This window comes from Schistocerca piceifrons, chromosome 2, assembly GCF_021461385.2.
Source record: "Schistocerca piceifrons isolate TAMUIC-IGC-003096 chromosome 2, iqSchPice1.1, whole genome shotgun sequence".
NCBI lineage: Eukaryota > Metazoa > Arthropoda > Insecta > Orthoptera > Acrididae > Schistocerca > Schistocerca piceifrons.
In genome coordinates, this window is record NC_060139.1 from 935467533 (window position 1) to 935539621 (window position 72089).

Genomic DNA, 72089 nt, shown 5'->3' on the forward strand with positions numbered 1-72089 from the left:
CTTAACTTCTAAGGTCATCAGTCCCCTAGAACTTAGAACTACTTAAACCAAACTAACCTAAGGACATCACTCACATCCATGCCCGAGGCAGGATTCGAACCTGCGACCGTAGCGGTCACGCGGTTCCAGACTGAAGCGCCTAGAACCGCACGGCCACACCGGCCGGCCCCCACCATCCGGTACCAATGCATTACCCTATCATCCATTATATATAATCATTTTCATAGTACACTTGATATTATAGATGAGTAGGACACAAGACAGGACATAGATAATGTCCGTTTGACGTCAACAGTGTGTAACATTTTACTTTTTTTGAATAGGACAATGTTCCTCTCCAATAATTTTTAGATTAGTTACAATAAGCTTACGCTGCAAGAGAATTCGCTTGTATTTTTCAATATGTGGTCTGTTGTCGGTTTGAAGGCCTTCCATAACATCGGCAACGTCGTGCAACTCCACCGAGGGCTGTCTGGAGTAGGGTGGAGATAGCAATGTGAAAGTTGCGAGCTGTCGAAGACGATCTTCATATTCCTAATGCGATTAGGACATCGTATACTCTTGACGACGTTTAGCACCTGTGCAGTCAGTCACCCAATTTCAGAATTCATTTTGAGTAATCCTGCTAAATTCCCTAAATATTGTCTTTTTATATTGATGAGTAATATGGATAGTCGTCACGTTCATGTGCCGTCTACAACGCAAATTTAATGTTACTATCCTGGGAACTAACCTGCAATACGTTTTGTATTTCATAATCGGAACTATCTGCATTAACCGTCATCAGAGTAATGTCAGGGAACAGAATGCAGCAGTGCCTTGCTACCTACTTGAGGACCTGCTTGAGTCGTGTTCTAAGGAAAGGGTAGTTGCTGGTTCACATTATATTACACTAGCGAGAAGTACCGACTTTTCCTTTTCTCTGCAAACATCCAGAACTAAATTCAGTAACTAAATGCTAAGAATATATTTGCATTGTGCCAACTCAAAGATCAATAGATATGGATATAGATATAGATACAGATTTTTATATTTAAAGCAATTCTCGTTCTGCGTTGGAATAAACATCATTCATTATTTGCTTGTTCTTGTTACGATTGTTATTGTCATTCTCTCACTCGCAAGAGTTTTCGCATTCCTATTTGGTATCGATGCACATGAAGAGTGGCTATGAAAGAAGGGAATACTGAATGTTACGTCATGCAGAATACACTCATTTACTTCGGCTCCTCGTGATCTACGCTACAGGAGAAGTGAGATACATAAAGTTGACAGTGTGAGGACAGACCTGGTAGCACAACTGTGCAACTACACAGTGTTACCAGATAAAATGGTGCTGCGGAATCGACAGTGTAGTACGGACTTTGCCACAGTAGCAGACAGCTGGTAATTTAGGACCATGACCGTGGATTACACTTTGGTCAGTGCTGGTTAGAGTGCTGCAACTGTAAATGGAAGGCTTTGTTTGATAGTCTTATGCTGATGCTGTCTGAATAAATTATGCCATTGGATACAAAGCGGTTTAGTTTTGAGACCTAACCCACGAGGGGGGAAGGCACAGTGGTCTGCTTCAGGAATTCCAAGCAATAAAACACAAAAAACAACCCAGGAAGGGAGACATGCATTTGGAATTTGTTCATCGTTACGGGGTCAAACAAGAGGGCAACATTACTGAAACAATGATCGGGCTACTTAGTATATAATAGAGCATACAGATTTCAAGGAGGAAACGTATGAAGACGCAGACTTCCTCGTTATCAATATGTGCGGCATATCTTTCGTGTTAACGAAAGTAAATTCCCGCTTTACCTCTTCTTACGTGTCAAATGAAATGAATGCCATGAGGAATAGAATATTTGTTGACTGCGTCCCTTCTTGCTTCCATCCTTACCAACATATTTCTTCATTCTCGTGGTAATCATGACATTCTATGTGTATGCTGCAAAAGATTGCAAGTGGACAAATTCGACATCGAGGTGCAAAGCGTTATATTCAATTCGAATAAGCTTCCGGTGTATTTTTACTTCGTTTGTATTTTTAGATGATTATGAACGTTACGGAAAATTATCTCACATGCTTTATGTTGAATGAGAAACATTGAATGATCCGTTTTGCTTTCCCTACGTTGAAATGATATAATGTCGGCGTCAACAGCCTTCTTCCACGCCGGAAGCTGAAACTTGTATCATTCTGGATTAATGATAATTGAATGTCTCATATGTATACATAGCCCAGAAGGCGACGTCAGAAACCATCAGGGGAGAACGTCGCATAAAAACCAAACGTGCGCGCGCGTCTCCACTCTGAAGAACCGTATCGGAGAATCACGGCAAGCATTTCGCTGAAGAGCTGCCTCGTCAGAGAGCCTAGAAATGGCAGCGTCGTAGCAAGTATTTGTCAACACTCTGATAGTGCATTTACTTCCGGGTGTAGGTCGGCGTTACCTCGCTAAATTCACTTGACATTCGTTTTCCACATCGAAGACTCGTACGATATAATCCACTGCAAGATGACACAATTAGAAAGTATATTTAATTTATGGACTCCAAGAACGGCGTTCTTCACATAAGTAACACCTGTTTGTGTGTGCATTCGGGAGGACGACGGTGCAATCCCGCGCCCGGCCATCCTGATTTAGGATTTCAATGATTTCCCTAAATCGCTTCAGGCAAATGCCGGGATGGTTCCTTAGGAATGGCACGGCCGATTTCCTTCCCCATCCTTCCCTAATCCGAGCTTGTGCTCCATCTCTAATGACATCGTTGCCGACGGGACGTTAAAACAGTAATCTCCACCTCCTCTGTTCGTGTGTTTAAGGTTGCGTTTTGAGGCTCAGGCAACATCGCAGTGACTATATTCCGCCTCTGGCCGCCAGTGTGTCGTTAGCTCAGATGTTCCCTTGTGCGTTGCAGTGCTTGTACTATAAGCCATAGCAGTTCGAATCACGGTAGAAGCCGCTGAGTACAACCTTTTATTTTTCATTTTAATTAATGGAGTTGCAAACTGCTAGTAAAAATTTCTTATGCGCAATCTGAAGAATGCCTTTAAACATCAATCTTCGTCCGATTTCGACTTAGTAAATTAAGTTAATATCATGGATTTCTGCTTTGCGAATTCCAAGGTGCTCCACTGTAAAATAGACCCTGAAAAGATTCAAACCGACTGTCAACGATATAAATTTGAGCTTTGTTCGTCATATAGGTCTAACATGTCAGAAGGTTGTTTATGAAGTGCACATGTTCATTAATGTAGTTCCCTTCTTCTAAATTTTTGCAATAGCATTTAACTGTAGACGTTTTCTAACACCGGCGTTAGCAATTCCTTTCCGTTCTCTGAAACCTTCAAAACGACAAATTTTTCTGGTTTAAATCTGATGACCTTAACTATCACTTCCGATCAACAATAAATACTTCATGAACCCATACATGGAACTCCAAATGTGCAGTGTTCCTGCACTGCTACAGAGCATGCATTGCAAGGTATTCACACAGTTTATCGCATAGACTTACCATAAGGAATGAAACAAGACCTGTAATACACTTTACACCACAGACGCTCACCCTGGCTTGACGAAAACATCCAAACATTGACCAAAAGTTGCACAAATAATTGAGTTTGAAAGGAAAAGAAACGAGGTATGAAGCATTTATAAATTCATCGAATGTAGTGAGGTGGTTTAATTTCGTCCCAGTCTATAAAATTAATTTCGGGCCATACTCAGCTCTTGCCGATTAATGTAATATAATACCCGCCTACTAATCAGGGCGTCTGTCTCCGTTGCTTTTGAGCGTGAATGGAAATTGTAGAAATTTTCTGTGGAGCAACATTTAATAATAAAGCGTTTTAAATCATCAAAAGCGATGAGCGGTAGCAGGCGCTTTCGATAAAGAACGGGGGAGTGCAGCGCCGCTGCTGTCGCCACGGCCGCTGCCAGTAGCCAGCAAATGGATCCCGGAGCTTTGCCGCATACGGCGTCCAGAGGAGGACAGTCTGCAGGAAATCTGCCGCAAAATCGTTACTGGATAAAATTTTGATATCGGTGTGTCACAAAGCGAAATAGATTGAATCTGCGCTACCATTACATTCACGTCTTCAGCATTCAGACAGAAGAGGCTATAAAAATATTTTATACCAGCTGCTCTCGATCCACTGACATCATGAACAGAAACAACGCACGCTACCGCTAGACCACAGGCGTAATCAGCCTAGAGTTTCTCTATCATGGGACAAGTTTTCCTCCAGGAAGTGCCGCAGTCTACAGTGTTGCCAGTTTGTGCAGATAACCGGACTTAGAGAATTAGCGAGTTGGCCAGTTTTTTTGTCCCATGTCGCGATCGGCGCGGACTTACCTCTGAAGCGGCCGGCCGCCGGTCAAGTTTTATGTCAAAGAGTGTACAATATACAACGACATACACGTCTTCACGCAGTGCACTACGATCAGGTAGAAGGCGTTGCATGCAGAGAACTGGTAGCCAGGCATAAGAAAGACATACCAGGAGATGTAAGTTTAAAAACATTTTCGTAATACGAAGGGTATCAAAACATGCAACATACTTTGTGTTCTGGAAAGCGTTTATAATTTTCAGGTGAATGAGAGCGGAGAAAACACTACTGAATCTGCAATTCGAGCAAGCTGCAGGGTCGCTCACATCATTGCATCGAGTGGCAAGCCTTTTTTGATGGGACAACTCGTAAAATCGTGCATGGTAGCAGTTGCAGGCAATTGAAGGGGTTTGCCTGTCGAAGCAAACATTCTGCAACTCCCTTGGAAACAAACTATGTCTCGTCGAATCCTGGACATGGCAATGGATTTAGAGACAGCTCAGGAAAAAGGTGGAGAGGTTTGTTGCATTTTCGCTTCGCTTGACGAAAGCACCAACATATCGGACTGTGCTCAGCTTGCAGTCTATGTGCGTGGTGTCGACATGGAGCTGCAAGTAACTGAAGAACTCTTGAATGTGGTACCACTCGATTACACCGCAACAGGACGTGACGTTTTTGAAGCTGTTTGTGAATCAGTGGACAATATGAATTTGCTGTGGGATAAGCTCCATTCTGTAGCGACAGACGGTGCACCACAAATGATCGGGCGTCACCAAGGTTTTGCTTCTCGTTTGAAAAATAAACTCAGGGAGGAATTCTGGAAAGACATTTCGACTCTTCATTGTTTTATTCACTAAGAGGCACTGTGTGCTGAAACAGTAGAGCTAGGTGGCGTAATGAAAGATGTCATGAAGCGTGTGAATTTTGTACGGCGTCACGGAATGAATCATCGCCAATTCAAAGGATTCTTGAGAGATATTGAAGCGGAGTATGGGGATATACCTTACCACAGTACAGTTCGTTGGCTGAGTCGGGGAAAAGTTCTTGATGTTTTCTTTGCCATTCGTGAGGAACTATCCCTTTTTCTCGAAATGAAAGGGGAAGAAATGTGTTGTCTGAATGATACAAAATGGATATCAGACCTGGCATTCCTAGCTGCACAAAATGGATATCAGGCCTGGCATTCCTAGCTGACATAACTATGCATCTGAATAATTTAAATTTGTCATTGCAGGGCAAAGGGCAGCTAATCGTTGACATGCACGACCGGATCAAAGCATTCATGGAAAAGTTACGTTTATTTGAGAGACAGATGAGTAATGGACATTTAACATTCTTCAATCAACTTACTTCTTTAAAACTACCTGAAGATACTACTTTCGCCGATTACCAAGCAAAGTTAAAGCAGCTCATCACGTCGTTTGAAACACGATTCCGAGACCTCACTAGTTTGGAAATGGAACTTACGGTGTTCAGCACTCCTTTTTCATTTTCCCCCAATGACTGGTCATCGTCACTTCAATTGGAGATTATTGATTTGCAAAATTCAACTTTGTTGAAAGAGAGGTACTACAACAAGTTGGATTTGTCACAATGGTATCGTTCATTACAGCAAAAAACATTTCCCAAGCTTCACAACAATGCCGCTCAGATCATGTGCCTGTTTGGATCTACGTATTGTTGCGAGCAGCTTTTCAAGAAAATGTCAAGCTACAGAGACCCAATAAATTTAATATGCAATTCCTTGTAAAACAGTTGTTTCTTATTTACTTCCTGAACATCGTATTAGCAGCTAAGAGTATGAGGTTGTCGATCTTGTAAGACACAGTTGGCTCATCAAAACGCTTGCCTTGCCACCTGCCTCAGCCAGCCATGCCACGTGCCGGCCCACTTGAATGGCCACAGCGAGCGACGCGGCTCCCTGGAGCAGGGAGCACTCCGCAGCTCACAACGGAGCCCACGAGCTGGAACAGCCTGGTGTAAAGAATGGCAGCTAACTAAATATGGATAAATGTAAATTAATGCAGATGAATAGGAAAAAGAATCCCGTAATGTTTGAATACTCCATTAGTAGTGTAGCACTTGACACAGTCACGTCGATTAAATACTTGGGCGTAACATTGCATAGCGATATGAAGTGGGACAAGCATGTGATGGCAGTTGTGGGGAAGGCAGATAGTCGTCTTCGGTTCATTGGTAGAATTTTGGGAAGATGTGGTTCATCTGTAAAGGAGACCGCTTATAAAACACTAATACGACCTATTCTTGAGTACTGGTCGAGCGTTTGGGATCCCTATCAGATCGGATTGAGGGAGGACATAGAAGCAATTCAGAGGCGGGCTGCTAGATTTGTTACTGGTAGGTTTGATCATCACGCGAGTGTTACAGAAATGCTTCAGGAACTCGGATGGGAGTCTCTGGAGGAAAGGAGGCGTTCTTTTCGTGAATCGCTACTGACGAACTTTAGAGAACCATCATTTGAGGCTGACTGCAGTACAATTTTACTGCCGCCAACTTATATTTCACGGAAAGACCACAAAGATAAAATAAGAGAGATTAGGGCTCGCACAGAGGCATATAGGCAGTCATTTTCCCCTCGTTGTGTTTGGGAGTGGAACAGGGAGAGAAGATGCTAGTTGTGGTACAAGGTACCCTCCACCACGCACCGTATGGTGGATTGCGGAGTATGTATGTAGATATAGATATCCAAAATTAAATTCCTAATGAAATGAAATGATCATCGTATGGCATTGCTGGCCGGGAGGCCCCATCCGGGGAAGTTCGGCCGCCAAGTGCGAGTCTTATTGCAGTCGACGACACAGTAGGCGACTCATGCACTGGTGATGAGGATGAAATGATGATGACAACACGACACCCAGTCCATGGGCGGAGAAAATATCCAACCCAGCCGGGAATCGAACCCAGGCCCGCTGCATAGGAGACAAGCAAGTTACCACTCAGCTAAGCAGGCGGACAATTCCTAACTGTACAATAATGAGGAATACCTTAAATTTGTATCAGTGAGTCCTGGGCAAACTGTATATCAACTGTCATTTGCATACAAGAACTATTGTTGGTACAGGAAATTTTTCTGCTCAACTCAGAAGAAATCTGCCCAGTTGGGGTTGGAACCTTTGGGAAACAAGCTCCACATATGTATACATAACAACATTCCTTATATTACATAAATGCGTAAACTTTTTCAATTAAATTCTCTTTCTTTATGAACCAATATATGAAACAAAAAAAAGCAATTTAAGGCTAACTTTGCCTAGGTAAGTCATTGAAGGAAACATAATCGAATAACTAAAATAAATAAAAGTGCTTTTTCCCATTCTGTGACTGCCGAGATAAGGCATATACTACATCTGTAATGATTTGTAATGTCCTCTGAATTAACTATTGTATCCTCTTCCTCGTTCAGGAGAGAAAATGTGTGGTAAATCTTTTCCACCTATGTCACTGTAATTTGTACATTGCTTCTTAGCAAGCAGAGCACTTCTACATTATGCAGGATACCTAATACATAACTACTAATAAACCTTCCTCCTTTGGTCAGCAATAACTGACTTGATCTTTGTATTAGTTATTTCTTAGATATTTTTCAAAATCAGGCTTACAAACATTGTAGACTTCAGTATATTCACTAGGACATGCAAATTCTTGTTTAAACTTTACTTCAAATTAAATGACAAACTTATTTAATGTATTTGGAACTCCAGCCCACTGCTTCACATAGTAAATGTTCAACAGTGAAGTTAATTTTAGTAGTATCAGCCCAACCCTTGGTATCACTTCCTCAAACTGCTGTAGAAATGCCACTGGGTGTAGGGACCATTTGGTTTGAATTTAGAAATTCCTTCTGGTATTTGCACATAGACTTAACATTATTTTGTACTTTTGGCTTTTCTAGAAATCACCTCTAACATTCATCAAAATGTATTAATACTACTTTTTACTTCCTCCCCCTTGTTTTTATATTTTCTACCTGTGTGTTTACATTTTTAATACTGTTTGACTGCTTGTCTAGCATTCCTAATATTTCTGTTATATCGGCTAGACTGCTTTCCCATGTTTCGTGTGGGACACAGGAATAACACCAACACGAACAATGAAATCCCGTTTCTCTATTTTGGGACCAACATACAGAATCAGTACAATGTTTATCGACAACACTTCATAAACAGATCACTACAGCTTGGGGCTGTTTACAGTTCATCTAATTAGGCACACAAGAGGCTGCACTGCACTGTCAATGCACTGTGTGTTTACAGAGTGAGGTCATGATGACTCACTGTATGTTGTCATGCAGTCAGCTGACAGCCCACTGAACTGTGATGTGAGCTGCATGGTCGTCACATTGGTTGGTTTCTGCAGAGTTGCCCTCCAAGACTGTTGCTGCACTCAGTTTTAGAATCAGCACGCCGAACTCTTCTGTTTCATCAACATAATGTTTCTTGACTCATAAGTCTACAGTTACTTCAATGCATAAAGATTCCTTGTTGTTGAGCTGCTTCCTAGAGTCAACTAATCTCATTTATTTCTTCTGCTGTGCTAATTTAGACTTATTTGGATTTTACCAAATCACGAAATGACTTCTTCTGAACTACCATAATTGCATTGGACAACACTAGAGCGTGTGCTCACCCATATCTTCTTCGTTATTTACTTGGCTCACTCTACACAACATTGTATGTTCCTCCATTATTTCTAGAAAATTATTTTTATCACAAAAGCTCTCTCTATTTCAGCACCTCTTTCTTTCAGAGAACTGGGCCCAAATGAAATGTTTATGGCTCAAGCTATGGGTTGTAACTTAGTAACTTCACTAACAGTTACCTTATCGACCTGCTATATAGTGCCAAACCTTACAATGTGAGACTACTACTCCATCTGTAGAGGGTCGAGGGCTATAAGAACTCGCATCTACACCAATGCACTATGAAATAACATAACTGCTTTTTAAAGGACTCTGTATTTTGTTGCTCTTATGTAACAGTTATACCATTTGGTAGACAGCTTTCTTGTTAATTAAAACATCTCCGATTTGAAGCTGAGAACAGTCAGAAGTCTGCTTCTTTCAATGTTTCTAGGCGTTGTCATTGTAGGCAGTGCCTCTTGTTCCCTGCCTTCCAAACACTGCCAAGTTGCAACACTGAAGCATAAGCAACCCATTCACAGCAGATACATTACTGACACAGCATTTGATTCACCTGAGGAACATGCTATCAAACTGACAATCAAGATTTTGAAATTCTTCAAAATTTTCCTCGACTTTTGGTGCATTCCTGAAGCAACTGCTTCCAACCCAGCTCTTCGGGTACTTTTGCAAATACATATGTCATGGATGGCCATGTAGTTTGAAAGAAATTCCACATAAGTGGTATGTTGCTACTTTTCACATCGTAGTGCACTATCTGCACAGTCAGGTGTTCTGCTGTTACATACAGAGAATGACTATGCGCAGATTTGCGATTCCTGACTCGCTCCAGCAGGAAGTTATGTCCTTGTTGCACCAAGGTCACTGGGGCATAGTTTGCACAAATCAACTTGCCCAATGTTACTGTTCTTGGCAGGGCATGGACGCCCAAATTCCACAAATGACCTCTCGTTGCACAGCTAATATAGAGTAGCAACCTGTTCCACTTCAACACTTCTTCCAGTGACCACATCTGTCCGACTGTGGCAACACTTGCACATTTATTTTGTAGTCCCATGACATACACCACTACTGCTAGTACTCTATTGGCTTTGTCCTCTATCTTTTGTTTCAAAAGTCTCACTGAGGTCCTTGTGTCGGACAACAGATTTCAGTTGAAGTTAGCCAATTTTCAGCAGTTTCGTGTCAACAATGGCATACTCCATGAAACTACTGCTCTTTTTCATCCTCAGCCTAACAGTGAATCTGAACAGTTCATTCCAAAGTCAATGGAGAAACACTGTTTCTCCCACAAACAGGAGCAAGCCTTGAAGATTTTTCTTTCATCCTAGAGCTCCTTGCCATGTGACTGGAAAACACCAGCCGAATTATTACACGGGCATTGTCTCTGTAGCCTGTTACATCTTCTGCAGCCACAGCAACAACTCATTCTGCAGGGTCAGGCAAAGTTTCAGCCACAGGATAACGTATTCTTCCACGTTTTTGGCAGGAATCAGTGTCAGGAGCATGGTGTCATTACACAACTATTATCATAATATTGTTACACACAAGTATTGAGTCATTCATTTTGTGTTGTTTCATGGTTCCTGTTTGCTGCACCGGTGTCACCAAAATCAGCTGTGGGGCTCCTATGTCAATGATTCTGCCATAGAATTTTTGTCCACAAGTCATGGTTGGTGCTGTACAGCACATTGCTGATGGAGACTGACATTATGCCACCACCATTGAGGATTTATCCTCTGTTTGGGACTTTACTAACAGTCTAAAAGGATATGGTGCCAGGCAAAAAAGATGAATGTGAAGCCACTAGAAAGACAGGATAACACCCATAATAATAAAGCGAAATTACCCAAGTAACAGATCAGGCAGTGGATTATGTTATCCAGCCTTCACATTCTGAAGGGGAAAACAAAGAAGTTCATTGCGTTATCGAGGGCACTGCCAGGTAGTTGAAATGACATCCCCAGATAATGTTAAAATACAACTCCCTACCCAAACCACAGTTGCCAATATGAGAGAATCAGCCTGTCTGAAGGTGAAATAGAAGTACTGTCTCAATTGCTGGCTGCACTTTTTGAAGGGGGAAGGGAACTGGGTAGAGAAAACAGAAGAAAGAAAGATAGGAACAAACCAGTGATTCAGACTATACCTGAAATTGTTCTGACACACCTATACTCCTTAAGATCATGACCTGGCCTTGAGATCAATGTTTGTACTTACCACATTAGTTATTAGGTATTATGGTATAGTCTATGTTTGAGTTTTTTATGAGAAAGTTCCACATAGAACATTTGTATATAGCTAATAGATTAGAGAAATATTGACAGAACATTAGTGTGCCTAATTTAAATAAATTGTTTTGTTTGATATGTAGTTGGTACAGAAGTAGATATGCAGGCAGAAAGTGAATTAGTAGGTAAGTGAGAATGAGTGAGTATATATGTGATGCATCTTGGCGTTTCTCTTAAGGGTTCACGAGTCTTTATAACGAATGTTTTCTAGGTCAGTCCAGTCATTTAAGATGATGAGGGATTTGAGGAAGTACTACCCTCACCATGGAGTCACTGCAATATTATGCCAGGCAAATCATTTTTTGCACCACAAAGCGAATACACGTCGTATCTGAGTCAAGTATGCTTTGTTTCACTTCAAGACTCCTGCTACTAAATACCCCAGGGAAGTCATTACAAGTAAAACCCAATTTTTCCAGAAGATAAGGTCAACAATGGCAGTATTCAGTACCAAAACTGATAGTAGTCATTGTCACCTGCTATGATCAGGGACATTTCAGCAGCACCCTGCACACCGAGCTATGAGATCAGGTACTCAATGAGACATTCCAGGTCCCACTTTCCAGTTACTGCCACCCGTACCAGAACTACAACTCTGAACACTAGTTACATTTACTTACTGGACGTACCTTTTGAAATCCTACCCAAGGAAAACTTGACTTTATAAACAACACACGTGACTTAACACTTCTGGCTATCCTGGACTGATAGCACCACAAAATGGTTGTGTGACAATGAAGCATCTACTCTATCATGAAAGAAAACATCAGAATGAATGACCCCAACTCTTAACCATAGGGACTACTACAACAGCTGTTTGTGTAATTTTGATGATGGTAAGTATTGTGTACTGCCATCTCAGACGTAGAGCTGCCTAGATCCTGTCATCTTCCTTTAACCTGTGGGTCCATAATAACCATGCCAGTACCAGTGAAGAGTGAGTCAACTACAGTGAGCAATACACAGTTGTGAGAAAAAGGAGAAGAAAGCAAAGAGGGGCACAGAAACTCAGTGCTTAAGTGTCAAAGGAGTGAGACATTATATACAGTGTGAAATAAAAAGGAAGACACGCCGAAGACTTATTCGAGAAATGAAGAACCATTAATAGATGTGTAAATGTCTCTGATACAGTCAGAGCAGCAAAATAGGAATCCGGAAGACCGGATTAATCTAAGGAGAGAGGAAACATAGTGGCCCAGACACTGGCAGCCAGGACTGCATCCCAGTAATGGAAACCAGACCACAGTCTACCAGCCAATGCAGTAGAATCAGCTGACATTGTTTTCGTAGTTGGCACTTCCGCATGTCGGACATCGAGCAGACTCCTGCCATATGAGTGACCATCTCCTGGTTATGCCTCACTGGGCCATTGACTCCACTTCAGACATTTCAACGCGGCCTCAATATAGGAGGTCTTCTGCAGATGTCAGTACATGCAAATAGGATTTAAACCATTAGGACGAGCCTTTCTGCAAGTCCTCTCAGCTGTGCCACCTGTTGATGCACAGCCTGAGTCAGTCATCACTGCATCTATGACACTGCCTCTGCTGCTCAATGAACTAATGACAGCCGCCCGAGTGTCCTCCCTGGCACAGGGATGTTAACTTGTTAACTTGCTGCCGCATTGCCACCTGCATGTTGCGGTAGCCGGGTCACCACTACTGTCTGTGGGAGATGCCTCCATTGGCATGTCTGTATCTGAGTGCTGGTGTACGATGATCACCTCCCACAGTTTGACTCTGTCTGTTTCAGATGTGCTGAACAGTGTCTGTCTGTGTTCATCAATAAAGTGTCCTATCAATGGAATGGCTGCCTTCTTTGGCCGCTCCATCGTCAAGCTCCACCAGGCAACCAGTCGCCCATTCCTACCCTGCACTAAGCCCTGTTACAGGAGCATGGAACACACTCGTCAGTGGTGAGGATTAAGTGTACGGACTCTACCTGGCCATCACTGTTGTGGAATTATTGTTTGTCAAGGGTCATCAATGAGAAGATGAGTCTCCAATGAGATTTAGAAAGTTACCAGGTCATCTTGGGAAAATATTGTACAGGGCCAACAAACAAATTTCGCACAGGAAATGATTGCTTGAGTGTGTGTCTTGAGACAACAGAAAACTCTCAACAGTGGGCAAACTGTGTTCTGAAGGAGTAGATATCAAGGTGTCACAATGAGATGAATATGGAGAATCTAAAAGAAATATGGTTTCACCAGAGGTAAGATGAGTGATATTAAGCATGTTCAGAATATCTGCCAGGGGCGTGCCACTTGCACAAGCTTTCCCACACCCACAAATGGGATGGTGGGCATTGCAGTTGCCAAGCAGTAAGGACGGTGTTGGGAGCTGAGCGATAAGCTGTAGTATGACACTAAATTGAAGGTCACAGGTTTAACTGGCCATAGCCTTTTCTAGTTGTAGCATATCAACAACAGTGCTGTAACTCCTGGATGGTGGTATGGAAGTCTTTCAGAAGGCCAATATCTTCTGAGTAACACTAATGGTGCATTAGTGTTCCTACCTCGCTGCACGCCAGCATGGCCCGACCCTCACCAGGCGATGATATCAAGCTGGGTTGTGTTTCTCTCCACAACCATCACCATTATGTCCTGAAACTTGAGCTGTGATTGGCTGCTTTAAGGTCACTCAAGCAGTGACATGTATGACTCTGCTAGCCATGTGAACATTTGCAGGGTAGTTACTCCAGGTGAACAGAGAGGCTGCTGCATAAATGTAACAAGGCTGTTGGTAAGCAGAGGTGCAATGTGCCAGCAGCAAGCTACAGAATAAACATTTTCTAAGGGAGACATTTTCCCTCATCTTTATAACCTGCATAATCCAGTCAATTAGGTGCACAGTGTATTCATATTATGAAGCAGCACTGTCTCCTGTGCAGTCCATGCAATAGGGTGAAGTGGATGTGCGATTTACTTCATGTGCATCTCTGCCACAAGTTACACATTTAACTGCATTTTCACAGGAAAGGGGAAGTCCACCTGATTGAATGTGGATATCGGCCAGCACTAACTATCTCCATCATAACCTGGCAGACAGGTTTTCACCTTGATTGTCAAGGTAACCTCGGATTTCACCCTCTGTCAAACCATCAGGTAGGTAGGTGATAATAATTTCACTTAAGTAATTCAGTGTGTGATGGGCCCCATCAGAAATAGGGTATTTGTGGAGGAGCGTAGCTTTCAACAGGTTTTGGGCCTGAAAGGCACTATCTTAGGCCACACCTCCTGAACGCCAGATGTAGGGATCAATTGATGATTGGGAAGGTATTAATTGGGGGCCATTACATGTCCCTGAGCCTGTTTCTTATCTGGGTGTATGTTCACACCGTACTTGTTGATTCAGGTGCTGGGAATTACACATCATACAGTCACCCTTGGCACATCAAATACGTACGAAAGATTTTAGGAATGCACAGGGAGGAAGAAATGCTGATGTGTAGGAAGAATGTAAGAAGTCAGTGAACAAGAAAAAAATGAAATGACAGCCTGTGCATAAAGCAACTATGTTGCAGCATCACAAGTGAGCACACAGGCCCTAGCAACAAAACAGAAGACGAAAGACAGAGCCTGGCATAGGGACTGGGAAGCAATTTCAGTACTAGCTAAGGACACAGTGGGCACCAAGCACTTGCTCATTGGATGTGAGACCCTTGGAGGAAGGGGGAGTAACTGGGGATGAAGAGTAGAAGGACAGACTTGCAGTGCAGAAAAAAGGGTACTGCAAGAGCTCAGGCAACAAATTTGCCAAGCACATAGTCAAAAAAGAGTTCTGAGCCCACAGGGGAGCTTTTACATACACTACTGGCCATTAAAATTGCTACACCAAGAAGAAATGCAGATGATAAATGGGTGTTCATTGGAGAAATATATTATACTAGAACTGATATGTGATTACATTTTCACGCAATTTGGGTGCACAGATCCTGAGAAATCAGTACCCAGAACAGCCACCTCTGGCCGTAATAACGGCTTTGATACGCCTAGGCATTGAGTCAAACAGAGCTTGGATGGTGTGTACAGGTACAGCTTCCCACGCAGCTTCAACACAGTACCACAGTTCATCAAGAGTAGTGACCGGAGTATTGTGATGAGCCAGTTGCTCGGCCACCATTGATCAGACGTTTTCAATTGGTGAGAGATCTGGAGAATGTGCTGGCCAGGGCAGCAGTCTAACATTTTCTGTATCCAGAATGGCCCGTACAGAACCTGCAACATGCGGTCGTGCATTATCCTGCTGAAATGTAGGTTTTCGCAGGGACCGAATGAAGGGTAGAACCACGGGTTATAACACATCTGAAATATAACGTCCACTGTTAAAAGTTCCGTCAATGCGAACAAGAGATGATCGAGACGTGTAACCAATGGCACACCATACCATCACGCTGGGTGATATGCCAGTATGGCGATTACGAATACACGCTTCCAATGTGTGTTCACCGCGATGTCGCCAAACACGGATGCGACCATCATGATGCTATAAACAGAACCTGGATTCATCTGAAAAAAAAAATGATGTTTTGCCATTCATGCACCCAGGTTCGTCGTTAAGTACACAATCGCAGGCGCTCCTGTCTGTGATGCAATGTCAATGGTAACCGCAGCCATGGTCTCCGAGCTGATAGTCCATGCAGCTGCAAACGTCGTCGAACTGTTCGTGCAGATGGCTGATGTCTTGCAAACGTCCCCATCTGTTGATTCAGGGATCGAGACTGTTACAGCCATGCGGATAAGATGCCTGTCATCTCAACTGCTAGTGATACGAGGCCGTTGGGATCCAGCACGGCGTTCCGTATTACCCTCCTGAACCCACCGATTCCATATTCTGCTAACAGTCATTGGATCTCGACCAACGCGACAGCCATGTCACTATACGATAAACCGCAATCGGCTACAATCCGACCTTTATCCAAGTCGGAAAGGTGATGGTACGCATTTCTTCTCCTTACACGAGGCATCACAACAACATTTCACCAGGCAACGCCGGTCAACTGCTGTTTGTGTATGAGAAATCGGTTGGAAACTTTCCTCATGTCAGCACGTTGTAGGTGTCTCCACCGGCGCCAACCTTGTGTGAATGCTCTGAAAAGATAATCATTTGCATATCACAGCATCTTCTTCCTGTTGGTTAAATTTTGTGTCTGTAGCACGTCATCTTCGTGGTGTAGCAATTTTGATGGCCAGTAGTGTAGTTCAAACAATTACCTTGTACTTTAAACAAAACCTCATGACAACTCCTAATTCAAATAAAACATACCATCTTATTTACAGCAGATGCATTCTGCAGTTTACATACTCTAGTTCTACTATTATAAATAATATCAGTTTGAAACAATTCTTAAAATAATTATATTTCAACATAAAATTAAATCAGTTAACACACATGCTGCATTTGAAAAAAACTGAATAATGAAAGCAACATTAGAAAAAGTAACAGCAAAGAAGAATTTTAATTACACTTTCTGAATGTCACGCAAGTACGACAAAGTGGTTTCATAAGAAAAATACCTGACAGTTTTATTTCTGTAGCACACAGCATATTTAACTTACTCATAATGGTTGCTTTTTTATCACAAATACTTAAAATTAGGTTGATGACAAAAAATGAAGTACTGTATGACGCGTTGAACATTTCTTTTCAGTTAATAGCAAGGTGAACGACTTGCAAGGTTGTCACAGATGAAAAGTTTATTTTAAATAATTGTTTTAACTCATTCAAAAAAATATGCCACGCATACGACGACCCATACCCTGTCGATCATAAAGTATATTAAACTTATTGACAAACTGGTTAATATCATTGCAGCCTTTGGTGATTGTTCCCAAATATGTCATAAGACCAACATCATTGCATTGCTGCAACAAAGAAAAATAATGTTAGATACACAAGTAGAAAATTTTAAAAATACGAAAAAATACAAGTCTACTTGTTTGGGATACTATCAGATTGTTGACAAATTTAGGTGCTCTAAAATAAGGCATTTTAAGTACAACTCACATTGTAAAAATCAGCACGGAATTGCGGACTTTGCAAAACAGGCAGACGATGGCTAAGGCTATTAGCTTCACGAAGGATTTCATGATTTCTGGGCAACTGCCCAGCCTGCACTGCTCGCACGTATTGCAAGACAAGCTTCACCCGACTGTGCAGCATCTTAATGGCTGAATGCTGTGCAGTGAGATGCTCTGCCACTGCAAGCAAACAAAATTAAGTTAACACTCATGTACAGCAACAATATATAAATAAAACAACAGTGCTGTTGGACTTTTATTTCATTTTGATGCAGCTGTATTTTATTTCCATGTTTCTCAAAAGTCCACATGTATAAAACATTCAAACGATCAAATCAAATGACAAAATACAGAAGATGAGCAATGTCAAATAAAATAACACACTACAACCTTCCAAAAATCATAATTTTACAAGTCATGTAGCAAGTAAACAGCTTCAGTTGATAACATGGTGATTAGTTTCTTCTAAGAGTGGAAAAGAACATACATATTATACATTAAAGCTCGCACCACATTTTCCTGTCTGGATGTGATGGCTAACCTCAGGAACTACTAAAGAGTTTTCGATACAGTTTTCACTAATAGCTAGACCGATTCACGATGAGGATTAGTGTATATAATTTGTTACCGCTATGCCGGACGTGTTGTCAAGTGATACCTGTGCAGTGCCAGGGTTGATCACTACTGTAAATATAATTTTTGCAGCAATTTGTAACACATAAAATGTTTTTCAATGAAGCAGACATGGAAGAAATATATTTTTCAAATGTTAATCTTGAACCGTCAGACATTAAGGTTATTTCTTCTTCATTGGATATAAAAAGAATCAGCCAGAAAAGTATATGTATGCAAAGAAACAGTGTAGGTTGTCTGAAATTTAGGGCAAGATATCTCTCATTTGTAGGAAATAAAAGTGGTAAGAACTTTATCATTTTAAGTCACAGGCATTTCTTGTTCTGTCTTTACTAATTCCAGCTTAATAACAGAAACGTGGTTCAAAGCTACGCGCTGGATGGTTAGAAAAACAAATATAGTAAACAGCATCAAAGCAGCACTAGAGCTAAATGTAAGAGATTGTAAATATGACAGATGAATTAATTAATGTAATAAAATTAACAAATGTTTAAATGTATAATATTACCCTGTAAATTATTTAATACTTGAGCATTATCAATAGCGTATGGGTATCTTGCTAGCTTAGGTAGGTAACTGTTAGCATCAAATGTAATATTACCCTGTAATTGTTCTTTTAATATCAAATACTACCAACTTTTTGTCCAGTAGCTACTAATCTGTAGCTAATATTTGCAACACGCATAAATAAGCTTTACTTCAGATTGATTTATATGGGGCAAGAGCTACCACAAGTGCAGATTCTGCTGCCAATCATTACAAGCATGTTCAACTACTGGATGGTCAATTTTGGAGTTAGCCAAAATTTTGCAGTGGCCATTCATGCAGACAGCCAACTGGTTAGTTCTCATACCAACATAGAGCACTGTACAATAAATGAAATTATTTGCATTTATGAATATGGACAACCATCAGCAATGAAAATTTGTGCCAGACCTAGATTTCCCACTGATCACAAGTGGTCACCTTACCATTAGGCTATCCGAACGCGACTCACAGCCAGACCCAAACTACCACTGGTTGTCCACCAGGTACGGCTGTGGTCACTCCAGAACCTGTTCCTTTGGACAAGCATGCATGTCCGAAGGGACTCTGCATCGTACTTCTGAACAAGTCAGGCCTGCAATATTGCACTGTACAATATTTCCAGTATGGCTGGTATGTGACATGACTACCTTCTTTCACATTTGGCTCTATCTTTGACTGGATATGGAACGTCTACGCAATGGTCCCTCAACATATTGGCACAGAAAGATCTCATGTGATTACTAGCAGATATTCTACGGATTTTTCTGGCCTTCAAAGGACACGCAACTACTGGTAAGACGGTGGTATGTTGATAGACTTATGAAAGAGGCGATGGGCTTCATGCCAGAAGGTTGCTGGGAATGACTGTAGACTATGGTAGCTAGACCACAGTCATACGGCATCTTGGTGTTAAGGGACACAGCGACAAGCCAACTTTCATATACCCTCTCTTTACGTGGTTCCAAACATCGATAATTCAAATCTATTTCTCTCCCTACTGGTTAACGAACTTTTTCTCTTTATAATAATCTCACAGCAAGACCCTCCGCCTTTGCTGGACAGCATGTGCAGTCTGTTATCTGCAGTCTCCCTTCCAACATCAAAGATACTAACCACCTTCCCCACTATCTTCTCACAACAGCTGTTCCACTACCACCACACTAATAGCTCGTCACTGTACATATTTTGTGAGCTAGGTACACAAGAGTTATCCTCGTACACATAAGATGCGTGTCAAGAATGACAAATGATGAAAACCACATGCAATGGCTTTTAATGTGGGAATTAACAATATCAACAATATTCCACTCATATGCACCTGATTAGGGAGTACAGAATTTGACAGATCACTGGAAGATCTAAGTCAAATCAAGAATCCTGGAGTAGACAACATTTCCTCATAATTACTGAGACCCTTAGGAGAGCCAGCCATAACAAAACTATTCCACTTGGTGTGCAAGATATACTAATAAGCTTAAACATTATGACCAATGCCCACCGCTAGATTGAATACTACCTGGTGACATTATGGTCATGTGATCCAGTAAGAAGTGGAGCAGATATGAATGAGGAATCATTTTAGCAATGATACAGGCTGTAAATGGGGAAAAACCCTGCCATAATTGATTTTGACAAAGAGCAGACTGTTATGGCCCAGCACCTGTGAACAAGTATCTTGAAAACAGTGAAGCTGATTAGCTGTTCACATGTTGCTGCTGCTGTTGTGAGCAACTGTGTGAAGTGGTTGAAGGACTGTAAAACTGTGAGTACGCGACAAGCTGATGGACATCCGTGTCTGCTCTGTAAAATACAGGAAGGAAAGGTTACCTACGACTTGTACAGAGCCAAGATTGTCGATATAAGAGTCTAAGGACATAAAATGGAAGCAATATTGAGAATTGAGTAAGGCAGGGTTGTAGCTTAAGTCCGACCTCATTCAGTCTGTACACAGAGAATCAATATAGGAAACCAACAAGAAATTTGGAAAAGGAATTAACATTGAGGGGGAAGAAATAAAAATAGGCTGATGACATTGTAATTTTGTCAGAGGCAGCAAAGGACTCAAAAGTACGTGCAACTTCAAAGTTAATAACGCAAAGATGGATTCTTGTTCCTACCTTTGTACTCTTCTGAAGTGGCCAGCAATGTCCTATTTGATTCGTCTGTCGCACAAGCTCTAGTATTAGTAATAACAGCAACTCGGTGGACAGAGGTTATAAAAAGAACATCAACAAAATAAAACAAGGGTACAGGAATGTAGTCAAATTAAATCAGGTTGTGAAGTGGGATTAGATACAGTAATGAAACAATGAAAGTAGTAGGTGAGTTTCGCTATTTGAGCATAAACTTAACTGATGGCAGAAATGAAGAGAATATAAAATGCAGACTGGAAACAGCACAAAAAGATAAATTCTTTAATATCAAATATAAATTTAAGTGTCTTGAAGTCTTTACTGGAGGTATTTTTGTGGAGTGCAGTCTTGTATGGGAGTGAAACAGTTTTGACAAAAAAAGAATAGAAGGTTCTCAGACTTAGTGTTACAGAAGAATGTTGATTACATGGGTAGATCGAATCACTAATGAGGAGGTACTGAACTGAAGTGGAGAGAAAAGAAATTTGTGGAATAACTTCCCTGAAAAAAGATTAGTTGATAGGACTTGCCCTTAGACATCAGGACTCATTGATTTGGTAATGTAGGAAAGCATGGAAAAAGAAAACTGTAAAAAGAGCACAGCATGAATATCCTAAAGTGCCAAGGAAGCTGATGTAGATGTGCATATTCAAATACAGAGATATGTAAACCGGCAGAATACTGCACTGCGGTCGGCAACGCCGATATGAGACAACAAGTGTTTGGCGCGGTTGTTAGCTCGCTTACTGCTACTACAATGGCAGGTTTCAAAATTTAAGTGAGTTTGAACGTGGTGTTATAGTCAGCGCACGAGCGATGGGACATATCATCTCCGAAGTAGCGATGAAGTGGGGATCTTGCCATATGACCATTTAATGCTGGGCCATCAACAAGTGTCGGCATGCGAACCATTCAACGAAACATGATCGATATGGGCTTCTGGAACCGAAGGTCCACTCGTTGCCTGGCAGGACAAAACTCATTTCAAATTGTATCAAGCAGATTTACATGTATGGGTATGGAGACAACCTCGTGGATCTTTGGACCCTGCACGTCAGCAGGGCACTGTTCAAGCTGGTGGAAGCTCTGTAAAGGTGTGGGACGTGCAGTTGGAATGATATGGAACCCCCGATATGTCTAGATATGACTGACGGGTGATACGTACATAAGCATCCTGTCTGATCATCTGCATCCATTCATGTCCACTGTGCAATGGACTTGGGCAATTCCAGCAGGACAATGTGACATCGCACATGTCCAGGATTACTACAGAGTGGCTCCAGGGACACACTTCTGAGTTTAAACACTTCCGCTGGCCACCAAACTCCTCAGACATGAATATTATTGAGCACATCTGGGATGCCTTGCAACATGCTGTCAAGAAGAGATCTCCATCCCCTCCTACTCTTACAGATTTATGGACAGCACTGCTCGATTCATTCCCTCCAGCAGTACTTCAGACATTAGTCAAGCCCATGCCATGTCGTGTTGCAGCGTTTCTGTGTACTCGCAGGAGCACTACACGACATTAGGCAGGTGTACCAGTTTCTTTGGTTCTTCATTGTAGTAAGCAGGTTCAAATGGGGGTAGGTTGTGCTAGTTAAGCACACATGAAGAGGCTTGCCCATGATAAACTAGCATGGAGAACTGTATCAAACCAGTCTTTGCACTGAAGACCATGATGGCAGCAGCAGCAACAACACATGGACCACCTTCATGGTAACGTCTGTACTGTGCACCAGCACAATGGCAACAGAGCCCACTGATTGAATTATGTAATTGGAAGACTTGGCAAGAGAAGTAAAAAATGGCAGCAAACATTACTAATCCTCACACAATGTGCAAATATTCCAAGATTATATTCATAGCATCCTGTGCAGTGATGTCATACAATGGTAATGTTGGTGATATCATGTCCTTCAGATAGGGATACAGCTCAGCAACTTGATTGGTACCATTTGAGACATGTAGACTGTGTACCAACACTGTCTGCTCTTGAGGAGCATTACTCATACCTCGCTTGTAAAGGTGCCGATTTGGTAAGTAAATAAATCTTCCAAATAGAATGAGTCATATGATTTTTTTATTAGTCATGTCACAAAAATTTTATTTCCTCAACTATTAGATAACCAACACAATGGAGAAAAAAGGGCAGAAGCAGTTTCACTTTAAGACTACATCCCACTCCAGCACAAAGTGAAATTTTTATCAGCTAGGTTGATTAACTTGCAGAATCAAATGGATTACACTCTGAACTGCAAAACGCATAAAAATTTATAATTTAAAATCTGAGAAATTATTCATCTAAACAAATAGCTTCATTTTAATGAAGCGAAGTAGGATTTTTGAAAGACGTTGCTGTCATAAATATTAACCTAAAAACTCCTTATCTTACCTAAAGAGCTTTCACCAGCCTCATTAGTTGACATTCTAGCCACGTGATCAACACCAATCCGTTCTGCTTCCTCTGTAGCCAACGTATAATGCAACTCCACAAAGAGCATAGTGGCTTCACCACCTACCAGATCTATGACTGACTCATACATCGCAACTGGAAGCTGCAAATAAATAAAGATGATAATGGCAACCTTGATACATCATTAACAGTACAATTCTTAATCATAAATAAAAAAAAATGTATTTTAACCAAAGAGTGACCATACTTACGTCACTGTGCCTAGCTTGTGGGTTTAACTTTAGCAGTACAGGACTTTCATTAATCTGACAAATCTGCTTGTGAATCTTGATATCCTTATCATCTGGTTGATCACCAGTTGTATACCATCCCAAGAAGTCCATATCACTGAATACCTGTTTAACTGATCAAAATGTTTGAAATTTGTAATGAAAATGCTCAAAATATTAGAATTCTAAAACTTATCTAAAACCGTAACACTGTGGCACACTATGGAAAAATTAAAACTGTATGTGATTACTTTTTTTTATTTAATGTAGATATAACTAAACAAAGATGATAATATGTTATATAGAGAAATCAGCACACTCATTTATTTATAAAAATGATTATTCAGAATGCCAAGAACCAGCAGCAGCTGTTGGGTTGTGTGTGTGTGTGTGTGTGTGTGTGTGTGTGTGTGTGTGAGAGAGAGAGAGAGAGAGAGAGAGAGAGAGAGAGAGAGAGAGAGAGAGAGCATTTACTGGACGTCCAGGACCGAAAAATAAGTCAGAGGCTAAACAGCATTCTTTACTTGATGTCACTGTGCTAGAAGAAACTGGTATACATACCAGCAACTTCCCTTTAAAACACTACAAGAGTTTTAATGACTTCACAGATGGGAGTGCTGTGTTACTGGCACAACATATTTTGTGGAAACTCAATCAGTGATTATTATTCTAAAAATGTAAAATTTTCACTCCATGAATTTTCAGATTGATGTCATACAACAGAACAATATTACTGCTAGAATATTTGCATTTTGTTAGCAAACTATAATAGAAGTTATATACACAACTGTAATTGTTGTAGGTTCACATTCTTGTAAAAATTCTGTGAAAGACTTCATTTTTCCCATAGGCTATACATTTATTAAAATCCACTATTGCAATTTTAACCTTTTGGTCATTTTTAAGTGGGTAACAGTTGCTGTATGCACAGCAGCAGTGTGGTGTTGGTTACTTATGTATGCAGTGACACAAGCTTTATTTCATGTGTTCTTATCCGGTCTGTCATACAATGATGGTGTACGTGACTATGATTGACATGAGGACTAGAGTCTCATGTCATTTTTATTTATTTTAATGCTGACTACAGCTGTGATTACACTGCCTGTTAGCCACTTGAGAGTGACCAAAAGGTTGAAATTGCAATTGCAGATTGTAATAAAAGTACAGTCAATGGTGAAAATTAAGTCTATTTTTGAAAGTTATTTAAGATGCAGTCAATTACTATGTCAATAAACAACTTAGTCATGTTTATACAACTGATCACTGCATTCTGTGGATGAGTCCCATGCTCTGTAATAACAACCTCAGTATTTGATGTTGCTGAGCAAGGCTCATTGTGAACACACCGGCATTTGACTGTATTAGTGTTTATTTAACTACAACCCAGGTTTTGGCCTTTTAAGTGGTTTTTGAGTCATTGAGTTTATGTCATTAATATATATATATATATATATATATATATATATATACACACACACACACACACACACACACACACACACACACACACACACACACACATTGCAGAATATAAAGTTCAAAATTGGCCACAAATTAAGAAAAATATTCACTCCCCACGGAATGCCAGATGTAAAATAATCTTGTAAAAAGACCAGTAAATAATAGTAGGAGCAAATCATATTTACTAAAAACAGGTTTACTTTAGTAAATAAAAGATGATGCACTATCAAAAAGACTCAAGGACATGTGTTCATCTTTTATATACCAAAGTAAACCTGTTTTTATTAAATATGATGTGCTCCCACTATTATTTGCTGATCTTGCTGATCTTTTTACAAAATGATGGCTTTTACAACGCATTTTGTGGGGAGTGAATATTTTTCTTAATTTATGGCCAATTTTGAGCTTGATGTCCTGCAATGTATGATAAGGACACAAACTCAAATCACTTGACAATGGCGTAAAACCTGCGTTGTCGTTAAACAAACAACAATACAGTCAAATGACAATGTGATCATTTAAAAAGAGACTTCAGTATTGTTCAGTTTAATAAAAACAAGCATGATTTAGAATATAAAATTTGCACATGGAGTATGACAGTGTATCATGGCAGAGCACAGGATTGAAATAGGCTGAAAACAGGGCTTCTGCAGTTGTTTTGTCACTCCATCTTTACCTGAATTAACAACAATTATATTGGGGAGGGGGGGGGGTGGGGGGGAGGAAAAGGAAATAGTTTTTGAGGAACAGTTTGCAAAAACTGAGTGGGTTTGCCAAAAGATGTGACAAGACAAACTGAATAAAGGTGAGGAAACTGTAACATACACTGCAGATGGTAGTATTATGTTTATGAATTGGAAAGGAACACGTGAGGCAATACTGACCCTATGACTTATCTTAGAAGATAGATTAAGGAAAGGCAAACCTATGTTTCTAGCATTTGTAGACTTAGAGAAAGCTTTTGACAATGTTCACTGGAATACTTCTCTTTCAAATTCTGAAGGTGGCAGGGGTGAAATACAGGGAACGAAAGGCTATTTACAATTTGTACAGAAACCAGTTGGCAATTCTAACGAGTCGAGGGGTGTGAAAGAGAAGCAGTGGTTGTAGCCTATCCCCAATGTTATTCAATCTGTGTATTGAGCAAGCAGTAAAGGAAACAAAAGAAAAATTTGGAGTAGGAATTAAAATCCATGGAGAAGAAATAAAAACTTTGAGGTTTGCTGATGACATTGTAATTCTGTCAGAGACAGAAAAGGACCTGGAATAGCAGTTGAATGGAATGGACAGTGTTTTGGAAGGAGGATATAAGATGAACATCAACAAAAGCAAAATGAGGATAATGGAATGTATTCGAGTTAAATCGGGTGATGCTGTGGGAATTAAGATTGGAAATGAGACACTTACAGTAGTATATGAGTTTTGCTATTTGGGGGGCAAAATAACTGATGAAGTAGAGAGGATATAAAATGTGGACTGGCAATGGCAAGGAAAGTGTTTCTGAAGAAGAGAAATTTGTTAACATCGAGTATAGATTTAAGTGTCAGGAAGTCGTTTCTGAAAGTATTTGTATGGAGTGTAGCCATGTATGGAAGTGAAACATGGACGATAAATAGTTTGCACAAGAAGAGAATAGACGCTTTCGAAATGTGGTGTTACAGAAGAGTGCTGAAGATTAGATGGGTAGATCATGTAACTAATGAGGTTGTACCGAATAGAATTGGGGAGAAGATGAATTTGTGGCACAACTTGACTAGAAGTAGGGATCGTTGATAGGACATGTTCCGAGGCATCAAAGGATCACTAATTTAGTACTGAAGGACAGTGTGGAGGGTGAAAATTGTAGAGGGAGACCAAGAGATAAATACACTAAGCAGATTCAGATGGATGTAGGTTGCACAGATTCAGAAGGATGGATGTAGGTTGCAGTAGGTGCTTGGAGATGAAGAAGCTTGCACAGGATAGAGTAGCATGGAGAGCTGCATCAAACCAGTCTCTGGACTGGAGACAGCAACAACAACAACAACAACAACAACAACAACAACAACACGCAAAAAATACACAGTTATTACAAATCCATAGGCTTATCACAGTTTGTTATGGTTACAGAAAGATATGTTTACCAATCTACTATCATTGAGGTCAAAACTGAGGGAATGTAATTCACAGTTGGGCAATGTCACATAGCAGAGGAGCTTGGGGGTGGGAATGATAAAATAAGCTATCAAATTAATGGAGGAAAGAGAGGGATTTGTGTTCAAAGTCAAATTAATGACAAGATCACAAAGAGAGAGAGAGAGCACAAGCTCAGAACCCAACAAGGATAGGAAGCAAATCCACCAATTTCTTTACAGAGAACTCATCAGGCAATTTTTCTTAAGCAGTTTATGGGAACCACAGAAAATCTAAATCTTGAAAGGTAAACAGGAATTTGAATCCAAATTATTGGTAGAACAATCCAGTATTCACCTCAACTAATTTGAGGAAACTGCAGAAAACGAAAAGCTGAATGAAAGGCAAGGTTAAACACAGCTCCCCCATACACTGCAGGCACTGGGCCATTATTGCCAAAGACTTTCTGTTTAATACACTGCACCAGGAAATGGATACCTTCTCTAAAGTTATGTGAACATCCAACACTTATCAAATTACTATAGCATGAGTACTATACTGAAATACACAATTTGTAAGGAAATGGTCATCTTTACTTTTGTGCTTTGTAAATAAAAAATGCCTTCTCTTGCTACACTGTATTTCATTTCTCCCAGGCACGTTTCGCCTTTTTTCACTTTAAGGCACCATCAGTGGAATAGTTGTTAGCTTTTCTGCCTTACTGATGATGCCTGAAAAGTGAAAAAAAGGCAAAAATGCCTGGGAGAAATAAAATACAATGCAACAAGAGAAGGAATTTTTTATTTACAAAACAAATATTTCTGATTGCTGTGGAGGATGACCGTACAAACAAACTCATTACTTATTTTTATGCTTGCAAACTGCAAGAGTCCCCTAAGCAATGTTACACTAGCCAATCTGAAGCCACAATGTAAACCATAATCTTCTGGAAATGTTTCAGACACCACAGGAATTGTTCATTTGCTTCATAGTAGAAGCAGTATATTAGCACCCCACAACAACAGAACGCATCACATCACTCTAGGTGTTTTAAATTGCTTCTTCTACACTCTCAGAATTATAAAAACACCTTAAGCAATGGATGTTAGCAGTAAGCACCTTATACTCTGGTGAAGACTTAGATGACATTGATTGGGTGAATTTTACGAATAGTTCAGGTCGACGACGATGTGATAATTCCCATCATGAACCCCAAACATGATTCCAGCTTGCCAGCATAGCACAAGGAACACATGAACTTGATTGATGAGCATTCTAGAGAAATTCAATGCAGGAAGCACCATGGGAACTTATAGTAAATGGTGAATATAACTTCACATCAAATGGTTCAAATGGCTCTGAGCACTATGGGACTTAACTGCTGCGGTCATCAGTCCCCTAGAACATAGAACTACTTAAACCTAACTAACCTAAGAACATCATGCACATCCATGCCCAAGGCAGGATTCGAACCTGCGACCTTAGCGGTCGCGCGGTTCCAGACTGTAGCGCCTAGAACCGCTCGGCCACAACTTCACATTAAACAAACACAATTACTGTATTATACAATCAAAATATAACAAAGATTACTTACACTGTTCTTCCTTTGTATTGTAATAATCTCTATCAATTATTATGTCTCCTGCAATGACACTGAACAGAAGTTCAAAGGAGTTCATAATTTCTAAATTCCGTCCCTTCTGTTTACCAATCAGAGCACCAATAACTGTAAAAAGCAAATAAAGTTAGAACACAAGTTCTAAATAAGACAACCAGTTAAAAGAACACAAATATCCATGTATTATTACAGATACAACCACTATTTGTGTTTATCGTAACAGGAAGAACTATTGCCAGTAGTAGAAAGTATTATTTTTAATCTAGCACCCTAAGTGTGCAATGAAACCGACAAAGCCAGTTTCTACAAACACGCAAACAATAATATTTATTTTTACATTGATAAAATTAAGAATTTTGACTTCACAAAAATGTCCAAATCTGTTCCAATGACAGGAATAATCAAATTGTTCCTAGGACACATTTTGCAACTTTAAACACACATGACCTACTGAATTTAAATACATCTACACGGTAGTGTGAAGTAGCACCTTGCATCTTTATGACAGCAGTGATGTGTCAGCAAGATTCTAAAGGGGATCCACACTGATACAGACTTTCTAGCTGCTGTCCAAAGCTCACACAGTTCAGGTTCCACATGTGCTTCAGAGGCTTGAGGTCATTTTAAATAGGCGATCACACAATCACTCGAGTCCATGGAGCAGTTATCAAACCATACCAAGAATTGGAGATCAATCGAGTGACGCCTTTTCCTACAGAAAGTAAAACAGACCTGTTGATGAACAAATGGACGCATGTAATCAAACTCTATGTCTAAATCTATTCCGCCACTGAGATATGATAGCACATTTATCATTGTCTCCATTTCATTCTGTGTAAACCCCCCTGCCCCATCCACATGAGAACACTTCAACCATCAGTCAGAATAGTGTGTTGTCAGTAAACAGGATGTGGTTTTTAAAGCAATCCTTTTCTACAATTAGTATGCACTAATGAATGACACAATTCTTCAGTCTAAGTGACCTTATATCTGGTGTTTTGGACATCTAATGGCAGTGTTCCTTCCTCCATCTTGAACTCTGGCCAGGAAGCAGAGGTAAGAGGTACCTAAGTCGGCAGCAGCTTCTGTATGCCATAAGGGTGGAAGGGGGGGGGGGGGTTAGTTGGGTAGTTCTGCGCACTGTGTTATTATCCAGCACTGAGTTGGGAAGTAATTTGCTCTGCAGTGTTACAGACTGAGATAGTCACCTCGAACCACCCCATACATCATGGAGACTAAAGTGCTCTTTTTTCAACACAGAAGCTAAATCTAATTCAACAGTTCCAACGTTTCTCCATGAAGCTATACTACATCCACTATGTAATTTCCAAAAATTCCAGATTGCTCCTTGCATAAAAAAGTAAATAGACTACCTCCCCAATTAGTGCACTATCCCATGGAAGTAATTTGAACTTCCAGGTTGCACAATGGCTGCAGATCCTGGTAGGTTGCGCATGTAAATGATTAAGGTAAAATGCCTTTTCCTTACGGATCAGCCCAGGGATGAGTGAGCAGATCCTAGATTTTTTGTTCAAAAATTATAAATAAAGAAGTAAACTCACAGTACAGTTGGATCCTTCATCCATTTGTTTTTGTACCTGCCAATCCTAATAATTGCTGTGATGCATTTTTCCACTACTTTATCAACATGACTATCTTCATATAAAACTATGATGTAGCACTGTTTTCATAACAACATTCTACAATAGATGTTGAATCAAGGTGTGTCATTCCCATTTCATACGCCCACACAAATCTTAAAATCCTGTAGAAGTTTAAATTCTGATACTCTACAACAGCATCCCCAGAGACTAATGTTTGATGATGTCTGCTCATAAAACCCGTCACAATTACTAAGCAGAAATATTTTCCTACCTTTCTTAACACTCCCTCTAACACTATAGTTATTAACGCAGTAACAGCCTTACGGTCACTGACTGCCTCCTCCACACTGAACTGAATCGAAAGGTTTGAGTCTCTGACTTACTAGGAGGTGAAAGATGATTTTCTCTTGAGGGGACACACTAATTAATTGCTCACAGTAATTTTAAAGTGCTTGTATAATTTTTCCCTACTGCTAGAGAACTGAGCACATAAGGAGCCATGTGGTAAGATAGTGACAAGAAGTGGGGCACACTGGTACTGCCACAAATATCTTCATGCATGTTCCTATTCTCCGCAACTGAAAATTCTTGCTTCCTCTTTAATACTTACCATGTTTAATTTGAGATTATCTTCTGCTTTCTTCATACCACATCTTTTGCTGTTTGGCAAAGTATGTTTGTTAAATAACTGCCAATTCTGTCTATGCTATAATCTTCATTTCCTATAACATACTATTCCTAAATAAATTCTCATTGTGTACATATCTGATTTTCTACCTAAGAAGTTTATTTCTTCCTAGCTTTGTATGTTTACAGTCACTTGAATATTCAACATGTTTAGAAATGTCACAGGCTGTACAATTCCTTATTATTTGGCAAAATACAGTTAGTTTTCTTTGTAATTCTATTTGTTTCTTGGCCACTTTGTACAACTTCTGTAATTTTTTGTTATTGTAACCATAGTGTCCCACTGAAGAATTCTTCAATTTTTGTCCCCTCTTTTTGCGTGCTGGCACTATCATCTTGTAGTGGAATTTAACATCATTTATGCATTTCACAAACTTTTTGCAGTTATTCCATTTCCTTATTAGAAAACAAGCACTTTGGTGCTTAGACTTGAATGACTTCCATAGATTATCTTGTGTTCTTTTTAAACCATATATTGTTATGTTCCTTCAATATCTGTAATTTTGTTTTAACCAGTGGAAAAATGCTGTAGTTGGAGCACAAAAAGACTAATATGTTCCTCTTTAAAAAGGACTGACAGAAAAATGAGGAACCAGCTGCCTCAAACCCCATTCCACCTTCCTCTCCAAATATTTTAGTATGCGAACATATTTGTGCTCTTTTTAAAACAGAACACACTAAATCCCATTACTCTCCTGCTATAGTTAAGCCTTCATACTCAGCATCTCCCTCTCACTGCCAGGGTCATTATAAATAAACTTTCACTACTTGAGCCAGAGTACACTGGAAACTATTTACCATATGGGTACCCAACTTTGTAGGAATGATGTCCAGACAGCGTGCTGCAGAATTTGCATTGTTAATAGTGTTATTGTCATGACTTGCCATTAAGTGTCAGTACTCGTACAGCGATTTAGACTTTAAAGACAGCATCAGTGTGCACTGAATTTGCAGACAGTCAACATGGGTCTGGACAAAGTCAATGGGGCGTTGATCGTAAAGCTTTTTTATCAAAACCAACAGCAATAGTACTGATGCACTTTGTGAGCTTTGACACATTAAAAGAATACAGAGAGGTCCTCTTCCTTCACTAGTGTTGGAGAACATGATTCAGAAGTTCCAGTTAACTGGCGATTTGGGAATTACTCCTAGGAGAAGCCGACGGCCAACTGCACCAAAAATTGTTGAAGAAGTTACTGTTGCCATGGCTGAGCATGCTGGACGCAACATGCTATCTTCAAGCAGTGCACAAACTGTGTCACGACAGCTGAAGATTCCATGGCCCACCTTTCGAAAAGTGCAGCAAACAGTTATGAAGTGGTATTTCCAGTGTGGTTCCACATTGCCATGGATGCCTCTCTCATTTACACTGTCTCCTTCTGATTTCTTTTCTACTGCCACTGTCTCCACCATCCCTTGGCAGCTCAAAAATTCTGGATGGGGGGAGTCCAAATTGTGTTTTCCACTATACCTAAGTGTTTAAAATTTTGGTCCAAAATATGCACTCCCCCATATCTACCTATTACAAATTGCCAGTCTGGGTTGGATCCAGACACCCCCAAGCCTGTGTATTGTCTCCACTTATCTCTCTTTTTCATTTCCACTGTAACTGTCTCCCCTCTCTTTTGGTCCAACTACTTCTATCCCCCCCCCCCCCCATGAACCATGGACCTTGCCATTGGTGGGTTGGCTTGCGTGCCTCAACGATACAGATAGCCGTACCATAGGTGCAACCACAACGGAGGGGTATCTGTTGAGAGCCCAGACAAACGTGTGGTTCCTGAAGAGGGGCAGCAGCCTTTTCAGTAGTTGCAGGGGCAACAGTCTGGATGACTAACTGATCTGGCCTTGTAACACTAACCAAAATGGCCTTACTGTTCCGGTACTGCAAACAGCTGAAAACAAGGGAAAACTACAGCCATAATTTTTCTCGAGGGCATGCAGCTTTACTGTATGATTAAATTATGGGTAAAATATTCTGGAGGTAAAATAGTCCCCCATTCGGATCTCCGGGCGAGGACTAGTCAAGAGGACGTCGTTATCAGGAGAAAGAATACTGGCATTCTACAGATCGGAGCTTGGAATGTCAGATCCCTTAACCAGGCAGGTAGATTAGAAAATTTAAAAAGGGAAATGGATAGGTTAAAGTTATATATACTGGGAATAAGTGAAGTTCGGTGGCAGGAGGAACAAGATTTTTGGTCAGGTGAATACAGGGTTATAAACACAAAATCAAATAGGGGTAATGCAGGAGTAGGTTTAATAATGAATAAAAAAAAAAATAAGAGTACGGGTAAGCTACTACAAACAGCATAGTGAACGCATTATTGTGGCCAAGATAGATACGAAGCCCATGTCTACTACAGTAGTACAAGTTTATATGCCAACTAGCTCTGCAGATGACGAAGAAATTAATGAAATGCATGATGAGATAAAAGAAATTATTCAGGTAGTGAAGGGAGATGAAAATTTAATAGTCATGGGTGACTGGAATTTGAGAGTAGGAAAAGGGAGAGAAGGAAACATAGTAGGTGAATATGGATTGGGGCTAAGAAATGAAATAGGAAGACGCCTGGTAGAGTTTTGCACAGACCATAACTTAATCATAGCTAACACTTGGTTCAAGAATCATGAAAGAAGGTTGTATACATGAAAGAATCCTGGAGATACTAAAAGTATCAGATAGATTATATAATGGTAAGACAGAGATTTAGGAACCAGGTTTTAAACTGTAAGACATTTCCAGGGGCAGATGTGGAATCTGACCACAATCTATTGGTTATGAACTGTAGATTAAAACTTAAGAAACTGCAAAAAGGTGGGAACTTAAGGCGATGGGGCCTGGATAAACTCACTAAACCAGAGGTTGTACAGAGTTTCAGGGAGAGCATGAGGGAACAATTGACAGGAATCGGGGAAAGAAATACAGTAGAAAAAGAATGGGTAGCTTTGAGTGATGAAATAGTGAAGACAGCAGAGGGTCAAGTAGGTAAAAAGACGAGGGATAGTAGAACTCCTTGGATAACAGAAGAAATATTGAACTTAATTGATGAAAGGAGAAAATATAAAAATGCAGTAAATGAAGCAGGCAAAAAGGAATACAGATGTCTCAAAAATGAGATCGACAGGAAGTGCAAAATGGCTAAGCAGGGATGGCTCGAGGACAAATGTAAGGATGTACAGGCTTATCTCACTAGGGGTAAGATAGATACTGCCTACAGGAAAATTAAAGATACCTTTGAAGAAAAGAGAACCACTAGTATGAATATCAAGAGCTCAGATGGAAACCCAGTTCTAAACAAAGGAGTGAAAGCAGGAAGGAGTATATAGAGGGTCTATACAAGGGCGTACTTGAGGACAATATTATGGAAATGAAAGAGGATGTAGATGAAGATGAAATGGGAGATATGATACTGCATGAAGAGTTTGACAGAGCTCTGAAAGACCTGAGTCGAAACAAGGCCCCGGGAGTAGACAACATTCCATTAGAACTACTGACGGTCTTGGGAGAGACAGTCCTGACAAAACTCTACCATCTGGTGAGCAAGGTGTATGAGACAGGTGAAATACCCTCAGACTTCAAGAAGAATATAATAATTCCAATCCCTAAGAAAGCAGGTGTTGACAGATGTGAAAATTACCGAACTATCAGTTTAATAAGCCACGGCCGCTAAATACTAACGCGAATTCTTTACAGACAAATGGAAAAACTTATAGAAGGCGACCTCAGGGAAGATCAGTTTGGATTCCGTAGAAATGTTGGAACACGTGAGGCAATACTGACCCTATGACTTATCTTAGAAGAAAGATTAAGGAAAGGCAAACCTGCGTTTCCAGCATTTGTAGACTTAGAGAAAGCTTTTGACAATGTTGACTGGAATACTCTCTTTCAAATTCTAAAGGTGGCAGGGGTAAAATACAGGGAGCGAAAGGCTATTTACAATATGTACAGAAACTAGATGGCAGTTATAAGAGTCGAGGGGTATGAAAGAGAAGCAGTGGTTGGGAAGGGAGTGAGACAGGGCTGTAGCCTGTCCCCGAAGTTATTCAATCTGTATATTGAGCAAGCAATAAAGGAAACAAAAGAAAAATTTGGAGTAGGTATTAAAATCCATGGAGAAGAAATAAAAACTTTGAGACTCGCCGATGACATTGTAATTCTGTCAGAGACAGCACAGGAATTGGAAGAACAGCTGAACGGAATGGACAGTGTCTTGAAAGGAGGGTATAAGATGAGCATCAACAAAAGTAAAACGATGATTATGGAATGTAGTCAAATTAAGTCGGGTGATGTTGAGGGAATTAGATTAGGAAATGAGACACTTAAAGTAGTAAAGGAGTTTTGCTATTTGGGGAGCACAATAACTGATGATGGTCGAAGTAGAGAGGATATAAAATGTAGAATGTCAATGGCAAGGAAAGCATTTCTGAAGAAGAAAAATTTGTTAACATCAAGTAGAGACTTGTCAGAAAGTCGTTTCTGAAAGTATTTGTATGGAGTGTAGCCATGTATGGAAGTGAAACATGGACGATAAATAGTTTAGACAAGAAGAGAATAGAAGCTTTCGAAATGTGGTGCTACAGAAGAATGCTGAAGATTAGATGGGTAGATCACATAACTAATGACGAGGTATTGAATAGAATTGGGGAGAAGAGGAGCTTGTGGCACAACTTGGACATCTTCTGAGACATCGGTTGGTAGGACATCTTCTGAGACATCGAGGGATCACCAATTTAGTATTGGAGGGCAGCACGGAGGATAAAAATGGTAGATGGAGGACAAGAGATGAATACACTAAGCAGATTTAGAAGGATGTAGGCTGCAGTAGATACTGGGAGATGAAGAAGCTTGCACAGAATAGAGTAGCATGAATAGCTGCATCAAACCAGTCTCAGGACTGAAGACCACAACAACAACTTCTATCTCCATCCATCTCTCTCTCTCTCTCTCTCTCTCTCTCTCTCTCTCTCTCTCACACACACACACACACACACACACACACACTCTCACTGTCTCTCACTGAATATCAGTATCTCCTCTCTCTTTGGTTCCCAATGCTATTTTCTTCATCCAGCACTGTCTCCTCTCTCTTCCACCGTCACTGTCTCTCTGCTCCTCTCTTCCAGCACAAACAACTGCAAACATGTTCGTATGCAAAATTTTTGGTGAAGAAGGCGGAATGAGAATTAAGACAGCTGGATCTCCATTTTTCTGTTAGAGTCTTTTAAAGAGGAACATATTTGCCTTTTTTGTGTTCCGACAGGAGCATTTTTCCACTGGTTCCCTTCTTTTCTCTGGTACAGCTGAGAGTGCTGCTTATATCAATGCATTCTACAGGTCAATAAAGTTTTGTCAATTTATTTATGTACTTTGACACATTTATGTTCTTTGACATATATAAAGTTTACACAAAATCTCATGCTTTACATTTATTCTGGCTACTTGTGTAATCTTGGACCTCTTGGGCGACAGCTCTACATTCCATAGTGCATCAAATCAGTCCTTCCTTAAATGCAGAGGGAGCCTAAATTTGTCAGACTCACTTCCTATGAAATTTGAGTGCCTAATTTATTTGCGTAGTACAGCATGTTTTGCAACAAACGGTTCCTAAATCTCGTGTACATATAGCACAAATTCAGACAATGTTTCCAAAACTCACCTAATCCTAAAGCACTATTTCTAAAATCCAACTTATCAAAGCTGGTGTTACTGTAACTGGAACATTTTCAAAGAATATTCAATGAAGGGAATGTTCTCACACAACTTTTGTGAAGTTAAGAGCTTGCTATGTGTGCTTTTGAGTTTTTGGCATGCCATAGTACTTCAGCTGTAGGCTAGTGATCAGTAGCTAGCAGCAGCTGTATCCCACTTGCATACGGCATTTAGTTTATTCGTTTTTGTAAGGGTTTCTGTGAGGAAGTGAACAATATCTATTTATCTGTGTTGAGCAGTGTTTTCCAAATTTTTTTTTGCATATATTAATGACACGAGCTGACTTTATCGAGTTGTGTTCAGTTCTTAACAGGAGCAGTAGCCAGAAGCTGGACAACTCAATTTGAATTAGTGAGCACTCCAAGAACTGTGGTCTTGTCACTGAGAAACGAGTGATAGTCAGAAACATCTACATCCACATCTGCAGTGAAAAATGGCCTTTGTTTTCATTATTTCCACCCTAACTTATGTACCATACCTGTGACACTCTACATCCTTTCATGATAATACAAAATGTGCTGTTGCTCTCTGAACTCTTTTGAAGTTCTTCATCTGCTAAGGAACACACACCACACAGCATTACTCTAGCAGAGGGCAGACAAGCATAGGGTAGGTAGTCTCTGTAGAGGATCTGTTGCGCCTTTCAAGTGTTTTTTCCGATAAAATGCAGTCTTCGGTTCACTTTCCGTACAATGTTACCTATGTTGTCGTTCCAATTTAAGCTGTTCGTAATTATAATCCCCAAGTATTTAATTGAATTGATACCCTTTAGATTTGTGTGGCTTATCGCGTAACCAGTATTTAGCAGATTACTTTTAGCACTAAATGGGTGATCTCACACTTTCCATTATTTAGTCAACTGCCACTTTTTGCATCATATAGATATCTTGTCTAAATCAGTTTGCAGTTGGTTTTGAATTTTTGATGGCTTTACTAGGTGATAAATAATAGCACCATCTGCAAATTATCTAAGAGGGGTGCTCAGATTGTCTCCTTAATCATTTGTATAAATTAGGAATAACAGGGCATCTATAATACATTAGACTCTCACTAATCCGGCCATTCCTGGCACATATGGGTGCCGCATTAGTGGAAGTGGAAGATTATTGAGTGCCTGAAATTTATTTTATTCATTTATTTTGTTTTTTATTTATTTTGAAAACTTAGGGGATATAGTGTGCTGTACTTAACTGAAGGATACAATTTTAAAACATAGATAATATATTTTGTTAAATCCAAACATACATTAATTTTCAAAGAAAACTTAGTCCTGAGTGTATTCTGTACATAATTATACAGTCGTATCACTCACTATGAAACATGTCCCTAATTTTTAACTGTCGCAATGATGATACGCGATGGTGGCATGCTTAATCATGCAACTGCTTAACAAGCATTACATCGGTACTGCATGTATCTGGTTGTTGCATAATGTACTCCAGGAAGACCTTTGCAGCTTCAGCACCAGCAGTGAGATAAATCTTCATGCTTTTTCCTCCCGTGTCCTCCTCTTCATCACTTTCATCATTACTTTCTTGCACGTTTTTGATTATTTCTTCATCTGTTACAAGTTTGGTCTGTATCACAATTTTCCTCATTCAGCCACTTAGTAACATCATCATCATCATCATCATCATCATCATCAATTTCTTCACCTCCCAGAATGTTGTGGAACATGTCAGTGTACAAAGTAATTGATAATTCCAAATTGACTGGCTCATTGCTGTCACTCACTACTGGATCCAACCCGGCATCAATGGATGGTCACAATTTTCTCCAGCTCTTCGTTATGGTAGCGTTCTCCACTTTATTCTATGCTTCAGCTGCTTGGAAAACAATATCACGCATGTTAATTGCTTTCCACGCCTTCAGCATAGTCTCGATAGAGCCATTTTCACTTTCGTTCAGCAAGTAAACAAGAAGTGAATGTCTATAACGATGTTTAACTGATAACAAAATTCCTTGGTCCATGGGCTGAATTAGGGCTGTCATATTGGGTGGGAGAAAGAGTGCTTGTACATGTATATCATTGGAATTTAGAGAAACATCTGAAGGATGACTGGGAGTTTTGTCAATTGTAAGGATAGCTTTCAGTGGAAGCTTTTTCTTCTTTAGCTCTTTTCTCACTGCTAGTACAAATGTTTCATAGACCACCGAGAAAATATTTGTCTGTCCATCCACGCTTTCTTCTGGGTGCAATACTGCACTGGTATAGTATTTGTGTCAGTGTGTTGAAAACAGTGTGGATGTTGGGATTTTCCAATCACCAACCGGTAGTTTATGACTCCCATTTGCATTACATCATACCATTACTGTTATGTGCTGTTTCTGTTGCTTGTAACCACGAGCTTCCTTCTCGTTCTTGGCAGCTAATGTTTTTGAAAGAAGCATCTTGTAAAAAGAGTCCTGTTTCATCAGCTTTAGCCAAGGCATCAGCTGTTAAATCTTCTTCCTATACCATCTTCCATCTTACAAACTCATCAGCATCCTTACCGTTAGCTGAGCAACTTTCCCTGGTGACTGTTAGCTGCCGAATGTCATGTCGTTTTTTTCCAGTTTGATAGCCAATTTTCGCTTGCTGCAAACAAGTTACTACTGCCAAGTTGTTTGCTATATGCAGCTGCTTTTCCTTTATAATTGGGTCACACAGACTGGAATTCATTTATTGTGTTGTTGTATGGACCATCTATAAACAGCTACGTCCAGTTCTTCGTTCTGTTCTGTCTCTCTCTCTCTCTCTATCTCTCTCACACACACACACACACACACACACACACACACACACACACAACCTTCCGTTTTCCCAACTCACTATCCATTTGTGTTGAGTACTGTCGAATAACATCTTATTTCTTTTTGATGTCATAAATAGTTGCTTGCCCAACATTGAACTCAGCAGCAAAGGCTTTCTGCGAAGAACCTCGATTTAACTCATCTAAAATTTCAAGTTCCTAAATTTCAAGTTTCTGCTTGAGGTCTAGTGTGACATGTTTCCTTTAAGAAGACATGATTCCGAACTGTAAAGAAAGCTACAATTTCAAATACAATATATAAAGCATGATTTAACTAAGCATTGTTGTGCACGATAATTCAATGTGCATGTATTTTTGGATGTGTGCCGGATTACTGATAGGCCAGACCGGATTACTGAGAGGCCAGACTACTGAGGGCCGGATTAGTGAGAGTCTAGTGTACTTCCCTGAGGAATGCCAGACATCTTTTCTTTTTTACTTTTGAAGTCAACTACTTCAACTGTGACCCCTCTGACCGGAAATCATAAATCCAATCACACACCTGAGATGGTACTCCACTGGCACACAATTTGATTAGAAGCTGCTTGTGAGAGATTATATCAAAGCCTTCTGGAAATCTAGAAATATGGAATCAGTTCAAGATCTCCTGTCAATAGCACTCATAACTCCGTGAGAATAACGAGCTAGCTGTGTTACACATGAACGATATTTTCTAAAATCGTGCTGACCTTGTGTTAATAGATTGTTTTCAAAGTAATTATTAATGTTCAAACACAGCATATCAAAATTCTACTGCAAATCGACATCAGTGATAGATCTGTAATTCAGTGGATTACTTGTATTTCCTTTCTTGAGTATTGGTGTGACCTGTGCAACTTGTTGTCATCAAGCAAACAGTTGTATATTATTGCTAAGTATGGACCTACTATGTCACCATACTATGAAAGGAAACCTAGCTAGTATACAGTCTGGACTGGACGACTTGCCTTTATTAAATGATTTAAGTTACTTTGCAAAGTTTGAAAAATTAGAAAGATATGGAATGCAGATGGGGATGACAATCAGTCAAAGACCAAGTATATGTTAACATCTAGGAAAAGGTGTAGTGAGGGAGAAAAAAGCACGACTATGAATGGGAAAGAATATGAATGTTGTGAGAGCTTTAAATATCTGTTAACTGAGAATAATGATATGAGTGAAGAAATACATGCAAGGATTACAGGTGTTAACAGGAACTACTTTGCACTGATTAAAGTATTTGAAGCAGGAAGCCTCAGTAGGAATCTGAAGCTGACAGTATGAGACCTGTTGTGATGTGTGGTTCAGAGACTTGAACTACCTATTCGAATGCAGAACAACTGGTGAGATAAGGACTGATGAATAGAAGTCAGTGGGGGTCCTTGAAAACCCTCGTTATGGAGAGTAAGTACAATGTGAAGGTGCCAGACACTTGGAAATAATTGGAAGGAGAAACAGCATTGGTCGTATTTTTTTGTTTTATTATCCGCAAAAATCGATTTTCGGTCACTTAGTGACCATCCTCAATGCTGTAATATACAATTAAAATTGGTAGGCACTGGTATCAACAAGCTTAGAGCGATCACATAAACTGTCACATTCCTCACATAGGTAAAAAAAGACTGCAATGAGGAGTTAGCATTTAGAAAAAGTGTGCTGTATTTCTGTTTCTAGCTGGACCAGATGGTCAGTTGTGGATCTTCCCTCCCGGAAACCATCCTGATAGGACAAAAGACGCTGAGATTCAAGAACCCAGCATAATCTGTGGGCAACCATCCTCTCCAGCAGTTTGCAGAACATCATGGTGAGGCTAATCAGTCAGAAACTGTCAAAAGACATTGGATTTTTGCCTGGCTTAAGAACTGGGACAATGATACTATCTCCCCACTGTGAAAGGAAGACACCTTTGAGAGAGAGACAGTTGAAGACCCTGAGTAGGTGTAGCCTTCGAGTAGCATACAGGTGCTGGATCACCTGATTAAGAATTAGGTCAGGGCTTGGGACCGTGTCACAAGGCAATGCAAGAATCAGAAACAGTTCTCAGTTAACAAAAGATTCATTACATGATTCGGTTTGATGGAGGAAATAAGAGGAGGACATTGATGCTGTCACAAAGTGGGTCACAAGATGTTCACAAAGAAGTGATTCATTGGTATGGAGGCAACCCTGAAGGACAAGACCCAGAACAGTTGTTGATCATTTGTGGCCAAGAAGACTATGGAACCTTGGCTACACCTGGGACGAAGAGGTGTTTATTCCCAGGAAGAAGACACAATACTCCAGCATTCCTTCTTGCTAGATTTAATTAGACAGGTAGCCTTATCACAAAGTCCCTTGAAAGTGATAAAGTTTGTGCATGAAGGATGCTGCTTAAAATGTTCCACATCTCTTCGGCAATACTGAACAGCAACTGCAATGTCTTGAGTCCACCATGGCACTGGCTGGCATTGGAGGGCACCTGAATAAAGGGAAATAGTAGTTCCGGCAGTGTGGGTATCACATCTGAGATTCTTGCACAACCTCACTGATGCAACCTGATAGAGAGCAGGCAAAGGTTACAGCACAGGCATTCAACTGCCCAACTGCCAGTTGGGTCTTCAAGCACCCAATATGGTAGTTGGTCCATCGGGTGATGGCAAGGAAGTGACAGAATCACCATAAGCAGTTGACAGAATCACCATAAGCAGTCACTGTCACAAAGATTGGCATGTAGTGACCAATACAGTGAAGCCACGAGACAGAGAGAAGAGAACATTAGATCAATAGCTGAAAAGGTGCCATGGGTGGCAGTGAGGTGGGTAGGAGTATCATGGTAAGAAGCTGGCCAATTGGAAGGCTCCAACCACACACAGTGGTACTCACCAACAGGAGGTGGTGTGCACTGAAATACACAAGTACTATTGCTTCCAACATAGTACGAAGGGGAATCCACTCACTGACAACATCTGTGTGGACCAATGTATAGATGCCTCCATATGCTCTCTCAGGGTAAGCACAGTTCCAATAGAATTCACAACAACTGCAGAGCATTGGGGACTGGGCATCAGTGAAATGCATTTCTTGTAGAACAATGAAAATTGCATAAGAGGAGGAAATAAGGTTTTTAGTTCTGGCAGGTGTCAGTAATATCCATTACAGTTCCACTGAACATTTGTGTAATGAGTGTCCAGGTTTGTTGTGAAGGATGAGTGTTCAGGTTTGGTGTGAAGGAGCCAAGGGGACTGGTCACGCCCTAGGATCACTGTCTGCCACCAATGGCAGTGGAAACACATCAATGAGCATTAATTCAGAATCCAATGGAGTGGGGGGGATCTTGTGGCTCCGGGGTCACCAGGGTGGCCTTGTCCCGATTCTTCTTTGGATGCCACGATTCTTGTGAGTTTATCCTTGACGAGCATGAAGATGGATGAAGAGCAGGCAACCCTGGGACCTACAGGTCATGGTTCCTTCAGCCATTGGTTGGAATCAGGCCCCAGATCTGTAGTTTCTGGGGAGAAGGATCCAAAGAGGGAGTCTTGTCATTGGTAGCTGCTCCTTCAGCCAGGTGCGGGAAGTGGTTGCCAAAGACGGTGCTGTGAGAAGCACAAGAGATGAGGGTGGTGAGAGAAGCAGTTTTGAAAAAATGGAGGTATTTGGATTGACGACTGAGTTTCACATAATCTGACATCATCTGTATATACTTTTTTCCTTCAAGATTGGACAAACTGGTGAATGTTAAGTACAATGTTCCATGCAACTGACACACAAAGATGTGTTGTTCACAAGAACTACTTTCGTGGAGAGAACATCCACAGCCACCACATTCTGGGGCTGCCATGCTGCAGGAAAACATATGACCAAAAAAACATATGACCAAAGCACAAGCATTGAAAGCACTTGTGAGCAGTGGGACATAGGGTTTAACATCACATTTGTACACCACGAATAAATTTTCTAGGAGAACACTCCCTACAAAGGCCAAGACAAACATGCCTGAATCTATTACATAATCATTGGGATCTTTCTGGACTTGATGGACAAAATGTATGACTTGCAGCTCAAGACCAGCCTGTAGTTCCCCATCTGTTTGAAGCATAAAGTCAAGGTGGAAAATGACTGCTTGGACCGTATTCAAAGTCGTGTATTAGGCAATGATCACTGGTACCTTACCCAGACATTCACATGCATGAAGAGTTATAGACTGAGCAACAGGAGAGGCTTTAATCAACAGTAATCCATTGCACATTTTTCATAAAGACTCTACTTCTCTAAATTTATTTTCAGTATGCTCCACAGAAATAATGACTTCGTTGCAGTAAAAGTCTACTGTACAGCAAGTACTTAAAAACTTGTTTTGCTCCTAGATGTCTGGTATGCCCCGCTTTCCAAGGGGTAGCCAGTACAGGGAAAGTAGTATGGTTGTAACTAATTGCATGGAAGTTTTGATTCCTGTCTGAAGAGACAGCCAGATCAGAACAGCCATAATATGCAAAATGTCCACCCTAACGTCAATTACCATGATCAAGGGCTCTACCCACAGACACCACTCACCCTAGCAAAGGCCATCTGGGATGATGGCCATTGCTGGGAGTCCCGATGCTCCAGGAACACAGACATCTACTTCATGGCATGCATGGTGCCCACGAGCACAATTCAGAAAAACTGGTGGTGGTACAAAGGATCCGGATGCAGGCTGCAAAGCAATCACTGATGAGAAAAACACTGGGTTGGGCAGCATGCACAGCAACAGGGTGGTCCAGCTGTCTCTTGGCCGCTGCTTGTCAGTGGTCATTCTTACAGACAGACAGCTTGTTGGCGGTCTTGGTGGCCTACAAAGCAGCACAGTGCGTGCAGCTAAGTTTGTAGTTTACACGATTGCTTTCACAAGTAGCCCTGCCGTTGATGGAATAGGTGATGCTTGTGACTGAACTGGAGTAGGTGGTGATGGAAGAGTGTATGGGACAAGTTTCACATCTAAGTCTGTTACAGGGATAAGAGCCATGAGGCAAGGTTGGTATCAGGGTTGGAGTAACGATGGACAAAGATATTGTGTAGGTTCAGTGGGTGACGGAATAGCACTATGGGACGGGTGGGAAGGATAGTGGGTAGGATATTCCTCATTTCAGGGCACAACAAGAGGTAGTCGAAACCCTGGTGGAGAAAGTGACTCAGTTGCTCCAGTTGTGGGTGGTACTGAGTCATGAAGGGAATGCTCCGGGTCTAGTGTAGCAGGGGATACAACCCGTCGGCTTTGGACAATGACGTCACAAGTCGCCAGATAGCAGTTTACCATTTTCGCTTTTGCTGTTATGTTTCAGTTTCGTTTTTTTACTGATTGCTTAATAAAGTGGATCTGTTTATTCTATCTCGTGAGATTTTTTTTTAAAAAGCCAAAAAACACTTATCAGCCACTGAAGGGAGCTACAACACTAAGAAGAATCGCTTCTCGACTGGCGACTTGTGACGTCAATGTCCAAAGCCGACGGGTTGTATCCCCTGCTACACTAGTCCCAATGCTCCTTTGTGACCAGATGGTGCAGCTCATGGAGGTGATGGCTGACCAAAACTTGTTTCTGTATAGGGCTGGGAGTGTAATTTCTGTCTGTGAAGGCCTCAGTGAGACCCTTGGTATATTTGGGAAGGGAGTGCTTGTCACTACGGTTGTGACAGCCACGAGAGGCTGAGCTGTATGAAAGGAACTTCATGGTACGGAATGGGTGGCTGCTGTCGAAGTGGAGATATTGCTGGTGGTTGGTAGGTCTGATATGGACGGAAGTACTCATGTGGCCATCTTCGAGGTGAAGATCAACATTGAGAAAGGTAGCTTGTCATGTTGAGGAGGACCAGGCGAAATGAATAGAGGAGAAGGTGTTGAGGTTCTGGAGGAATGTGGACAGGGTGTCCTCACCATCGCTCCAGATCATGAAGATGTCTCAATGAATGAACCAGGTGAGAGGTTTGGGATTCTGGGTGGTTATGAAGGCTTCCTCAAGGTGGCCCATCAATAGGTTGGCATAGGATGTTGCCATGTGGGTGCCCATTGCTGTACCATGAATTTGTCTGTAGGTGATGCCTCCAAAGGTGAAGTAATTCCGGGTGAGGATATAGCTGGCCATGATGACCAGGAAAGAGGTTGCAGGTTTGGAATAAGTTGGGCATTGGGAAAGGCAGTGTTCAACAGCGGCAAGGCTATGGGCATTAGGGTTGTTAATGTAAAGGGAGGTGGCGGAATAGTGACAAACAAGGTACCATGTGGTACAGAAAGAGGAATAATGGAGAGTCAGTGGAGGAAACAGTGTCTTACATGTACGAGTATAGTTTACGAGCAATAGGCTGTCTTCAAGAGCACAGATTCTCTCAGTGGGGGCACAGTAACTTGTCACAATGTGCTGTCATGAGTGGTTGGGTTTATGGACTTTAGGAAACATGCAGAAGGTGGAGTGCAGGAAGTGGAAGGTGTGAGAAAGAAGACAGACTCAGCAGAGGGGTTGTAGGATGTGCCTGAGGTCCTGAGGAAGGACTGGAGATTTTGTAGGATTTCTGGAATGGGGTCACTTTTGCAGGGTCTGTATGTGGATGAACCTGACAGCTGGAGGAGACCTCCCACCAGGTATCAGCTATCTCATCAAAGGCAAGGCTACATGTAAAAGCAGTCACTTAATCTACAATCTAAGTTGCAACCACAGCACTGCATTCTACATGGGCATAACAACCAACAAACTGCATGAACAGCCAATGACAAACTGTGGCCAAGAGACAGTTGAGTTGCCCAGTTGCTGAATATGCTGCTCAACATGACATTCTTCACTTCAGGGACTGCTTCACAGTCTGTGGCATCTGGATCCTTCCTACCAACACCAGCTTTCCCAAACAGCACAGGTAGAAACTCTCCCTGCAATGCACCCTACATTACCTTAACCCCCTGGCCTCGACCTTAGTTAATCCCCTTCTTTCACCCATTCACCCACCTACACAGCCTTCAGAATCCTATTTCACAAATGCACCTACAGTCTTTTAACCCTTCCTCTACTTCTCTCTCTCCCCCCCCCCCCCCCCCCCCCAGTCTAACCTCCCGACTGCACGTAGCTACCCTATTCTGTTCTCACCATATCCCTCACCCTGCATGCTCCCACAAGCAGCACTTCACCATCCCCAACCCCTAACCTGCTAAACCTTCCCCTCCACACTCAGCCTCCTCCTTACCTCCACAACCCAGACTGCACAGTGGCCAGCAGTGTCGCCTCAGTGACCAGAGCCATTAGTCACATGTTTTTGAATTATGCTTGTGTGAATGTGCATGTGTCGTCTAGTTTAGAAGGTCTTTTGACCAAAAACTCACATGTTTAGTAGTCTTTTTGTTGTGTCTGTCTGTGACTCAACATTTCCACAACATGATGAGTAGTTATCTATTGTTTTCATAATAGTGTCATTATTCCATCCTGGATCTTCTACTGTTTGACCTATCTGCTGTTGTTTAGTCATTGGCTTGCCAATGCTGTTTGTTGCTGGCTCTTTTCTACATTTCCACTACATGATGAGTAGTGATTATTCTTTTCATAATTGTGTCATTATTCTATCCTGGATCTTCTACTGTTTGACATATTCGCCGTTGTTTAGTCATAGGCTTGCCAATGTTGCTGGCTCTTTTCTATATGAAATAGGATTGGTGTGTGCCCATTGCAACATGCCCCCTCTGTCCTACACCATTCCTTTCCAATCAAGACATGGCCCTGATGGTTACTAGCCAAGTACACAAGTGATTCACAGCGAATAGCCTAATCCTAACTTTTTTCAAAAACAAATATGACATAGTTTCAGAAAATAAATAAAAAACTTCAAGCTCATGAATTGGATATTAGCAACCAGAAAATGGAAAGAGTAAATTGGTCAGCTAATCAAGAAACTTAGATCAGTGTGATTCACACTAAGAGTCATTCCTCACTTTGTTACTGGGAAGTAATGCTGTTGCAACATTTTGCATACTTCCATTCTAGACACTCCTATGATACAATCTTCTGGGGAAATGCTGCAGGAGTTGAAAAAGTTTTTAACTTCAGAAACAAGCATTGGGGCCTTTCATATAAATTCCTGCAGTAATCTTTTCAAGTATCTCAGGATATTTAGGTTAACAGATCAATATGCAATACTCACTGATAATGTTTATAGCCAAACAGGGAATTATTTCAGGAAAACTGTCATTCACAACATCATAAGACAGGCGAAGGCTCTGCTACTCTCACAAAAGTACACACAGGAGTTACTGAAGTTAATATAGTACAAATTATGATGACAAAACATAAAAAGGGTACTTTCATTTATTTTACTATTTTAGTCATTCATTTAAAACTTACACCAGGTTTTAATATTATAAGCAACCAGCTGTTCTTTGAAAATGAGCAAAATAGAATACATGTGATCATGTAATACTGTATTATTTCACTTGACTTACCCAACATTACTAGTACATTACTTGTGCAATATGTAAGCAATAGGACTAAATAAAAATCAAATCAAGCCCTTGCTTAAATCATATAATTTTATGACTTACTTCTGTTTCTACACCTAACTATATTGCTTTTTTTTTTTTTATACTACTTGCGTAATCCTCGAGTGGAACAGAGGGAGGGAAATATGACTTTGGCGCGAATTGTGCCCTCCGCCACACAGCGCTTGGTGGCTAGTGGAGTATATATGTAGATGTAATCTGTCTGCCCACTTTTAATATTTTGATGTAAGTTCCCAGTGTCATTACAACCAAGGCCCCAGAGGCACATATTGATCCCATTTTTCTAACAGCAGTCTGTGATTAGGTGAGCACCTATTTCAAGACTGAAATCACGTGACAGGATAATATAGGTATACACCCTAATATATGGTATCTAAACTCATTTGCCAATGAATTGGAGTAACAGTAGAACTTTACAAAGGATCTCAAGGGAAATTAAAGATGGAACAGCTGAATTGTGAATCAGTGTTTCATACGATTTTAAAAAAAATTAAATCATAAGGCTACGGAGGTGGATGGGTGAAGATAAGTGATCAGTTTTTCTTTTTGCAAATAACACATTTGCTCTTAATCATACACATAAAAGGTGTTGTAAACATCTGCACGTGGGAGGCCCATTGTTAACTTTAGCCGGAGTAAGTGTATTCTTAAAGTCATCTATAAGTTGTGCTTTTCTGTATAAGACTACAATTGCTAAAAGAAAATAACGACATGAAACTGTAAGAAAATTCAGGAGGATAACCTTGTGTGTTCTAGTCTTCATTTCTATGAGATATTTCTTATAAATCACAATACAACACCTGTAAGAATTGAAAAAATACTAGCAACCAACTAATTAGGCAACACCACCCGGTCTGAGATAGTGAAAGTCACCAATTTCTGGAAAATATAGCAATCAAGGAGCTTAATTTTCTGTATCTGTTTACAATACTACTAGTGGGCCATTCCGTGCCAAGTGGTCTAATATCGAGAAATGTTCCCACATGACCATCATGGATTTTGATGAAATTTTGTATGAACATTCACACATGTTCTCAATGAACACTGGTAAAGCTTCAGTTTCAGAAATTCAATACTTACAGAGATATAGTCACTTGTTTGAAACCATAGCACAGCTTCCAATAGTGCATCCTTGAATTTTCAGCAACTTTGAGACGAGATATCTCTGTAAGTATTTGCATGAAAGAAACAAAACTTGGCCATCTTATACAACTTTTAGAACTCTTTAAAGTAAAATATTAAGAAAAGGATTTCTGAGTCCAAAAGTAATTGTGGGATGTACATGAAACTTTGCACACGATAACTCACCAACACAAGGTCTTAGAATATAAAATTCCATTCTCCTATTGCTTTCCATTATTTCACAAATCTAGGATGAAGTTGACAATTTTTCAAAAAGTGCTAAAAATGGGTATTTTTAGTCAAATTTTTCAAAAAAGTGTTTTCTCCAAACTCTTCTAAACTATGGTCATTAGAAAGAGCATATTCTAAACTATCTATAAAAGTGGATTTGGTTTTGTAATGCAAGCATATAAGGCCCTAAAAAGTAGCATCATCAAAGAGACGCACTGTAAGTTTGAACAGATTTTTCTGGCACTCAAATTATACCTGAAACCTTTTATTATGCCTAATAAATGTTTATTAGTGCCTTGAATAATTGAAATAAAAAGATCTAAGATCTAGTAAATAGGCAATGAGACTGTCAGAAAAACTTGAAAACTATGAGAAGTAGCCCTTCTGCTTTTATTGTAAGTGTTCATCTGCATAAAACTCTTCTTATTTGTAAAAAAAAGGAGAGAGAGAGAGAGAGAGAGAGAGAGAGAAAGAAAGAAAGAAGAAGAAGGAGAGGGAGAGGGAGGGGGGGGGGGGGGGGGAGAGAGAGAGAGAGAGAGAGAGAGAGAGAGAGAGAGAGAGAGAGAGCATAAAGAATTTAATGAATAATAGCTTCATATTTTTTGTACTTCTCAAAATTGTAAATATTTACAAGTGGAAAATGAAGACCTAATTTTTGGATTCAATTGTATAAAACATTTTTCCAAAAAAGAATCAGTTTGCTTGAATCATGCATCAAGTGATGTAAATTTTCCAATCAATATTGCAGAGATTTTAATACCTAGGTGTTGTAACCTGTGAATTTTTGTCTTAAAGTTATTAGGGAAACGTGTGAAATTGGTTGGTTAAACATCTAAGAGTTTTAATTTTTGTATTTAATCACACTTAAATGTAGCCTACTACCTTGGTAAATATGTAACCACTAGTTTCACAGAGAAAATTCACAAGATTCACTGTTTATAGAAAATATAATGGCAACAATTACTTTAACAATCAGACTGTTTCATTATTGTGAGCCTTGTTTGAACAATCAGTATTTCAGTGGTGTGTTTGCAGCACAGTGAGTGGGTTCTCTTGACTGAGTGTGGATTGTTAAGTGATTTGTAAGACCATCAAAGTTTGTAATCTCATTTACTAAAAATTGTTTTCATTGTGTCTCTTATTACATTTTTTTCATTGGTATTATACATTGTGTATAATTTCATTCAGTAGCAATTTGTCTGAAATTTAAGCACATTATAATTTGCACTTAGAGGCCAAATACATTATTTAGTTACTGATTAAAGATGGATGCAGAAGGGAACAGCATACCTTCCTGCTCAATTGGGCAAGGAGATAGTGGAACAAAGTGTCATGTCTTTTTCTTTGCCAAAAAAGCTGCTTTAAATGGTTTGCGGATTTTAGTGATGAGGAAAAAGAGTTGTTGGTCCGACGTTCTGAAGCAAAGCTGGACAATACCTCTCAAGTTTGCCTACACCATGAAGCGCTGTTATTGACACAATATGAGAGGTTACAAAACAAATGCTTCAATCCCTTTGGGAAGGTGAATCATAATGGTAAGGCAAGAATTCGCACTCTTGATACTGAAACAGCTAATAAGGCTTCTGATATGTTGAAGAAGCAGCTTGTTAATAACATAAAGCCAGGTCAGAAAATTTGTCCGGCTTGCAGGACTACCTTAAATAAACACCTGGACGAAGCTTTATCAGCCTCATCAGCACATTCTGATGAGGACTTTACACCAAAAGAAGAATTAAATAGTAGCTTATTGTCTATCATATCAAAAATTGAAATAGGTTTGAGGAAACAATCTAAGGAACCCAAGAGTGCCTTCTAATTTTACACAGAGCACTTAAATAATTTTACTATCAGGCTTGGGAACCTGTGTAAAGAAACCCTTATCAAGCTTGGGATCCTGTGGTAAAAAAAACGCACCCGTGGCTGTTGTTGCTAAGCTATTGGGCGTGGCCCCTATGGCAATGGGAATACTAGTTATCTCAGGTGAAATGAAACTAGCAGTGGTTAAGCCACCATGGACCATAGCAACTCATTTATACACTTCTTTTCCATCAGTAAGCTGGTGTTGTTCATTAAACGGGCAACTAATAATTAGATGATTATGCAAATAAATTTTATGATTTACATTCATTCTTAATAATAATAGTGTGTGTGTGTGTGTGTGTGTGATATGAGAGAGAGAGAGAGAGAGAGAGAGAGAGAGAGAGAGAGAGAGAGAGAGAGAGAGAGAGGGGGAGGGGGGTGAGGTGACAATTAAGAAATAACATTGTTTCTATTTTTATTCTTTTGCTACTCGAACTTAAGCTGGGTCCTATTCATCAGGACTTCTTATTTCACTTATCCCAGACATTAATAAACATGTATAAGGCAAAATAAAAGATTTCAGGTATAATTTGAGTGCCAGAAAAATGTGTTCGAACTTACAGTGTGCCTCTTTGATGATGCTACTTTTTAGGGGCCTTATGTGCTTGCATTGCAAAACCAAACCCACTTTTATAGATAGTTTAGAATATGCTCTTTCTAATGACCATAGTTTAGAAGAGTTTGGAGAAAACACTTTTTTGAAAAATTTGACTAAAAACACCCATTTTTAGCACTTTTTGAAAAATTGTCAAATTATCCTAGATTTGTGAAATAATGGAAAGCAATAGGAGAATGAAATTTTATATTCTAAGACCTTGTGTTGGTGAGTTATGGTGTGCAAAGTTTCATGTACATCCCACAATTACTTTTGGAGATATAAAGAACTAAAGTTCACATTTTTTTAAACAGCTATTTTTTCGCCCAACTTTGCTTCAAATTATCTATATTAAAATTGCTCAGAAATCCTTTTCTTAATATTTTACTTTAAAGAGTTCTAAAAGTTGTATAAGATGGCCAAGTTTTGTTTCTTTCATGCAAATACTTACAGAGATATCTCATCTCAAAGTTGCTGAAAATTCAAGGACGCACTATTGGAAGCTGTGCTATGGTCTTAAACAAATGATTGTATCTCCGAAAGTATTGAATTTCTGTAACTGAAACTTTATCAGTGTTCATTGAGAACATGTGTGAATGTTCATACAAAATTTCATCAAAATCCATGAGGGTCATGTGGGAGCCTCTAGACCACTTGAAATGGAATGACCCTAGTCTGTTTCAGTTTTCCATCATCATGATCTGAGATGTCATTATTAAAGTTTAAAAAATGTTTGAACATGATGGATCATCGGTGAATTCCTTAGTACAGAAGGAAAGCTAATATGGAAGGCACTGAAGGTTTCACATGGGAGTGAATGTGGCATACTCCATCTCAGGGAAATACAGAAGCGTCCGATCCCACCCGTCTGCTTTGACCCATGACGTCACAAGTATGGCGGAAACAAAAACAAACACACACACTTTCCACAAGAAGCCTAATGACACTAACGGGACAAGCGCGGGAAATGGGGTGTTTTGGGTGGGGGGCAAACTAAATATAAACAAATTTAGACGTCTTGCGTAGCTACAACGTGTAAGTGAAGACAGCCATGCATGAATACCCACCCACCTCCCCAAGGGTCGTAACCCCTGCAACCCATAGAAGATAAAGATGCTTCAGTAGCTGATTAGTGTTTTTTGTCATCAGAAAGATAAATATAATAAACTAAAACAGAAATTCGAGGAAACAGATAATTAAAATAAGTAATAAGTGTTTTTAAATTAAAAAAAAATCTCACGAGATAGAACAAACAGATCAGAAAAGTAAATAAAATAAGATAAAACAGAACTGGAGACAGCTACACTCAAACCAAACTCCGTGCCATCATGACGTCACACACGACAACACCCTTACGTCACGGGTCAAAGCCGACGCGTTGGATCGGGCGCTTCTGTCGACCCCATCTCAGTGAAATAATATATGAAGCTGGTAAGTGAGTGTTGGTGGGTCATCACATAGAACAAATTTAAGAAATGAGGGAAGAGTAAATTATCTATTGTTACTGTTATTTGCTATAGAGTAACAGGTTATGAAACGACAAAAATTTGATGAACACATATAATATACAGGATTATCGTATGGGTGCACACAAGTAGTAACCGACTATCATCAGAGTAGGTGTAAACACAAAATGTTTATATGCATCAGACCTCCTTCACTATTGTAAATAAGCATATCTTGTACATAAACAATTTGATACATGGTTTGGGACAGTTATTTTATTGCTTTCTTGAGATAAATCACAGAAAATTGCATGTAAAACATAAAGCAAACATTGCTTTCAACTTCTGTCTCTCTCACTCAATCCTGGAGGACCTCATTCACTACGGATCAATTGGAAGGGAAGTAAATCTAATCTAATCTCATTCACTCTCTCACTCTCATGCACACGCCTGTCTCCCTACATTGTGCTGAGTCAACTGATATATGAGAATTGCTGAGTCAAGTTAATAGGTTTTAAAATGGTTACTGTACGACCACATTTCACTGCCAAACATTGCTCATATTTGCTTCTGTACAACATGTTCAATTATTTGTTTATAAAAACATCATATGTGGGCTTTATCATGACATGTGATCAGAATTTTTAACGACACAGATCATTGTGACCACCATCTAACCGCAAAGTCGTAAGTACGAGGACAGATATAGCAATTCTTCAATGAGACTGAACAGTTCCATACGTAGGTTTTGTGTGACACTATGTTGTAGGTCTCAAGGCACAGCTAATGAAAGATTGGTGATATTATTTAATTTCATCCAAAACTAAATCAATATAAATAAACCTGATTGTCCACAATCCCTCGTGAATGTTATTAATTCAAGAGGAAAACAATGAAAATAGACATTGGGAGAGAGCAACTATTTCTAATATGCTGAGTTCATACCTTGTTGCGGTGTTCCTTTCTGCGCTCTTAGTCTTGTCCAGTGTTCGGAGATATTCATTATGACTAGTGGGTGCAACGAAACAGAAACACTACCAACAGTGCCAGACGATGCCATAACACTTTTAGCTGGAGCCGTCTCGTCAACCTCCATTTCTGTTTTCTGAGAGTTACTCATCGTGATGCGATAAGCGTGTCGGTAAAATATGAATGAAGAAATTACAGTCTTCTTCCAAATTCGCCTGCAGACGTTTCTAACACATATTTACACTCATACTTTCGCTACCTTGTGCATGTTGTTCTTTGACAGTGTGATGTTTCTGATTAGCGACGCCAAAGATTTAAAATTAACGTAACTTGTGATAGCGAGCATCGTTGACGTCTTTAGTTATATTTATGTTAGACTGTGGTTATATTTCGTAACAAATGAAACTATCAATGCAGCTTGTATAAAAACTAAAACTTTTCGAGGCTCAAAGAAATTATCAATTTTTTTTTCCTTTTTATTGGCTTCTATATTATCTAATGTGTAATCCTACTAACTCATAAAACGTAAGTTATTAACGGTTCTTTTTCCATAACGCCCACAACAGACGAATATCTTTGACTACTGATTTGTTATTTGAGTGTCGTCAATAGTACCGGAAGGAATACGTACAGCAACAGCGAGTTGAGTACCATACGCGAACATACAGGAATTAAAAAGTGAATTGCTGGAACAGCACCACGTGCATGGACATCAGCATGAATCTGAGTTATACTACGGTAGCAATGTTTCTGGGCAGCAACAATTCTATATGAAATAGTACCGTTAACTGGGGTGAAGTGATCTAATGTGATGGACTGAGACAAAACGCAGTGTTTGATATGCCTCTATATAGGCAACGCAAAGTAAATGTGGCGACATTGACGTTTCCCAGGCATGCACGTCAATTTTTAAAGCATGAGGCAGTCAGCTGTTGTTTTACTGCTAATTTTGCTGATTAGTTGTGTTGTTTACTATAAGAGACTGTGTTGTGACTTGTCCCATATTTGAATAAAGATGAATTTCCTGCAAAAGGTAAGGAACGTAAATATGATCAATAATTTTTTAATGATATTCCAAATTTAAAAAAGACTTCTTTTTAAAAAATGTAAAAAAAAATAAAGTTGGTTCTGCCCTGGACGTACCACTTCTCTCCACTGAACCTAAATTTTTCTAATTCAATGTTTTTTGTATTTTCGGTAGAACAAGATGCCCACGTTTTACAATCAGCACAATGCTGATGATTTAAATAAAGTCGTAAATGAAGTAAAAAATGGAAAATTAACTTTGGGTGCTGCATTGGAAAAGTGTCACAGACATGGCAAAGATATTTTGAAAATGTAAAAAATCCTCAAAAACACTCTTGGCATGCAAACAACTTTGAGTTCTGTAGAAGAGCCTGTATTGAAAGGTGGGTCTTATTCATTTTCTATGTTAACATGCAGTATCTAGGCCCTGCCAGTACCTAAATAAACATGTGGTAATTCCAGTCCTAACGCTGACATGGTAGAGGATGGAAAACACCAACCTGTAATGAGACGTAGAAGCACAATGCAATTGAACAAAGCGAATGGCGAGCAGACAAGGCCAAGAGAGCAGATTTAAAGATGATAATGTGAGGGATGAAGAAATCTAATGATGGATGGTCGCCACAAACAGTTACAATTAGCAGTCCACTATGGTGGATATATTCCAAGAATAAACCTGATATAAACAAATACAAATGCAATGATTGGTCAGAAGCTGTAGCACACGTTCACTGGTGTTGTTATTCTCTTGGAAGTATGTCCTACTTATGTATCAGATATCTTATTACTAAGCTATGTTAAATGAAAGTTTAATATATTCTAATGTATTAACAGCTATCAACGTTTTATTCTTTATCATGCTTTAAGTATGTTCTTTTCATTTCAAAAATCGTGTACAGTCACTGTACTGTTGTGCTCTGATTGATACGCAGTAAGAAAACAGCAGAGGCCACTTCCTGCTCCGTAGTGAAAGACGCATGTGGAATGCAGTTAAAAACTGCCGAGAAATAAGCTGTTCTTATTGTTTTTCATAAATTTACAGAAAAAATAAGTTTTGAAGTTTTCTGAGAAACTATATTTGATACAGTTAAGGAGTAATCATGACTCTCTCAAAGTAGCCAAAGGGTGGTGTGTTGGTTAAGGTCGGACTTTGCTTTCCAAAGCAGAGTCTTGTTGCGACCAGGCTGCTGCTGTGAGGCTCCTTCCTTGGGTTGTAGTTAGAGGGTGAGTGATGCGCAATACATGGGTCTAGCCCTCTTAGCCTCTCCTCACCTGCGATCTTTCCTCCTCCATGTGGGCCTCCTGATTTTGTCAAGTGAAAGATTGCACCGGGGGCCTGGGGTTCTTACCAGCCCCCTCCCCCCCTCACATTATACTCTTTTTTTCAGTTGGGGCAGTCTACAAGAAAGCACGAGTGGTGGCCCTTCTGCTGAAGGTGCCACCCCAACTACTCCAGCACCTGCCCGGCCAACCGGCCTTGTCGATGATCTTGTACATGGGGAAGCACTGTATGCCTATAGTCAGTGCCATCGCAGCTTCACCACCAAGAACGGCCTCGGGGTTCATCACAACCGCCAACACCTTGCTGCCGCCAATGCGAAGATCGTGACTGAGAGGCATTGCGCAAGGTGGATGGAAGAAGTAGTCCTGTCACTCGCCAGGGTGGAGGCCAAATTGTTCCTTGGGACAGCTGCCCAGTTCTTCTTTGTAATCCAAGAACTCATCAGAATGTTGCCCAACCACACACTCAAAGCTATCAAGTGCCAACACCGGAAGCCCTCCCACAAGCAGAGGGTCCAGGAGTTCATGGAGGCGCTTGAGGTCAGGTGGGGGGGGGGAGAGCTGGTGTCCTGCTTGGGGGGCCAAGGAGGTCACTGCTCGACGCGGGTAACAATGCCCCGCCAGCTGACGTCGCGGAGAGGGCCTTCGCGGCTACCAACACTGAGCCACCACCACTTGGGCTGATCGATGCTGCTGTCTCGAAGCATCTGGTGAGGCTACCCGCCTCCACCCAGCGGTCCTCCGCCCTGGACTGCATCATCAGTATGGGGCTGGGAACGCAGCCCAATGTCATCTTTGACATGCTCCCAGGTGCCCTTGCATCAGTTGGTTCCAGAGAGGGGGAAGGAGCAGAAGCCATGCTCGCCTTCTAAGCAGCTGCCTGTGGGGCCACCATAGTAATGGTGCAAACGGCGCTGATGGGAGTATGCGAGGACACAGGATGCCTTCTGACGGTCATGGGTGCACACTGCATGTGTGGCCTCCTGGATGGCAACGTGCTGCAGCTGTCACCGAATATCCCTTGCCTGCTGGACTTCTGCGCTGACCTCTTCACATCACCATAGGCTTCATCTGTGACTGCCTCCTGCCACACTCAGAGCTGCTGCTCTGGGGTGCCTGTAGGGGCCAGTCACCGCCAAGGAGATCGTAGCCACCTTGTCACCCAGGAAGTCGGCAGCGGGCCCTGATGGTCTTATTCCCCTCGAGCTGCGGTGCCTGTTGCACGAGTTGCTCATCAAGCTTCTGAACCTTCTCCTCCTGGGGAGGTGCTGGCACAAACTTTTCACCAGGTTCTTGCCTCGCGCTTGATGCGTGCGTGTGCTGTGGACGAATGTCAGCGGGCATTCATCCCTTGGGATGGGATGTTGGAAAATACCTTCATCCTGGACAAAGCTCTTGTCGAAACCGTCCACTCCTGCCACTTTGTCTTTGTTGCCTCAATCGACATTTCTAAAGCGTTCAACTCTGTGGATCATGCTGCCCTCCAACCTGTGCTTACAGCGCATGGCATACTGGATGAATTCATAGAATACATCGAGAGATGCTACAGGGGCAGCGCGACTGTGATAGTGGGTGTGGCTGTGCAGCCGTCATGGGGTGTACGTCAGTGGGGACCCTCTTTCCCCCATCTAGTTCAACTTTGCTGCAGACTTTGTTTTCGGCCTTTGCAGATGACTTCTGTTTGCATCGACCAAGAGGGGCCTGCAGTCCCTCATTGATGCAGCTGTGGCAGCCCTTGCACATCTGGGGCTGCACATAAACCCATGGAAGTGTTTCACCCTCGCCTTGGTCGCCTCAGGTCGTGACAAGAAGGTGAAGTTGGACAGTGACATTACCTTCAATGCAACACCCCCATGCTGGCCCTGTATGTGAGTGAGACCTTTCACTATCTGGGGCTGCAGTTCTCCACATCGGGTCGATGCCTTTTCAACCCTCGATGCCATCTGGGGGGAGCAGCTAAACGCCATCTCCCGAGCTCCGCTGAAGCCGCAACAGTATCTGTACGCTCTTGTCAATGTGCTTGTGCCTGGCCTGTACCATGGGCTGGCCCTTAGCCACACCTGTGTCAGTGTCCTGAACTCCACAGACGTCGCCATCAGTGCCGCCATCAGGAGATAGTTCCGCCTCATGGCGGACGCCCCCCTGAGTTACTTCCATGCTCCTCTAGCCCAGGGAGGTCTCAGCATTCTATTGTGCTGCTGGATGGGGCCAAACCTCTGCCATTCTCTTCTCCTTACTCTAAGGAAGATGGGCCATCCATCAACGGTGCAGGCCTGGACGAGGTGCAGCGTGAGACTGCAGCATTGGAGCTGCACTTGCTGTGGAAGGGTCACCTCCTAAAGACGTCACCACAGGTTGGAGAGATGTGGGTGGCACACCCGCACATCACCATCGTTGGGGAGCTCTCTACTCATCTGCTGCTGTGTCGGGGAGCACCAGTGGGTCTCCTACACCAGTTGGCTGCTATTTGGGCGAGACTACATCAATGCCCCCCCCCCCCCCCTGCGGATCCGGCAGTTAGAATAGGCCCGAGTTATTCCTGCCTGTCATACGAGGCGACTAAAAGGAGTTTCACATGTTTTGGCCTTTATGTGATGGTCCCCTGTAGGGTTTGACCTCCATTCTTCAAAATGTTCCTGAAGAGCGAGTCAGTTTGGGGAAGGGCACCTTACAAGTTGCATGGTGTCCATTGTGCATTGAGATCTTTAGCCCACTTTCTCGTCGTCGCATTGCAGTCCTTCCCATTCTCCATTTCTTGGGTGAGGACACCTTCCTGGGTGCGTTTTCCACTGCACTATGCAGTGTCACTTTCTGCGTCGATGATGACCTTGGACTTTTTTGTACCTGATATCCAGCATGGTAGCCAGTCCATTGTGGTGGCACCGTCATGTACCCTGTTGGTTGTAGCCCCCTGATCACACAAGGATCGCTCTGCTGATGTCTGTGCCATTAACTCCTCATGTATGCCATGGAGTAGATGCCCATCCACCTGGGGCATCAGGACTGCCAGCAATGGCCATCCTGCCAGGTGGCTTTTGCTGCAGCTGGGTGGTGCCCATTTGGAGGTCCCCTGGTCAGAGTGGGTGGCATCAGGGTGGATGACACATGATGAAACGTACTCCATCATCTCTGGCTGGTGGTGAAACACCAGCAGTCTCTAAGTGATCATGAGCTCAATTCAACACACAGAAGTACGACCCCAAATCGTTCCCCTCCCTGGCCACACCATAAGAGGAACGTCACGCTAAAGATGCCAGCAGATCTTGCTTGTCCCGGTACCTTGTATGTTCGAGAGCTGATGGGGAATCTTTCATGATGATGAAACTTCAGTTTTTTGTTGAGCATTTAGAGGACAAGTTCGGGGAGGTGGGGGGCTTGTCCAAAATGGGTTCTGGGTCAGTCTTGATCAAAACAGCATCCTCTGCCCAGTCACAGGAGTTATGCACTTGTGACAAGCTGGGGGATGTTTCCGTTAGCATCACGCACCATAAGAGCTTAAATATGGTCCAGGGTATCATATTTCATAGAGACCTTCTTTTGCAGTCCAACAATGAGCTGCACGCCAATTTAGAGAGTCGAGATGTACATTTCGTCCGGCTTGTCCACTGGGGTCCAAAGGACAATCAGGTTGCCACCAGTGCCTTCATCTTGGCCTTTGAGGGTGATACATTGCCTGAGAAGGTCAAGGTGATGGTCTACCAATGTGATGTAAAGCCCTATATCCCGCCCTCGATGCGGTGCTTTAAGTGCTGGGGGTTCGGCCATATGTCTTCCCACTGTACTTCCAGCATCACATGCCGAGATTGTGGACGCCCATCACATCCCAATACTCCATGTGCCCCGCCTCCCATCTGTGTCAACTGCGGAGAGCACCATTCGCCTTGCTCGTCTGACTGCAGGATTCTCCAGAAAGAACGGAAAATCATGGAGTACAAGACCCTGGACAGACTGACCTACACTGAGGCTAAGAGAAAATTTGAATGCCTGCATCCTGTGCGTATGACATCGTCTTACGCCGCCGCTACAACAGTTCTGGCACCAACTCAGGTCACCTCTCAGAGCCGGAAGACTACACCTGCCGCCTTGATGGTGGGGGGCATTTCCTTCCCTGTTACTCCTGCACCATCTACTTCGTAAGCAACACTCCCCAACCATCGGGGACGTCTAACCCCACTTTTAAGCTGGCTTCTCTTGCTAGGAAGGTGTCCCTTGGGTCACTCCCTTCCCAGGTTTCTTCTAGTGGGAAAGATGACACTGGCCAGCGGCTGAAGAGCCCAAAAGCAGCTGGTCATAGGGCTTCACGCTCATTCTCAGTCCCAGAGACTGAGCCAGTGAAGTCCTCCCAGCCGGGGAAACCCAAGGAGCAGCGAGAGAAATCCAAAAAGAAAACCCCTAAGACCAAAGAAATTGTGGTGTTGCCCACACCACCACTACCTACAACTCTGCGATGAGGATGTGGTGGAGATTTTGGCGTCCGCTGAGGACCTAGATCTCACCAAACCCTCAGACACAATGGATATAGACTGCTCAGGCAATAAATCGGTGACAGCAGGTGACTCTGAGGCGTAAACTGCCTCATTGAATGTTCCATGCCTTCCCAGTCTAACGATGTCTTCCTCCAGTGGAATTGCGGCAGTTTTTTCCACCGCCTGGCTGAACTACGGCAGCTGTTAAACGTTACACCTGCTATCTGCATTGCCATTCAAGAAACCTGGTTCCCAGCAATGTGGACCCCTGCCCTCCATGGCTATAAGGGATATTACAGGAACTGTAGCAACTATAATCGAGTGTCAGGTGGAGTTTGCGTTTATGTCCTAAACTCGATCTGCAGTGAACATGTGCCCGTTCAAACCCCTCTTGAAGCTGTGGCTGTCAGAATAAGGATGACGCAGGAAATAACTGTCTGCAATGTATATCTTCCTCCAGATGGTTCAGTACCCCTGAATGTATAAGCTGCACTGATTGATCAACTCCCTCAACCTTTCCTACTTCTGGGAGATTTTAATGCCTATAACCCCTTGTGAGCTGGTACCATGCTTACTGGCCGAGGCAGAGATGTCGAAACTGTACTGTCGCAATTCAACCTCTGCCTCTTAAATACTGGGGCCGCCACGCATTTCAATGTGGCTCATGGTAGTTACTCGGCCATGGATTTATCAGGTTGCAGCCCAGGACTTCTCTCATATATCCACTGGAGAGCACATGACGATCTGTGTTGTAGTGATCACTGCCCCATCTTCCTGTCACTGGCCCAGCGTCAGGCACACGGACGCCCGCCCAGATGGGCTTTGAACAAGGTGGACTGGGGAATTTTCCCCCCTGCTGTCAGCGCTGAATCTGCCCCACACGGTAACATCTATGTGATAGTTGAGCAGGTGACTACCACAATTGTTTCTGCGGCAGAAAACGCGATCTCTCGCTCTTTATGGTCTCCGAGGCATAAGGCAGTCCCTTGGTGGTCACCAGAAGTCACTGAAACAATTAAGGAGTGTCGGCAAACTCTACAGCGGCATAAGCGGCACCATTCCCTGGAGCACCTCATAGCCTTTAAACGGCTTCGTGCCCATGTTCACTATCCTATCAAACAAAGGAAGAAGGAGTGTAGAGAGAGATACATCTCCACCATTGGGTGCCACATGTCACCTTCCCAAGTCTGGGCAAAAATCAAACGTCTATTTGGGTACCAGGCCCCAACAGCTGTCCCCGGTGTTACCATATATTGCGAGTTATGTACCGACGCAAACGCGATTGCCAGCACTTTGCTGAGCACTTTGCTCGAGCCTCTGCATCGGAGAATTACCCCCCATCCTTTTGCACACTCAAACGGCGGCTGGAAGGGAACGTCCTCTCAGTCACTACATGGTGCAGTGAATCCTAAACGCCCCATTTACAGAGTGGGAGCTCCACAGTGCCTTTGCACATTGCCCCAACACAGCTCCTGGGCCTGATGGCATCCACAGCCAGATGATTAAACATCTCTCATCTGACTACAAGCGACATCTTCTCGTCTTCTTCAACCAGATCTGGTGTGATAGCGTCTCTCCATCGCAGTGGCAGGAGAGCACCATCATTCTGGAGCTCAAACCTGGTAAAAACCCGCTAGGTGTGGATAGCTATTGGCCCACCAGCCTCACCAACGTTTTTTGTAAGCTGCTAGAATGTATGTTATGTCAGCGGTTGGGATGGGTCCTGGAGTAATATGGCTTGCTGGCTCCATGTCAGGGCGGCTTCCGCCAGGGTCGCTCTACCACTGATAATATTGTGTCCATCGAGTCTGCCATCCGAACAGCCTTTTCCAGACGGCAACACCTGATTGCCGTCTTTTTTGACTTACATAAAGCATGCGACACGACTTGGTGACATCATATCCTTGCCACACTGTATGAGTGGGGTGTCCAGGGACCACTCCCGATTTTTATCCAAAGCTTCCTGTCGCTCCGTACTTTCTGTGTCCAAGTTGGTGAGTCCCATAGTTCCATCCATATCCAGGAGAATGGAGTCACGCAGGGCTCTGTATTGAGTGTGTGTCTATTTGTAGTGGCCATTAACGGTCTAGCAGCAGCTGTTGGGCCCTCCATCTCACCTTCTCTGTACGCAGACGACTTCTGCATTTTGTACTGCTGCTCCAGTACTGTTGTTGCTGAACAGCGCCTCAAGGGAGCCATCCACGAGGCACAGTCATGGACTCTAGCCCATGGCTTCCAGTTTTTAGCCGCAAAGTCGCGTGTCGTGCACTTCTGTTGGCGTCGTACTGTTCATCCAGAACCTGTACTTTACCTTAATGACGATCCACTCACTGTAGTGGAGACATATCAATTTCTGTAACTGGTTTTTGACGCTCGATTGACTTGGCTCCCTCATCTTCGTCAGCTTAAGCAGAAGTGCTGGCAGCACCTCAATAACCTCCGTTGCCTGAGCAACACCAATTGTGTTGCAGATTGCTGTATGCTGCAGCAGCTCTACAAAGCCCTTCTCCAATCCAGAATTGACTATGGGAGTGTGGTTTATGGTTCGGCAGCGCCTTCAGCATTGCATTTACTTGACCCTGTGAACCACTGTGGGGTTCGATTAGTGACAGAAGCTTTTAGGACGAGTCCAGTGACAAAGGTTCTGGTGGAGGATGGTGTCCCTCCACTGCAGATCAGACATGCGCAACTGCTCGCCAGTTACGCAGCACACGTTCATAGTTCCCCTGAGCGTCCGAATTACCGTCTCCTTTCCCCACCCATGGCAGTCCATCTCCACCATCGGCGGCCTAGTTCAGGGCTAATGATTGTGGTTTGCATGTGATCCCTTCTCTCCGAACTGGAGTCCTTCCCTTTACCACCTCTACTTGTGGTCCGTTCATGTACGCCTCCATGGTGTACACCTCGGCTGCAGCTTCGTCTGGACCTTTTGCATGGCCTTAAGGACTCTGTTAACCCTGCCGCCCTCCGCTGTCACTTCCTCTTGATTCTTGACATGTTCCGGGGCTGTGAAGTGGTTTACACCAACGGCTCAATGGCTGATGGTCACGTAGGCTTCACATATGTTCACGGAGGACGTACTGAGCAGCACTCCTTGCCAGTTGGGTGCAGTGTTTTCATTGCTGAGCTGCTGGCCATATCTTGTACTCTTGAGTACATCCGCTCATGCCCTGGCGAGTCATTTCTCCTGTGTACTGACTCATTGAGCAGCCTACAAGGTTTCGACCAGTGCTACCCTCGCCACCCTCTGGTAGCGTCCATTCAGGAGTCCATCTATGCTCTGTAACAGTCCCGCCGTTCTATGGTGTTTGTGTGGGCCCCAGGACATGTCAGAATCCCCGGCAACAAACTTGCCGACAGGCTAGCCGAACAGGCGACACGGAAACCGCTTCTGGAGATAGGCATCTCTGAAGCTGACCTGCGTTCTGTCTGACACCGCAGGGTTTTCCGACTTTGGGAGATGGAATGACATAACAGCACGCACAACAAACTGCATGTCATTAAGGAGACTATGAATGTTTGGAAGTCTTCCATGCAGGCCTCTCGCATGCAATCAGTTGTCCTTTGCCAGCTCTGCATTGGCTGTATGTGGCTAATGCATGATTACCTACTCCGCTGCGAGGGCCCATCTCAGTGTTGCTGGAGCTCCCAAATGACAGTCGTCCACCTCTTGCTGGACTGCCCACTTTTAGCCGCTCTGCAGCAGACTTTTAACTTTCCCAGCACCCTGCCTTCAGTGTTGGGCGACAATGCCTGCACAGCAGCTTTAGTTTTATACTTCTATGTAGTTTTTAGCGCACGTCCTTTGTCCCTCTGTGTCCTCCACCCTAGTGCTTTTATGGTGGAGGTTTTAATGTGTTGCAGAGTGACTGGCTTTCCCTTTTTATTCCCGTGGTTGGCCAGCCACTGTAGTCTGCTTTCATGTTTTACTCTCTTCTGTTCCTACCGTCTTTCTGTTGTTTTCTTGTCCCCTTTTGTTCCTTTTAGTGTTCGTTTCCTTCCCTTCGTTCTTGTGGCCTTTCTTTTCTTTCCATTTTGTGTTACATGTTTCGTCCGTTTTATTCTCAACACTTGTGGCATTGTTTTATTAGGAACAAGGGACTGATGACCTCGTAGTTTGGTCCCTTCTCCCGCCTTTAAACCAACCTACTAACCAACTACATCAAAGCCTTCCCTATGAAGGCGCGGCGCAATCGGGGGCGTGAGGCCGACACCAGATGCTGCGTGGGCTGCTGAGCTGTCGAGACCGCCAACCACGTCCTCCAGGCTTGCTACCAGATGCACGGGTCACAGGTGAAGTGAAATGACGCATTCGTCAAGTATGTCGCCCGTGGGCTTGTGCAGAGGGCTTCACCATCACTGTAGAGCACCACCTCCACACACCTGAGGAACTGCGCAAGCCTGACATGGTGATGGGAAAGACGGCATCGCTCGCATGGTCGACGTCCAGGTAGTCGGCGACCATCTCTGGCTTGACTGGTGTCACATCCAGAAGGCGACCTACTACAACACGCTGTCCATCCATCACGCTGTCTCCAACCTGCAATGAGATGTCCATGAGGTGATGATGTCCACAGCTACAGTGAGCCCGCATCTCGTGGTCGTGCGGTAGCATTCTCGCTTCCCACGCACGGGTTCCCGGATTCGATTCCCGGCGGGGTCAGGGATTTTCTCTGTCTTGTGATGGCTGGGTGTTGTGTGCTGTCCTTAGGTTAGTTAGGTTTAAGTAGTTCTAAGTTCTAGGGGACTGATGACCATAGATGTTAAGTCCCATAGTGCTCAGAGCCATTTGAACCATTTTTGAACAGCTACAGTGAACTTGCAGGGAGCCTGGTCTCCCGCATTGGCACGGGACCTCCTTGACTTGGGGTTCCGACCCTGAGAGCTGGCGATCTTGAGTGCCAAAGTCCTGTTGAGCTGCTGTTCTATGTACAAGGTATTCGAACATATGATGGTGAGGCGGCCAATGCCTAGATTCGCCGTTGGGTGGCGTGTGCTGGACTTGCTTTTTCCTGGTTCCTGGGGATGCCGCGAAAAGGAGCAGGACATTTATTGGTCATGTTTGTTTCTAAAGTGCAGCACCTGTTTGGCCATATGTAGTAGAGTCTTTGATTAAACTCTGTAATTATTTATGATCAATAAAATTGTTTACATACACACACTGGATGTATGGTGGAATGGAATCGGTAGCATAGCTGATTGGTAGTCTAGTGCAGTTTATTGATTGCTGGTTCATGTCTCCCCTTTGTCTCTCTCTCTCTCTCTCTCTCTCTCTCTCTCTCTCTCTCTCTCTCTCTGGCCGGCCGAAGTGGCCGTGCGGTTAAAGGCGCTGCAGTCTGGAACCGCAAGACCGCTACGGTCGCAGGTTCGAATCCTGCCTCGGGCATGGATGTTTGTGATGTCCTTAGGTTAGTTAGGTTTAACTAGTTCTAAGTTCTAGGGGACTAATGACCTCAGCAGTTGAGTCCCATAGTGCTCAGAGCCATTTTGCCATCTCTCTCTCTCTCTCTCTCTCTCTCTCTCTCTCTCTGTTCCACTTGAAATTCGTACATCTCGTAATTGCAAAATTCATCATCATTTTTTATGAATAATGCACAGTTTGTTGTTTGTAATTACATATTGCACGCAAAATTCTGTTTTCATTTCAAATATAAATTCTTAATTATCTATATTTTAGGAAAGATTGTTGATGATGGTTGCTTAAATAAAGAAAACATAACAATTTGATGTTTAGGACAAAAATACACTTTATTTGGAATATGTTCATTGTTTTAGACAGCAGATGTGGTCTCACATGAACCAGAGTGCTAAGTGTCGTAGAAACATGAAAAACAATCATTTTCGCAGCATTGAGCAAACCATACAAATAATGCATTTCTACATTTTCCACTGTACCACTACAATATGAACCCAACAGAAACCCATTTGAACTCAAGTTAGGGGATTAGTCACGAGAAATAACAAGACTGTTAAGCTGCCACATGGACTGGAACTAACACAGCCAGCTTTTTCACATGGCTCTACCGAACGCTGGTGGGATGTAGAACGGCATGTCATAAAAGAAGAGGAGAAAATGAGGCGCCTGGTGGCTTTGTGGTACTGTTTTTGATCGACTCTTTATCATCCTAGCAGATGAGAGTTACAGAACTGAGCAGATGACAATTCCAGAACTGAAATTTATTTCTCGAATTTGGGTAAGGAAGGAGCTAAGAGTTTACCAGACAGCTGACTGAAATTAATACCTCCAGTGGCTTCAGTATGTGACAATACAGTTACATCCCTGCAGTATGGTTTTGCATCACACATAACTTGCTCAGCAAAATTACCCATGTTTAAGTTAAGAATTTTCATAACTGTTGTTTGTAATTAGAAAACTATGTTAGATGAGAACGAGAGCATTTTAAGCTTCCCCTCTGGTCATGTAAGCATGCAGTAGTGCTGGAGATTTGCCGAATATTATTTAATTCTATTTAAAAATTAGAAGACATTCGGAGCTACATTGTTTCTCTACTCGTTCCTTTTTACTTCTGAACTGCAACTGCTCACATCATTGCAGATTAGGCAGCCCTGCTAGCTGGCCACTGCTATCCGAGTTAAATGTGCTGGTAAAGCTGTTGTCCCACATTGTCGGTCAGTCTAAGTGCGCGTAACATAGCATAGGGTGAGAATTATTTAGCTATGCGAAAAAAACGTAAATTAGTTACAAACTTCGGCAACTAACACACTATTCAACATGTAAATGTCACTATAGATATTCGGATTTAGGTTATAAAATGTTCTACATACCTGCCATCGTTGGTGATGGTGTGGCGCAGACAAATAGCGAAATTCTGCATGACCCACTGAAGTGTCAGAACATCCATGCTGTCGATGACCTCCTGAATGGCTGTTTTCAATTCAAAAATGGTTTTGGGGATATTGCTGTACACTTTGTCTTTAATATGGCCACACAAAAAGGAGTTGCGTTTGTTCAGGTCTGGAGATGGTTTTGGGGATATTGCTGTACACTTTGTCTTTAATATGGCCTCACAATAAGGAGTTGCGTTTGTTCAGGTCTGGAGAATTTGGCGGCCAATCAAGGCCTATGCCAGTGGCCTCTGGGTACCCCAGACCCAAAATGCGGTCCCCAAAGTGCCCCTCCAGAACATCAAACATTCTCCCGCTTCGATGGAGTCGAGCTCCGTTTTGCCTGAACAACATCTTGTCAAAACCAAGGTAACTTTGGGTAATGGGAATAAAATCATCTTCCGAAACCTTCATGTACCGTTCAGTAGTCACCGTGCCGTCAAGGAATATCGCACCGATTATTCCGTGACTGGTCACTGCACAGCACACAGTCACCCGTTGAAGGTGAAGAGACTTCTCGATTGTGAAATGCGGATTCTCATTTCCCCAAATGCGCCAGTTTTGCTTATTGATGAACCCATCCAAATGAAAGTGGGCTTCGTTGCTAAACCAAATCATATTCACATCAAAGTCTTGTTTGTCAATTCTGTGTACAATAGAGTTGACGAAACACAATTGCTGGTCCATGGCCCTGCGGTGTAATGGCTCATGGGTTTCAATTTTGTATGGGAAGAGATGCAGATCTTCAACAACAATTCGTCACAGTGTCTCCCAGTTGATTCCCACCTGTTGAGCAGCTCATCTGATCGACTTCCTACGGCTGGTTTGAAACACAGCACGTGTCTTCTCGATGTTTCAGGCATTTTCACCTTTTTTGGACGACCAACATTGCCAACACTGTCATCACGAATACTACCCGTTCTTTCAAACTTCCGAATCAAATTGTTAGCACACTTGGAACTGTTGTCTTCAGCTTGAACTCTGTCGCAAACTTCCTTTGAGTCGCAGTTGGGCTGTTATTACTCACATAGTACGCCTTCACAAGCACTATACTCCCAGGCACACTGTACTGTGACATTTTTCATGTGCAAATGGCCAACAACAACTGTGGCCAACCATGCAGTTTGAACATCCTTTCGTAAGCCAGTCAGAAGTTAGGACGATTCTATTTCACATGGTTCAGTAATTATCATTCTGTACTTGATTGTACTGGACACAGCTTGGTTTCCACTCCATGTGAAGCAAAATCCAATGAGATTCAAGCAAATGGGGAAGAATGCATGGTGTAATGTTATAATGTTTACATCAGGTTTATTCATACGATGAACTCTGTATAAAAGTATCAGCATTGTTAGGTGCAATTTTTAGGCAGAACTCATCTAGGCTTAGTGTGCAGTACTATAAGTAAACTATCTAATAAGACAAATGTGTTATTTAAACATTTTTCTTTTTCAGATAAAATCATTCTTCTCAGACAATGGGTTTTTCTGTTAACATATACGAGTTTGCTTGTTGTTGTTAAAGGATATTTCGACAAAAAAAGCAGCACTGTAAAGAAGTTCAAGAATAATCTACCTGGTGAAGATTGGGTCATTTCATTTCTGATGAGGCGCAAAGAGCAGCTTAGTTCAAGAATGATCCAAAATATTAAAAGGGCCACAGTGGCATGTCTACGTAAACAATAAATGATTATTTTGACACGTCTGAAGAAGCACTTCAGTGGTGTAGAGCCTTGCAGTATTGTAAACTACTATGAAACAGAATGAGATTTTCACTGTGCAGCGGAGTGTGCGAAGACATGAAACTTCCTGGCAGATTAAAACTGTGTGCCGGGCCTAGGCTCGAACTTGGGACCTTTGTCTTTCGCGGGTAAGTGCTCTACCAACTGAGCTACCCAAGCACGACGCACACCCCGTCCTCACAACTTCAATTCTGCCAGTACCTCGTCTCCTACCTTCCAAACTTTACAGGAGTGCTAGTTCTTCAGGTTCGCAGGAGAGCTTCTGTAAAGTTTGGAAGGTAGGAGACAAGGTACTGGCAGAATTGAAGCTGTGAGGACGGGGTGCGAGTCGTGCTTGGATAGCTCAGTTGGTAGAGCACTTGCCCATGAAAGGCAAAGGTCCCGAGTTCGAGTCTCGGCCCGGCACACAGCTTTAATCTGCCAGGAAGTTACTATGAAACAAATTTTGACAGACAGTCCTGTAAGTAAGAAAAAAATTTTGTGAAAAGTATCAAAAACAACGTGAAAAATAAATTAATTTGTGAAATGAGTAATGAACTTGATGTTTTCTGGTAGTGGTATGGAAAATTGTTACTGATTTATGTTTTATACAAAGCTGAAATTTTGTATTACCCATAGCAATGTGGAGGGCCTAAGGGCACACGTTATGGTTGTATAAAGAGTGACTTGTTGGACCAAAAACATTTGGAGGACTGCTATTTTACAACAGCTTCACCGTACCTGCAGAAACAGCAGCAACCAACAGTTCCAAGCGACGAAAAAAGTCATTAAAGAACTGATTGAAAGCTGTACAGACAACATTGGGAGTGCGTGATCTGAGGCTATCCCAGCGAATGTGCTGTATCCCAGGTTCTCGGGAGTCCAGCTGGACACCCGAGAACCTTGGATACAACATTGGGAGTGGTTTCAGAAAAACAGACATTGTTCTGTTAGGTTCCTAAGATCTACTGAATCTTCTACCCAACAAAAGAGTTGATGTAAATTCTGTTGGAATCAAAGAAAACACATATGAATCTTTAAAAGATCCCCCTACAGAGCTCCACTATGGGAAAGAAAAGCAGAGGCCAAGAACCATGTGGAAGGAGAAGCTCCAAAATCAGAAGAAGCTTGGGAAATGTCCCGTGACAGCAATGAAGAAAGTGGGGAATACTGTATGAATGACCCAGAACAAAGTGAGAAAGAAACTGATATAGCTGAGCCAACCTCAGAATTGATTGCATGATAACGTAGGAAACTTTTTAGTTGTAAAAGTAAAAGATCAAATAACAAAAAAGGGCAAGTTGTATTGTTCGCATGTCTCACGTGCGTTGGAAATCAGCAGTGTGCGTAATAAGATCATAGCAGTAAGTTCTCTAAAACAGTGCCTCATTTTCCTGACGTCTTATGACTCTCTCCACGAGAAAAACATCCGGTTCTGAGCTTTTCTGCATCTCCTCAGTGTAGAAGGAGCGTGCAATTTCTTCACCTCTACTATCCTTCAATTTATAAGTTCTAGGATTCGTTCGTTGCACTTTTGAAATTGTAAATATCTCAGTTGACCAGTTCAGTAGGTATGATTTCTCAAATGCCATCTTATGTTTTGAGATACGCACCATATCATCTACATTAAGTTTCTGTTTACGTGGATCAAGCATTTTAATGCGATAGTACACCGTATCCATGAGTCCATTATCACGAACATCGATTGGTCTCATTTTTATTGTGCTATGTTTGGTTCTATTATACTGAGCAATTATTTCTGGGAGGATATCTGTCCATTTGTATGAGCCACGAAGGTTAAAACGCACCCACATTCGTCCTTTTATTGTTCTGTTCAGGTGCTCCACGATACTTGCCTTCAGGTGAGTAAATGTTGAGTAGTGATGTGTTCCGTACCGCTGCATCACTGTCTTGAAATATCTATTGTAGAACTCCCCACCGTGATCGGTTTGGAGGTTGTCTGGGCATTGATTCGTTCCTGTCTACAGCAAACACTCAAAAACATCAGCGACATTTCGACCAGTTTTTGTTTTGACCGGTAATGCCCAAATTTGGAGTATGTATCAATAACCATTAAAATGTATTTGAATCCGTTATTCTCACGTAAATGTTGCCTCATATCTACAAGATCAGCTTGCCACAAGTCATCCAACCATTTAATCATAAAATGCCTGCAAGGGTCTGTTTTGCGTGCTGACTTGTGCAGTTCGCGAACTACCGTCTCCATACTTAATCAATGATGCCTCTCTCTCTAAGCTCCAAGATTATCGAAACAACCTCATTCGAATAAGCAGTATTACCTGTAGCAGCTGATGACATGAGCAACTGTAGTCGATCTATTAGTTCGTTGGGATCGTCATAATATATATACTGAGGGATTCGATTGTTCACTGCTTTATGCTCAATGTCAATACAATCACCGCTACTTTCAGGTATTGGCGTTGTAATGGTTTTATATTTCTTGTTGCTCAGGCTTTTCGTGATCTTGTGTACACCAGGCATGTGCAGTATTTCACGGTACGTTTCCCTGTCATTAACTGAAAATTTATGGGATTTTTGGTAGGTCTTAGGAAAATAAGATTCATTAAGCCGGGTGTTCAGTCAAACCATCTATCACCAATGTGTATTGTGTCTTCAGTTACAGTTATAGGATGCGCACCCAACATGTACGGTCTTCCCCTGCTAATGCCGAATGATCTATTTATCTGACTTGGGGTGTGACGAATAATGAATTCATCAATGACAACGTCCTCGTTATCACTTGTTTTTGTTTTTGCTGAGAGCTGTCGGAGAGACTCAGTAA

The 72089-nt window shown here is 41.8% G+C and overlaps 1 protein-coding gene across 1 annotated transcript; it reads right to left on the bottom strand.

The window, feature by feature from the left end:
- Positions 1 to 16614: 16614 nt before the first annotated feature.
- Positions 16615 to 54261, bottom strand: LOC124776712 (COP9 signalosome complex subunit 6). Its single transcript, XM_047251824.1, has 6 exons — positions 53924 to 54261; positions 28442 to 28573; positions 23257 to 23408; positions 22985 to 23147; positions 17283 to 17476; positions 16615 to 17140 (listed from the first exon to the last, which is right to left on the bottom strand). Exons 1-6 carry the CDS (start codon positions 54096 to 54098, stop codon positions 17000 to 17002), a joined length of 957 nt encoding a protein of 318 aa, XP_047107780.1. The 5' UTR covers positions 54099 to 54261; the 3' UTR covers positions 16615 to 16999.
- Between the last annotated feature and the right edge of the window lie 17828 nt (positions 54262 to 72089).

Excerpts from the sequence above, each read along its gene's own strand:
- LOC124776712 (XM_047251824.1), bottom strand. The coding sequence starts at position 54,098 with ATGAGTAACTCTCAGAAAACAGAAATGGAGGTTGACGAGACGGCTCCA. Across the intron at positions 23,148-23,256 it reads CACAAGCTAGGCACAGTGAC|CTTCCAGTTGCGATGTATGA; the intron begins GTAAGTATGGTC and ends ATTTATTTGCAG. Across the intron at positions 17,141-17,282 it reads TCCGTGCTGATTTTTACAAT|CAATGCAATGATGTTGGTCT; the intron begins GTGAGTTGTACT and ends TCTTTGTTGCAG.